The 72089-nt window shown below is 37.3% G+C and overlaps 2 protein-coding genes and 1 pseudogene across 2 annotated transcripts; 1 reads left to right on the top strand and 2 right to left on the bottom strand.

Annotated features, from left to right (window-relative positions):
- Positions 1-18737: 18737 nt before the first annotated feature.
- Positions 18738-19523, bottom strand: LOC147474897 (uncharacterized). The gene is made up of 2 exons (XM_086585221.1): positions 19372-19523; positions 18738-19275 (listed from the first exon to the last, which is right to left on the bottom strand). The coding sequence occupies exons 1-2, from the start codon at positions 19521-19523 to the stop codon at positions 18738-18740; spliced, it is 690 nt and encodes a 229-aa protein (XP_086441347.1).
- Positions 19524-36038: 16515 nt separating this feature from the next.
- LOC147474896 (uncharacterized) lies at positions 36039-37375 on the bottom strand. Its single transcript, XM_086585220.1, has 2 exons — positions 37041-37375; positions 36039-36522 (listed from the first exon to the last, which is right to left on the bottom strand). The coding sequence occupies exons 1-2, from the start codon at positions 37373-37375 to the stop codon at positions 36039-36041; spliced, it is 819 nt and encodes a 272-aa protein (XP_086441346.1).
- A 20891-nt stretch (positions 37376-58266) lies between these two features.
- Positions 58267-58359, top strand: LOC147474895 (small nucleolar RNA R71; annotated as a pseudogene).
- The last annotated feature ends 13730 nt before the right edge of the window (positions 58360-72089 follow it).

Raw genomic sequence — 72089 nt, 5'->3', positions numbered from 1 at the left:
TCAGGATACAAGACTATTCTGGACCAAATACCTTAAATGACGTGATCTAAAGCCAAGAGGAGCATAAAAGGGATCTTATGGGACAACTAGAAAAGAGTGCCAAAAAGGCAAAGTATACTCAAGTGTCCAAAAACTTAAAAAGATCAAGAAACACTCCAAGGCTTCAAAAACCAAGGACTCAACTCATCCCTTTGCAAGACAAGGTCTCCATGTTTTGCATTCACACTAATGCAAGCTCACATGTAGATGCATTCAATGAACTGTTTTACATTCATTCTAATTGGAGCTCTCTTGTAGATGCGTTAATTCAATCAATCAAGTGTTTTGCATTCATTCTAATGCAAGATCACAAGTAGGTGCTTTCAATCAAGTGTTTTGCATTCATTGAATTAATCAAGTATTTTGCATTCATTCTAATTGACCAATTCCCAAATATGCGTTTTTATCATCTTGTAATGTTTCGATTATGTCAAATTATATAATCAATAATGTACAAAACGCTTGTTCTTATCTCTTTTTAAGGATACAAGCCTAATCTTGGCCAATTATCTCAAATGACGTGATCTAGAGCCAAATGGAACATAAAAGGGACCTTATGGGACAACTGAGAAAAGGTGTCAAAAAGTCAACGTTCAAAGTCAACAGTCAACGTCGAAGTCAACGGTCAAAGACAACTCAAGGGTCCAAAGACTCAAAAGATCAAGAAATCCTCCAAGGCTTTAAGGAACAGGGACTCAACCCTTTGCAAGACAAGGACTCCATGTTTTGCATTCATACTAATGCAAGCTGACAAGTAGATGCATTCAATCAAGTGTTTTCCATTCATTATAATGTACAAAACTTATGTTCTTATCGTTTTTTCAGGGTACAAGACTATTCTGGACCAAATACCTTAAATGACATGATCTAGAGCCGAAAGGAGCCTAAAAGAGATCTTATGGGACAATTGAGAAAAAGTGCCAAAAAGTAAACGGTCAAAGTCAAAGTGTACGGTCAAAGTCTACTCAGTTGTCCAAAAACTCAAAAAGATCAGGATACACTCCAAGGCTTCAAAAACCAAGGACTCAACTCATCCTTTTGCAAGCCAATGACTCCATGTTTTGCATTCAAACTAATGAAAGCTCATATGTTAATGTATTCGATCAAGTGTTCTGCATTCATTCTAAAGCGATCTCGCTTATAGATGCGTTAATTCAATCAATCAAATATTTTGCATTCATTCTAATGCAAGCTCCCAAGTAGATGCACTCAATCATGTGTTTTGCATTCATTAAATCAATCAAGTGTTTTGTAATCATTCTAATTGATCAGTTCACAAATATACATTTTTATCCTCTTGAAATGTTTCGATTATGTCAAATTATATAATCAATAATGTACAAAACTCATGTTCTTATCGTTTTTTCAGGGTACAAGCCTATTCTTGGCGAAATATCTCAAATGACGTGATCTAGAGCCAAAAGGAACATAAAAGGGACCTTATGGAGCAACTGAGAATAAATGTTGAAAAATCAACGATCAAAGTCAACTGTCAACGTTCAAAGACAACTCAAAGGTCCAAAAACTCAAAAGATCAGAAAACGCTCCAGGGCTTCAAGGACCAAGGACTCAACCCTTTGCAAGACAAGGATTCCATATTTTGCATCCATTCAAATACAAGCACACACGTAGATGCATTCAATGAAGTGTTTTGCATTCATTCTAATGCATGCTCACAAGTAGATGCATTCAATCAAGTGTTTTGCATTCATTTTAATTGATCAGTTCCCAAATATGCATTTTTATCCACTTGTAATATTTCGATTATGTCAAATTATATAATCAATAATGTACAAAACTCGTGTTCTTATCGTTTTTTCAGGATACAAGCTTATTCTTGGACAAATATCTCAAATGACGTGATCTAGAGCCAAAAGGAACATAAAAGGGACCTTATGGGACAGCTGAGAAAAAGTGTCGAAAAGTCAATCGTCAACGTCAAAGTCAACGGTCAAAGACAACTCAAGGGTCCAAAAACTCAAAATATCAGGAAACACTCCAAGGCTTCAAGGACCAACGATTCAACCCTTTGCAAGACAAGGATTCCATATTTTACATTCATTCAAATACAAGCACACACGTAAATGCATTCATTCTTATCCAAGCTCGCTTGTAGGTGCGTTAATTCAATCAATCAATTGTTTTGTATTCATTTTAATGCAAGCTCACAAGTAAATGCATTCAATCAAATATTCTGCATTCAGTGAATCAATCAAGTGTTTTGCATTCATTCTAATTCATCAGTTCTCAAATATGCATTTTTATCCTCTTGTAATGTTTCGATTATGTCAAATTATATAATCAATAATGTACAAAACTCATGTTTTTAACGCTTTTTCAGGATACAAGCCTATTCGGGGCCAAATATCTCAAATGACATGATCTATATCCATAAAGAACTTAGCCATGAGACCTTGTGGGACAACTGAGAAAAGTGTTGAAAAGTCAATGGTCAAAGTCAACAGTCAATGTCAAAGTCAACAGTCAAAGACAACTCAAGCGTCTAAAAACTCAAAAGATCAGGAAACACTCCAAGGCTTCAAGGACCAAGGACTCAACCCTTTGCAAGACAAGGATTCCATGTTTTGCTTTCATTCAAATACAAGCACACACGTAGATGCATTCTATAAAGTGTTTTGCATTCATTCAAATGCAAGCTCGTTTGTAGTTGCGTTCTTTAAATCAATCAAGTGTTTTGCATTCATTCTAATGCAAGCTCACAACTAGATGCTTTCAATCAAGAGTTTTGCATTCATTGAATCAATCAAGCGTTTTGCATTCATTCTAATTGACCAGTTTCCTAATATGCGTTTTTATCATCTTATAATGTTTCGATTATATAAAATTATATAATCAATAATGTACAAAACGCATATTCTTATCGATTTTTCAGGATACAAGCCTGTTCTTGGCCAAATATCTCAAATGACATGATCTAGAGCCAAAAGGAACACAAAACAGACCTTATGGGACATTTGAGAAAAAGTGTCGAAAAGTCAACAGTCAACGGTCAAAGACAACTCAAGGGTCCAAAAACACAAAATATCCGGTAACACTCTAAGGCTTCAAGGACCAACGACTCAACCCATTGCAAGACAAGGATTCCATGTTTTGCATTAATTCAAATATAGGCACACACGTAGATGCAATAAATCAAGTGTTTTGCATTCATTCTAATGCAAGCTCATTTGTAGTTGCGTTTATTAAATCAATCAAGTGTTTTGCATTCATTCCAATGCAAATTTTTTTTTTATCAGCAAGCGAGGTTGTTGACGGGGTCCCCTACCCCTTCTCATTAATAATCAAATAAATTGAGAGTTACAATCGAATATAAGCTTTTCCCATAGCATCATCGTATATAATTTTCTTTATATCCTCAGAAAACGAGCTAGGGATAATGATAAGAGCCCAAAACTGTAGTTTTAACCCCTTAACAATCGTACTTTTAGACCAATTATGTGAATAATAAGTAAGAGTTAATACTGATTACGTGTTTTTATGCATTTCAGACTTCAAAGTCCATTATGTGCAGAAATGTGCCACTTTAGCGAGATAAAGGAGCAAAGGTCGGTTGCTAAGGAGTTCTGTGATTAAAGGCCAATTTCCAAGAAGACAAAGCCTCTGTAAAGCCCGGTCAAAAGATGAAAAGTCAAAGTCCTCGCGGGCAGAAACTGTGCACAAAGTCAACAGAACTTCCGAAGACCATATCTTTGGACTCAGACCTCGGAATTGGGCATACCTTACGTCAAAACGACCGGCTCGGAAAGAGCTTTCCAATGGTCTAAGCCTTAGCCCAATCAGAGGAGCAGAAGTGGACAAAAATTCTATCGAAGTCAACTACAGCTGAAGAGGCCTTTTTGGACTGAAAGTATTGGGTTTTGGGCCTGATTCTCTGGCCCAAAACGTAGCTCCAAGCCCATGCACGATTTTTGGATCTGAACATATAAAAACAAAAGCTTAACTCTTTGTTAATGGTAGATAGTTAGGTTAGAAAATAAGTTAGGTTAGGAAGCTAATGTTAATGGAGTTTAGGGTTAGAATAATTTTTAGATCTAGAATTAAATCTCCATTTTAATTAGTTTTCATTTCCCTTGTTTTAATTTAAAGTATTAAAATATTGTTATTGCTTCATTAGATAAATTAAGTAGTTTATTATTGATCAAATTCGATTTTGTCATTTATCTATTGCTTAGATCTAATTTCATTTCTTGGTTGTTAGTCATTTCGTAGTTATTGATGTTCGGTTGGATTATTGTTTAATTAAATTTCATAAAGTTAGAATCTTTAGATTATGTTGTATTCAATTTCATATAGAAATGATAGTATAATGATATTAGAAATCTCACATCACCCATTACTCTCACCATTGTTCCTTGTGTCGAGTAGTTGAATTTTAATTAAGTCTTGAGGGTTTAAGAGTGGAACAAATCCTGACTCTAATATATTACTTCGTTATTGAGAGTAGGAATATTGATATAAACACGTATTTACGTAAATTGATTATTTGTGTTTACGCATAGATAGTTAGAATACGTAAAATCACTTTTATCAAATGACGTCGCTGCCATCTTAATCTCGTTCATGACAAGAATTCAATTGCTTGAATCCAAGGGGCAATCCCCCATTCTCTACCCACCCACCCTTTTAATTTTTCATTCTTGTTTCTTGAATTTTTGGAACTGTTTACTGTTTCAGGCATAGGGGCTGCGGATTCACAGAGAAAAACACTGCGGTGAAGGTATTTCTAAACTTTCGAAAATTCTGAAAATTTTCATACATACTATTTAATGTGTTGTTGATTTACTGGAATATTTTCAGATATTTCAAAGTTGGTTTACCTTATGAAAAAAATACGATCTTTACAGTGCTACATTTCAGTTTTCACACCGTATGTTCTTGACAAACAGACGAGTAAGGTTACTTAGGTAGTTCTAAAAATTCTATAATTTTTACAGGAGTATCTATCCTAAGTCAGGAGTTTGTAGTAAAAATTTGATGAGTTTTTGATTTGTTTTAACCTCCTAAATAGTAGAGTGTTTCCAGTGTGTTTCTGCAGTGTTGCAAACAGTTAATGTATGGAACACCAGCCAATAAGGAGAGGTTGTAGAACTCCAATTGCTCTAAATGTTTTACAGGAACAAGTAGGATCTGTCAGGAGTCTCTAGTAAAAAGTTTGAAATTTTTGGCTTTGTTTTGATGGGTTAACCATTCGGTTGTTTGTATTGTGTCCGAAAACTGTTTTGCAAACTTTGCAGGGCAGTAGAGGGACTTTCATAGCTCTGATTGATCTGATATTTTACAGGCTACTTGATAGACGTTTTAGAAAATTACTGTAAAAATTTCAAATTTTTGGAGTATGATAAAAGGACTAAAACTTGAAAACCCTGGAGCGCGACCCGCGCCCAAACCGAGCGCGACCGCGCCCAAAACACTGGACATTTGACAAAACAGAGGGCACCCGCGCCCTCAAAGGAAAATTCAGCGTGAATAGCCCAATTTTCATAGGTAAATGCAAATTTTTATTTCTTCAAGTTACTCAGTGTTTCTAACTTGTTAAATACACTGAGATCGCGTATACAAGACGCTATTCAAACGCATAGCAAGGAGGCATTCAAGTACTCCTTCTTTCACTCCTCGCCTCTTCTGTCAGAGGAGTTTTAATTCTAGTATAATCAGGCTTATTTTTCGTAGAAATAAATACAACACGCCTATCTAAAATTTCACACACTACACTTGCATCAATGGCTAAAGAACAAGAGACTCCTCTCTCTGATTTTTATAAAGCCCTAAACGATGGCCCTAAGTCGTGCATCGTTCTTGCAGACCTAGTGGGGGATTTCCGAATCCCCCCAAATATTTTTAATTTGTACCCATTTTCAATGGTGAAAAACCTTATCAGTACATGCGTAGGATTGAACAAGTTATAACAACATTCCATCATCCTACGGTTGGTGCGGAACAAATTACACTAAGGGTGTTTCCTTTCACCCTAGCCGACAAGGCGGCGTCTTGGTTAACTGCCCAAACGCCAAACTCTGTGGAATCATGGGCTCAACTTGTTCAATTGTTCATGGAACAATTTTACCCACCACTAAAGACAGATGAAATGCTTCACAAGATTCATTTCTTCAGCTAGAATCCTCATAAATCCTTTTCAGAGGCCTGGAATCATTTCACTGATCTTCTCATTGAATGCCCGCATCATAATCTTGCGAAAGACACGCTTGTTCGTGCTTTCTTCAAAGGGCTTTCATATTATCATAAGGAGGTTCTAGATATCATGACTGGGGGTAGTTTTCTTAGTAAAGGAGCCTTGGAGGCTTATAAATTCTTAGAAGATCAATCTAAGAAGAACAATAATTGGGGAGGTAACGATTCCTCCCGCTCCTCTCCTTCTTCTCTTGAGGTTAAGCATGATCCCGAGCTTAAAACTCTTATCGATGCCCTCACTAAAAAGGTAGATGCCATCTCTGTTCAACAACAACCCACTCCAGTCATGAACATTAACTCTACTCGTTGTAATATTTGTTGTAGTCTTGAGCATTCCGACTTTTATTGTCCTCTTGTCTATGCACAAACACCACCACAACCATCACACTTTAACCAGTTAACTCAACATCAAGGACAAGGGAACTTAGGTGACTAGAATAGAGGTTTAGTACCCAGAACCCAGAACTACCAACATCAAGACATGAACGCTCAACAAGCTTTAATTCCAATACAACCATCTACAGAGAAAGTAGCAGTGACCTTGTTGGAGAAACAAAATCAAATTATGCAACAAAACTCCAACTTGATGAAAGATCAGCATGATCAAAACTCTAATATGATGAAACAAACGATGCAAATGATGCAGTCTTTGTGCCAAAAGGTTATTGACATGTCTTCTAACCAAAATAATAACCAAACCGGCGTGTTTCCAAGTCAAGCAATGCCTAATCCTAAGTTAACAAACACCGCCTTCGAAATAAAAAGTATTCAGTGTAATGGTAATATAAACCAAGGGGACCTACAGGCAGTCACTACCCTTCGTTCAGGGAGAGTAGTTGATAACCAAGTGACTATGCCTAAAGATCACCCGCAAACTATAAATGATACCATACCAAATACGGTCATAGAAATTGAAGACCCTACACCTGTAGAGGTTCCAATATGGAAACCTAGTTGGAAAGTGATAAAAGATAAAGCAACGGTTAACAAATATGTTCCCCTCATATTAGGTTATAGGGATAAAACACCGCATGAACAACTAGATTTTCCTATAGAAGGTGAAGTTAAGTCTATTGAGAGTTTTGTATATCACATTAGTGCTTCCGACGATGTCGTCCCTACACTAGTACATATCCCTCTTATGGAAGAAGATAAAGATCACAATTTTGACTCTTTGAACATAAGCTGAACTAGAGAAAGAATTTTCAACCCTACCTTGACCATAGAAGAGATGGACTAAACCTCATAATAGCGAGATAGATGAATTCCTCAAAGATGGAGATGAATACCATAATTATATGGATCACGAACAACCTAGATGAGGAATTGACGAGTTTCTAAGAGCCTGTGATGATCCACCTTCTCAAGCACTACGGAGCACCACCCTACCACCATCCACCTGAGTTAATCCCTCATAAAATCCAATCATTCTTCCCACCCTTTTCTTCTAACACTTATCCACATTCCAAGTATTTTCCAAAACCATTCATTTACTCACGATCATTCACTTGGACACCTTCTTATTCGACTAAGTTGCGTCGTACAAAGTTTTGGAGCTTGATTCTGTTTGGTGGTGCATTCCATGTTAACTATTTATGGAAAGATCCACAATTGTTTAGATTATTGATATATGGGAAACTGCATGTAAATACATATATATCACTTTAAGTCTAGGGAATCTGACTTTAAAAGACCCACGTTTTAAAACAAATTTTTACAAACCTGTTTTCAAAAATTTGTTTGGGGGTGGGGTGTTTGGTTTTTCCATGCTTGATCACTAAACTTCATATTCTTATCCCCACCTCGCTCCCTTTAAGAGTAGCTAGATTTCTCCTTGTTTGTTGTTTTGATTTTTTTTTTTTAATTTTTAGTAGATAGGATGTTACGTTGTTAAATTTTGTAGTTAACTTTGAATTTGGTAGTTAAATGTTGTTTGAATTTCAATTTTAATATAATGTTGTTCTTTCCAAATTGTGCATGGATTTTATTGTTAATCCCACCTTCTCGAATTGTTTGGGGGTGGTATTATTTATTCTATCATGATTTGTAGAAGATCCTCCATTTTAGAGTTTGTTTTGGAGTGAAGGTTGAGAATATTGTCGTAATTGGCATACCTATGATTAGATGTGGTGGTAGGATGAAATCTAAGAGAGTTTAGAAGTTACTATTCTAAATCCAGTATAAAAGATACCAGGGTTGTTATAAAATATAAAATATGAGTTGTTTTCGTTTTCGGGTTCGGAAATTTTATTGTTTCCGGAAATTACCTTAAAGCTTTTTGGCAACCTACCGATTCGTTTTAACAATTCAAAACCTATAAAAACTTCATTCATTCTACACTCACAACCTACACTACACCTAACTTCCATCTCTCATCTTTCACTCCCACGTTTCCCGTTGTTCTTCACCATTTTCACAAATCAGCACCTCGGAGCGCACCTGCGCCCCAGAGGAGCGCACTCGCGCCTTACACATTTATCAGAATTTTTTGTGCAGAGCCTTTTCGCACTCCAAGTTGAGCGACTTCGTGCCCAAACACTGTAACTCCAAAAACCTCAGAGCCCGACCCACGCCCAGTGCACTCCACACCCACGCCTTACGTGAACACGGAAAATTCCAATTTTTCTGCGGGTTGTTCGGGTGATTTGCAGCTGTTCAGGCGTAGTTTTGAGATGACATCTCCTACAATAATACCGAACAGTCTTTTGAAGATTTGTTTCAAAGCACTACTTATGGTGCTTGGTTTTGAGGTGATCACACACGTAGGCTGGGAACCGCTTATGGTTCTTGCTAGCATTTGTTCTTGGACTTGCCATGCCCGCTGAAATACAAGACCCATGATGCTATTGGGTAGATAATATGCATGTCTACACTTATGACTTTTTGCATGAGGCTTATGGGGCAGGCATTTTCCGTATCGAGGACCAAGGCGAATATAACGTCGCCCTTGGTAGCCTGTCCATGAACATAGGAACTGTTATGTTTTGGATCATGCTAAACATTTTAGGGGAATGGCGTTTTTTTCTTCTGTGAATGATGCCACTTGCAGCGTCTTCCTTGCTTTAGCCACGGGACGTATGTGCCATGACCTTCCCAGAACCTTGATGTCTAGTTTAGCACGAGTCCATAGCATGAGGCATAAGTATCTTCTTATGCCTGTTTTAGTTTGCCGTATTATGCTATGTTTCTTCCCTATTTTTTGTGCCCGTTTCACGGATTGGGTTGGGGTCGAAATTGTGAGACCCACCAATTGTATTATCCGATCTTTCCGTGCAATGACTTGGCAAGGGTGGAGGATACAACCTCATCAGGTTGCACCTTACACCCCATCCGACCAAGTGGCGCTTAACAGGTTAGCATCCATAGATGATAAATGGCGGCAAGCTTGGCAAATTATAATGGCATGGCAGGATGCGAAGGAACCTCACTTCTTTATAGAAGAGGAGAATGACGAGTAAACGCTGGAGTGGAGGTAAGTTTTTAGTTTCAGTTAGTGTCTGCTTATGTCCCAAGCAATTTAATTCTGTTAACCCCATAATGGGTGGAACTCTTATAGAGTTGTGTCAGTTTTTTTTTATTTCCTATATTAGTATGTTCTAACCTTGTTTTGCAGATGTTCTAGAATTTCACGCGTTTCCATGGTATTTTTCTACCCTCTTTATTTAAATGCTTTGAGGACAAAGCATGCTTCTTGTTTGGGGGGGCATAGAAACACGTGTAATTAAGGCATCTGTTAGGATATAGATATGTATAATATGCATTTGTTTTCAAGTTAAAAATTTCAAAAATATAAATAAATAAGTTTATGCTATACACTTAGGAATATTGGTATTGTTTTCTTTCTCTATGCTCTTAACAATCTAGAAGTCTCATGTAGCTTTTTGCATCGGAATAATTGTTAGAAACTTAGGTTAATATGTAGGTAATAATCTTTGCATCTATCTATAAATATATTACATGAGTATCTATAATTGTTAGTAGTAAAGTTTTGAAATCTAGGCTAGAGTACTTATTCTACAAATCCTGTGGAGAATATAGCCTAAAGCCTTATATGAAGCGAAACATTTGAGAAATGACACAAGGGAGAAGTAAAATCCGGATAGAGAAATCACATGTCCATTTGCTTGATCACTATGTCATATCCTAAGCGAGAATTTAGGCCCTCTTTGGATCGATATAGCCGTAAATTCAAACCTATGAATTATTTTCCGCTAGTAAGCCCCTCGAGCTTTCTTTAGCCTTCCATAAACCACAATTCCTTTACCCTGTTACAAAAACAAAACAAAATAAAAATTCAACTTACCCAATCTAGAATAAGTCGAGAATAGAATGAGTGAAGAAAGAAGAAGAGAAAAACCTGTGTAAACAAAAATTAGTTAGTTGCTTCAGAAAAAGAAAAGAAGTTTCCATCAAAGGAAAAGAAAAAAATAGAAAAAAATAAAAACTCCAAAAATAGAATAAAAGGGAGTCAAAAGCCAAAGAAAAGAAAAAGAAAAATATGGCTAAGGATGGAAACAAAGTATAGAAACAAAATAAAATAATAAGGTTTTCTCTAAGTTACATAATATGAAGACTCTATTATCTCAGACTTGTCCTTTTGAATATCCATTTCCTTCCTTCTTAAACCATCTCCTAATCCCCGCAACACCTAATAAAGACCTCTAGCTCAATTAGGAATAGGTTAGTGTGATAGTAAGTGGCAGATGTGTTTGATCGACTCCGGCTTCCTTGTTTGTCATTGAGATTGTAAGGTAAAGTGTGCCTACTGCACACTGGAGTAGCGAAACTTGAGCGGAAAAATCAGAGTGGTTTTTGTCTTGACATTTATGTGAGGACCTACTTAAGGACGCTATTCCGAGTTTTCAGAAACAAACCTGCTAGGCATTTCATAGTATTACTCATAGTATATATATTTGTATCATAGATGATTTATTATTATGCATATATTAGTTTAGGTTTTTGACTTGGTTATTCTTATTCAATTGCTAGTGAGATGTATAGATAGTTGAGACATGAATGAGGAACAATAGTTTTAGTTCTTAGTCGTTGTAGTATAGATGAAGTTTGTGAGTACCTTCACTGGAAAACTCTCACGAGGCTATAACTCGTCCACTAGGGAATTCCTAGTGGTTTAAGGCCTTGTTGCATATGGTCAATGCAATCGCACTCGATTGAAACGAGAGTGGTTAGAACTCCATTTTTGGTCACTTATTCTAATTTCTCATATTTGCTTGAGGACAAGCAAAATGCTGTTTGGGGGTGGTTTGATAAGAGCCCAAAACTGTAGTTTTAACCCCTTAACGTACTTTTAGACCAATTATGTGAATAATAAAGTTAATAAAGACGTGTTTTATGCATTTCAGGCTTCAAAGTCCATTATGTGCAGAAATGTGCCACTTTAGCGAGATAAATGAGCAAAGGTCGGTTACTAAGGAGTTCTGTGATTAAAGGCCAATTTCCAAGAAGACAAAGCCTCTGTAAAGCCCGGTCAAAAGATGAAAAGTCAAAGTCCACGCGGGCGGAAAAAGTGCACAAAGTCAATAGAACTTCCGAAGACCATATCTTTGGACTAAGACCTTGGAATTGGGCATACCTTACGTCAAAACGACCGGCTCGGAAAGAGCTTTCCAATGGTCTAAGCCTTAGACCAATCAGAGGAGCAGAAGTGGACAAAAATTCTATCAAAGTCAACTGCAGCTGAAGAGGCCTTTTTGGACTGAAAGTATTGGGTTTTGGGCCTGATTCTCTGGCCCAAAACGTAGCTCCAAGCCCATGCACGATTTTTGGATTTGAACATATAAAAACAAAAGATTAGCTCTTTGTTAATGGTAGATAGTTAGGTTAGAAAATAAGTTAGGTTAGGAAGCTAATGTTAATGGAGTTTAGGGTTAGAATAATTTTTAGATCTAGAATTAAATCTCCATTTTAATTAGTTTTTATTTCCCTTGTTTTAATTTAAAGTATTAAAATATTGTTATTGCTTCATTAGATAAATTAAGTAGTTTATTATTGATCAAATTCGATTTTGTCATTTATCTATTATTTAGATCTAATTTCATTTCTTGGTTGTTAGTCATTTCGTAGTTATTGATGTTGGGTTGGATTATTGTTTAATTAAATTTCATAAAGTTATAATCTTTAGATTATGTTGTATTCAATTTCATATAGAAATGATAGTATAATGATATTAGAAATCTCACATCACCCATTACTCTCACCATTGTTCCTTGTGTCGAGTAGTTGAATTCTAATTAAGTCTTGAGGGTTTAAGAGTGGAACGAATCCTGACTCTAATATATTACTTCGTTATTGAGAGTAGGAATATTGATATAAACACGTATTTACGTAAATTGATTATTTGTGTTTACGCATAGATAGTTAGAATACGTAAAATCACTTTTATCAGATAACTTCTATGAAACTAACTGACGGAATATTACAAGCTAAAGCATCTGCTAACTTATTACATTCCCTATAATTATGTTTAATCTCAAACATATCCAAATTATCTATTATTTCTAACATATCTGCCAACAATTTCCTTGCTGGCCAAGGAACAGTTCCCAAATATGTGTTTTTATCCTCTTGTAATGCTTCAATTTTGTCAAGTTATATAATCAATAATGTATAAAACTCAAATTCTTGTCTCTTTTTCAGGATACAAGCCAATATTGGACAAAATACCTCAAATGACGTGATCTAGAACCAAAAGGAGCCTAAAAGGGGCCTTATGGGACAACTGAGAAAAAATGCCGAAAAGTCAACGGACAAAGTCAACAGTCAAATTCAATGGTCAAAGTCAACTAAAGGTGTCCAATAACTTAAAAGCTCAAGAAACACTCCAAGGCTTCAAGGACCAAGGACTCAACTCAACCCTTGGAAAGACAAAGACTATATCTTTTCATTATCAAAATAGTAATACCTAGTTCTATACATCAAACACCATTCCAAAAACAATAGAGGAACAAAGAAAAAGTGGGGTTATCTCCATCACCATTCTTCCCACATAAATTTAAGATACATAACTTTAAAACCCCAACTCTCCACGAATCTGAACATGGCACTAATGCAAGCTCACGTAGATGCATTAAACAAAGTGTTTTGTATTCATTCAATCAATTAGGTTTTTGAATTCATTCTAATGCAAGCTCACTCGTACATGCATTCAATCAAGTGTTTCACATTCATTCTAATGCAAGCTTGCTTGTAGACGCATTCATTCAATCAATCAAATGGTTTGCATGCTTTTTAATGCAATCTCGCACGTAAATGCACTCAATCAAATGTCTTGAATTCATTCTACTACAAGCTCACACGAAGATTCATTCAATCAAGTGTTATGCATTCATTCTAATGAAAGCTCGCTTGTAGATGCGTTAATTCAATGAATCAAGTATTTTACATTGATTCTAATGCAAGCTTACAAGTAGATGTATTCAATCAAGTGTTTTGCATTCATTCAATCAATCAAGTGTTTTGTATTCATTCTAATTGATCAGTTCCAAAATATGCATTTTTAACCTCATGTAATGATTCGATTATGTCAAATTATATAATCAATATTGTACAAAACTCCTGTTTCCATCGCGTTTTCTGGATACAAGCCCATTCTTCTTCAAATACGTCAAATGACGTGACCTAAAGTAAATGGGAGCCTAAAAGGGATCTTTTGGGACAACTGAGAAAAAGTTCCAAAGAGTCAACAGTCAAACTTAAAGTGTACGGTCAAAGTCTACTCAGGCGTCCAAAAACTCAAAAGCTCAAGAAGTACTCTAAGGCTTCAAACACCAAGGACTTAACCCTTCCCTTTGCAAGACAAGGACTCCATGTTTTGCAATCATACTAACGCAAGCTCACAAGTAGATGCATTTAATCAAGTGTTTTGCATTCATTCTAATGCAAGCATACAAGTAGATGCATTCAACCAAGTGTTTTGCATTCATTCAATCAATCAAGTGTTTTGTATTCATTCTAATTTATCAGTTCCCAAATATACGTTTTTATCGTCTTGTAATGATTCAATTATTTCAAACTATATAATCAATAATGTACGAAACTGATGTTCTTATTGCTTTTTCAGGATACAAGACTATTCTGGACCAAATACCGTAAATGACGTGATCTAGAACCAAAAGGAGCCTAAAAGGGATCTTATGGGACAACTGAGAAAAAGTGGCAAAAAGTCAACGGTCAAAGCTAAAGTGTACGGTCAAAGTCTACTCAGGTGTCCAAAAACTCAAAATGCTCAGGAAACACTCCTAGGCTTAAAAAACAAAGGACTCAACTCATCTTTTTGTAAAACAAGGACTCGATGTTTTTCATTTAAATTAATGCACGCTCACAAGTAGATGCATTCAATCAATTATTTTGCATTCATTCCAATGCAAGCTCACAAGTAGATGCATTCAATCAAGTGTTTTGCATTCACTGAATCAGTCAAGTGTTTTGCATTCATTCTAATTGATCAGTTCCGAAATATGTGTTAATTAATTCAATCAAGAGTTTTGCATTCATTCTAATGTAAGCATACAAGTAGATGCATTCAATCAAGTGTTTTGCATTCATTCAATCAATCAAGTGTTTTGAAATCATTCTGATTGATCAGTTCCCAAATATACATTTCTATCATCTTGCAATGATTCAATTATTTCAAATTATATAATCAATAATGGACGAAACACATGTTCTTATCGCTTTTTCAGGATAAAAGACTATTCTGGACCAAATACCTTAAATGACGTGATCTAGAGCCAAAAGGAGCCGAAAACGGATCTTATGGGACAACTGAGAAAAAGTGCCAAAAAGTCAACGGTCAAAGTCATAGTGTATGGTCAAAGTCTACTCAGGTGTCCAAAATCTCAAAAACATCAGGAAACATTCCAAGGCTTCGAAAACCAAGGACACAACTCATCCCTTTGCAAGAGAAGGTCTCCGTGTTTTGCATTCATACTAACGCAAGCTCACAAGTAGATGCATTCAATCAAGTGTTTTGCATTCATTCTAATTCGAGCTCGCTTGTAGATGTGTTAATTCAATCAATCAAGTGTTTTGCATTCATTCTAATGCAAGCTCACAACTAGATGCTTTCAATTAAGAGTTTTGCATTCATTGAATCAATAAAGTGTTTTGCATTCATTCTAATTGTCCAGTTCCCTAATATGCGTTTTTATCATCTTGTAATGTTTCAATTATATCAAATTATATAATCAATAATGTACAGAACGCATCTTCTTATCGATTTTTTAGGATAAAAGCCTATTCTTAGCCAAATATCTCAAATGACGTGATCTAGAGCCAAAAGGAACATAAAACGGACCTTATGGGACATTTGAGAAAAAGTGTCGAAAAGTCAATGGTCAAAGTCAACAGTCAAAGACAACTCTAGGGTCCAAAAACACAAAATATCAGGAAACACTCCAAGGCTTCAAGGACCAACGACTCAAGTGTAGTTGTGTTTATTCAATCAATCAAGTGTTTTGCATTTATTCCAATGCAAGTTTTTTTTTTTTTATCAGCAAGCGAGGTTGTTGACGGGGTCCCCTACCCTTTCTTATTAATAATTAAATAAATTGAGAGTTACAATCGAATATAAGTGTTTCCCATAGCATCATCGTATACAATTTTCTTTATATCCTCAGAAAACGAGCTAGGGATAACTTCTATGAAACTAACTGACTGAATATTACAAGCTAAAGCATCGACTAACTTATTACATTCCCTATAATTATGTTCAATCTCAAACATATCCAAATTATCTATTATTGCTAACATATCTGCCAACAATTTCCTTGCTGGCTAAGGAACTTTACTCCGCTTTTTAGTGATCGAGATAACGTTGGTTGAATTTGTTCTTGCTTCAATTCTTGTACATCCTTTCTGCTGTGCTAGCCTTAGTCCCCTGTATACCCCTTCTAGTTCAATGAGGCCAATAGAAATAAACTTTGATCTCCCTTTTGGTGCTGCATAAACAATCCCTTCATGGCCTCATAACACTGTTGCCCACCCACCAGTGATGCCTTACAGCGTACCATCTGAGTTAAGCACTGTGGTACCTTGCTCTGGCCTCTCCCGTTGACACCTTATTGCTTCCTTTGTTCTGACTTGAACATCAAGGTTCCACTGTTCTATAAATCTCATTCGATCGGGCCCTTCATCCATCTTCAGTTAAATACTCATCAGCTTAATCTTTGCATCCAAGACAATCAGCTGAACCACCTGCTCACCAATGCAGTATTCTTTTTCAAAAATCCTCGCATTTCGCTCATTCCAGACCCAGTAAAAAAATGAATTTATACATAGTCTAATAGCATCCTTTTGACATCCCTTTCCTATGCATAAACCCAGCACCCATTCCAGCTCATCCTCCCATTTTGCCACCCCGTTCTGCGGTATCCAATTCTTAGAAGCATTTCATTCCACACGTACTATGCGAACGAACATTCATAGAATAGATGGCGCTCTGTTTCATCCTTATGTCCACAAATAACACATACAACAGAGTCTAGCACCTTCTGCTTCTTCAACTTAACCAACGTTTTAATCCCTTCTTGAAATAACATCCAAGTGATAAAAGAATGGCGTGGGATTTTGTTAGGATACCATACCAGTTTTGTCCACGCGAGTGATTGCCGCTTTCTCCTGATCACTTGATAGGTTTCCTTGAGTGAAAACACTCCATGCAATGTGGTTGTCCACACTACTTTGTCCAATCCCCCATTGACTTCGACAGCTTCTACTTGCTCTATAATATCCGGCATTTGTCTTCTAAGCATAGACGGCACATTCCATTCCCCATTCTGCAGCAGACTCTCAACTCGTGCCTTTCTATTCAAGTTAGATACATAAGTGAGCCAAGCAGTGAAATACTCTTTTAGAATACCAGCTGGGTGCCAGGGGTCCATCCAGAGGCTTATATCCTTGCCTATCCTGACTTGATAACTCACTAACTCTTTCGCGTCATCTCTCCCCTGTAGTATACTCCTCCAACTCCATGAGCAATCATTAGGAATGCCCATATCCCAAAATTGCTTATTCTTGATTAGATTCATCCAGACCCATTTAGTCCACAATGTGTCTTTCCTACTAACAATGTTCCAGACATGCTTCATATTGGCTGCTCTATTTATTACAGCCAAATTCCTTATTCGCAATCCCCCCCTCATCATAAGGGTAACAGACATCCTTCCACCCAATAAGAGCATGAGATGTTGTACAGTCCGGCCCTTTCCAGAGAAAGTTTCAAAGCAACTTTTGAACCTCATCCACTATTCCTTTAGGCAGTCTAAATGAAGAAATCCAGTAAATGTTTAAGTTACGTAACACAGCCTTGATTAACTGTACTCTTCCCGCATACGATAGACATTTACCTTTCCAACTCTGTATTCCCTTTGACACTTTCGAAACCAATGACAAACAATCAGAATATGAAAGTTTCGTGGTTATAAGTGGTAACCCAAGATACTTAACTAGTAGTGTACCAACTGGATACTGTAATATTCCCTTCACTTCTTCACTCATATCCGCACTCACTCCTGCCAAAAATAACTGACTTTTTCCCACATTAACTTCTAATCCAGAACAAGATTTAAATTTTCCCAAGGAAGTCACAAGGCTTCTAACTGTTTCAACATCCCCATTCATAAACGCAATCAAATCATCTGCGAATGAAAGATGAGTAATAACAGGTTCCTTACATTTATAATGCAATTTGTATTCTCCCCTTATAGCGGCCTGTTTCATAAGGTCCAAAAACAATTCCATTACCAAAACAAACAGGTATGGAGATATAGGATCCCCCTGCCTTATTCCTCTCTTCCCCTTGAAATACCCATAAGGAGTCCCATTCAACATAATAGCAAACGAAGCAGTTCCAATACATTCCTTCACCCAGCCTATAAACTTTTCTGGTATTCCAATCCTTCTAAGAGTAAACACAACAACCTCCCATTTCACTGAGTCATAAGCCTTTTTCAGATCAATCTTAGCCGAACACCGTGGTGGGTAAGCATCTCTGTGATAATTGTGAAGAAGTTCCTAGGACAGTAAAATATTATCCTGAATGCTCTTTCCCGGTATAAACGCTGATTGGTTAAGCGACACCACCTCATGCATAATAGGTTTCATTCTCAGTGTCATAATCTTAGTAATACACTTGTATATCACATTGTAACAAGCAATAGGCCTATAGTCATTCAAACTTGTAGGGGTCTGTATCTTTGGCACTAGTGATATACAAGTAACATTTACTTCTCGAAGCATCCTGCTCGCCCTGAAGTAATTTTGTATGGCTCTAGCAAAATCATTTCCCACAATTCTCCAGGTAGCCTTGAAAAACAAAGAGAAGAACCCATCATTTCCTGGTGACTTATCACTATCTACGCACGACAAAGCCTCAATAATTTCATCCCTAGTTATGTCTGCCACTAACCGTTCCCTCGTGTGATTACTAATAATTTTTTTTGGTTCAATAGCATCAAAGCAACTAAACTCTAGTTCCTGCAACTCATCTGGCGCATAGAGTTCCTCATAAACTCTAGTTCCTGCAACTCCTTTGGCACATAGAGTTCCTCATAGAAGCGGACACATTCATCTCCTATTTCATCCAAATCCTCTTTCACACTACCAAGATCATCCCTCAAACATGTTATCTTTTTCACTGCCCTCCTTGCTCTCACTGACTTGTAAAAGTACTCTGTATTATTATCCCCCACAGTAATAACCTGATCTCTTGACTTCTGTCTCACACACTCTTCTTCTGATTTCGCAGCCTTTACATACTCTCTAATATTTATCCTATCTTCATCAATCCAGTCCCTGTTCAGCGGCGCAGTTTGCAGCTTTGTTTGGATAGCATCCATCTCTTGTTTTTTTGTTTCTGCCCTTGTCTTTACATTTCCAATCCTCTCTCTGTTCCATTCAATCAAAGCCCCTTTCACAATCTTGAGTTTTCTCATAAAGACAAACATTGGGTTTCCTACAACTTTACTCACCCAAGCCTGCTGGACGGTTTCCAGAAACCCTTCCTCTCTAGTCCAGAAGTTAAAAAACCTAAATGACTTCTTATTTTGGCCCTTTTGTCTTGAAGATTAAGTTACCATAGAAGAGTGATCTGATATAGTGCACGGGTTCAGGAATTCATCTTCTACTTCCTCAAACTCATCCAGCCATTCTGCATTTACAAGAACTCTATCCAGCTTCCGCCAAATTCTTATAACTCTCCTGTTATTCCATGTCAATACATTACCTTTGTATTTCATATCTATCAGTCCAGCCATAGTAACGCATTGTAGAAAATCAGTATAATGTATTGGGTGAGTCGGCCTACCTCTAACTCTCTCCTCAGAGCTCAAAAATGAATTGAAATCCCCTAATACCACCCAAGGCCCATGATACAAACATGAATAGTTAACCAACCTGTTCCATAGTTCTCTCCGAGTAACCAAATCTGTGCTTGCATAAACAAACGTAGCCATGAAAATCTTACTACTCACTAGAGTTACCTCCACTATTATATATTGCAGTTCCCTCTCTATAACTCTGACCTTGCACATGTTGGCATCCCAACATACCCAGATCTTGCTCACAAGTAGATGCATTCAATCAAATGTTTTGCATTCATTTTAATTGATTAGTTCCCAAATATGCGTGTTTATCCTCTTGTAATGCTTCAATTTTGTCAAATTATATAATCAATAATGTATAAAACTCATGTTCTTATCGCATTTTCGTGATACAAGCTAATACTGGACGAAATACCTCAAATGACGTGATATAGAGCCAAAAGGAGCCTAAAAGGGGCCTTATGGGACAACTGATAAAAAGTGCCGAAAAGTCAACGGTCAAAGTAAACTAAAGGGTCCAATAACTCAAAATCTCAGGAAACACTCTAAGGTTTCAAGGACCAAGGACTCAACTCAACCCTTGGAAAGACAAGGACTCTATGTTTTCATTATCAAAACAATAATACCTAGTTCTATACATCAAACACCATCCCAAAAACAATAGAGGAACCAAGAAAAAGTGGGAAAGAGTACATAAGATAGTAATAGCTCTTTTTCTGATTCTCCTCTATGAGGAAGGGATAAGGGACCTCTTAATTAAAAAACCCCGCTTAAAAACCAAAAAGATAAAAAAAAATGGGGTTTTCTTCATCACCATTCTTCCCACATAGATTTAAGATGAACAACTTTAAAACCCCAACTCTCCACGAATCTCAACATGTCACTAATGCAAGCTCACGTAGATGCATTTAACCAAGTGTTTTGCATTCATTCAATCAATTAGGTTTTTGCATTCATTCTAATGCAAGCTCACCCGTACATGCATTTAATCAAGTGTTTCGTATTCATTCTAATGCAAGCTCACTACTTGTAGACACGTTCATTCAATCAATCAAGTGGTTTGCATGCTTTTTAATGCAATCTCGCACGTAGATGCATTCAATCAAATGTCTTGAATTCATTCTACTGTAAGCTTACACATAGATTAATTCAATCAAGTGTTTTGCATTCATTCTAATGCAAGCTCGCTTGTAGATGAGTTAATTCAATGAATCAAGTGTTTTGCATTCATTCTAATGCAAGCTTACAAGTAGATGTATTCAATCAAGTGTTTTGCATTCATTCAATCAATCAAGTGTTTTGTATTCTTTCTAATTGATCAATTCCGAAATATACATTTTTATCCTCTTGTAATGATTCAATTATGTCAAATTACATAATCAATATTGTACAAAAGTCATGTTTTTATCGCATTTTTCGAATACAAGCCTATTCTACTTCAAATACCTCAAATGACGTGATCTAAAGCAAAGAGGAGCCTAAAAGGGATCTTATGGGACAACTGAGAAAAAGTTCCAAAGAGTCAACGTTCAAACTTAAAGTGTACGGTCAAAGTCAACTCAGGTGTCTAAAAACTCAAAAGCTCAAGAAGCACTCCAAGGCTTCTAAAACCAAGGACTTAACTTTTTCCTTTGCATGACAAGGACTCCATGTTTTGCATTCATACTAACGCAAGCTCAGAAGTAGATGCATTCAATCAAGTATTTTGCATTCATTGTAATGCAAGCATACAAGTAGATGCATTCAACCAAGTGTTTTGCATTCATTCAATCAATTAGGTGTTTTGTATTCATTCTAATTGATCAGTTCCCAAATATACGTTTTTATCGTCTTGTAATGATTCAATTATTTCAAATTATATAATCAATAATGTAAGAAACTGATGTTCTTATTGCTTTTTCAGGATACAAGACTATTCTGGACCAAATATCTTAAATGACGTGATCTAGAACCAAAAGGATCATAAAAGGGATCTGTGGGGCAACTGAGAAAAAGTCACAAAAAGTCAACGGTCAAAGCCAAAGTGTACGGTCAAAGTCTACTCAGGTGTCCAAAAACTCAAAATGCTCAGGAAACACTCATAGGCTTAAAAAACTAAGGACTCAACTCATCTTTTTGTAAGACAAGGATTCGATGTTTTGCATTCATACTAATGCAAGCTCACAATTAGATGCATTTAATCAATTATTTTGTATTCATTCTAATGCAAGTTTTTTTTTTTTTTTATCAGCAAGCGAGGTTGTTAACGGGGTCCCTGATAAGAGCTCAAAACTGTAGTTTTAACCCTGTAACAATCATACTTTTAGACCAATTATGTGAGTAATAATTAAGAGTTAACACTGATTACGTGTTTTTATGCATTTCAGGCTTCAAAGTCCATTATGTGCAGAAATGTGCCACTTTAGCGAGATAAAGGAGCAAAGGTCGGTTACTAAGGAGTTCTAGGATTAAAGGCCAAGATTCAAGAAGACAAAGCCTTTCTAAATCCCGGTCAAAAGCTGAAAATTTGACGCGGGCAGAAGCAGCCTACAAAGTCAACAGAACTTCCGAAGGCCGTATCTTTGGACTCATACCTCGGAATTGGGCCTACATTATGTCAAAACGACCGGCTCAGAAAGAGTTTTCCAATGGTCTAAGTCTTGACCCAATCAGAGGAGCAAAAGTGGACGAAAAGTCAGTTTAAGCCAACTGCAGCTGAAGAGGCCTTTTTGGACTGAAAGAATTGGGTTTTGGGCCTGATTCTCTGGCCCAAAACATGGCTCCAAGCCCATGCACGATTTTTGGATCTGAAAGTATAAAAACAAGAGCTTGACTCTTTGTTAATGGTAGCTAGTTAGACCTAAAACTATAGATAATTCTAGATCTAGTTTTCATTTAATAAAATTAAGTTTAGTTTAATTTTAATTATTGTTTTAGATTAATCTTTAGAATCATTGTTCTTCATTTGTTTGATAAATAAAATAGCTAGTTTGTCAATTTCGATTCTTGTCATTTACAATTGTTTAGATCTAAATTCCCTTATTACGTAGATAGCTAGACCTAGATTAGTTAGATTATAAATTTAGTATTTGAATCATTGTTTTATTATTCATTAGATTAATAAAATAGTGTTCTCCATAATCTAGTTTCATTTCCATTAATTGTTTAGTTTCAATTCGTAGATTCAATTATTTGTCAGTATTAGTTTAATTCAATTATTGCATGAGTAGTTTTGAATTGAGTTTAAACAAGTAAAGTTCAAATCTTTATATCATGTCTTGTTTGAATTCCATTGGGAATGATAGCGTGATGATTCTCAGCTAAACCTCCATTTGAGGGGGTTGAGAAGCCTTGATGAAAGCTTGATCCCGATTATCGTAGAGAGTAAATTAAGTAATTTCCTTTCCACTCTAGAAATGATTAGTTCACCATGAGAATGGGTGTAATCGTTCACATGCTAGTTATGAATTGGTAGAAATGCCATGTGTAATTAGGGATTAGGAGTAACAGTTGATTGTTCTCAAAAGCGGTTCAATTCGGATTACGACAATTCGTCGTTAGTAGGATTAAGTCGAGTTAAGGTGGAATCAATCCCCCTCAACTCCTTATCATAGAATCGACGTAGCATTCCCATAGTTGTTCTAATAGTAGACTAGTTGCATCTTGTGGGTAGTTGCATCGTAGTCTAGTTGCCATTTCGTAAATCTCTCATTAGACTTTAGTTAAGATTACTTATACGTAGAGATCACAGCATGCAGAAGGACTAGGAGTGGAACGAATCATCTACTCCACTATATCTCATAGGATTGAGAGTAGAAATCTTTGATAAATTTTAGGCACATAAAATAGTTTTAGTTTACTTACATTTTGAGTTTTATCGTTCATTTCGTAGGTAAACTATCATTTTTATGTTTTATCAAATGGCGCCGCTGCCATCTTAGTTTCACTTTCGCATTGTTTTCGTAGTATAAGTACTCTTCTTAAAGTCCCATTAACCCCACCCACCCTTGTTTGATTCATACTGTGGTTGTCCGTTTCAGCATTGAAAACTTCCGAGAAAAATTTGCATGGAGCGCACCTGCGCCCCAAAGGAGCGCGACCTGCGCTTAAGTTATTGGATGCTGAGCGCGACCCGCCCCCCAATAGAGTGCGACCCGCGCTAAAACACTGTAACTTGAAGTTACACTGAGCGCACCCGCGCCCAAAGTGAGTGCGACCCGCGCCCTGAGCTGAAATTTGCCGGATTTCCATAGGTTTGATTCGAACTTCGATTTTTCAAGTTTTTCAGTGTTCTAACTTGTTATATACACTGAACACGCATAAACAAGATGCTATTCATAAGCGAAGCAAGGACGCAATCAGGTATTCCTTTCTTCCACACCTCGCATCTCCTGTTAGAGGTTTATACTAGTATATCAGGATTGTTTGGAGTGTTGACGTAATTAGCTAAGTTTGGTCTTAGCCTTGTATGAGATGAAGGTCTGGTCGAACAAAAACACCGAGCATAATTACACAGCAACATTAACAAGCACGCCTATCTAGTATACCACTCATTGCACCTCTAGCTACTATCCCACATACTCTACCTGACACAATGCCCGATGAAGGAGAGACTCCTCTCTCGGACTTTTATAAAGCCTTGAGCGATAGCCCCAAATCTTGCATCGTTCTAGCAGACCCAGTGGGGGATTTCCGAATCCCCCCAAATATTTTTAATTTGTTACCCGTTTTTCATGGTTTAGACCATGAAAAACCTTATCAGCACATGCGTAGGATTGAACAAGTCCTTACAACATTCCATCATCCTACGGTTGGTGCGGAATAAATTAAACTAAGGGTATTCCCTTTCACCTTAGCCGATAAGGCGGCGTCTTGGTTAACTGTCCAAGCGCCTAATTCTGTGGACTCGTGGGCTAAACTTGTTCAGCTGTTTATGGAACATTTTTACCCACCCCTAAAGACGGATGAGATGCTTTCCAAGATTCATTTCTTTCGACAAAATCCTCATGAATCATTTTCAGAGGCTTGGAATCGTTTCACCGATCTCCTTATAGAGTGTCCACATCATAACCTAGCGAAAGACACGTTAGTTCGTGCCTTTTTCAAAGGACTTCTACACCACCATAAAGAAGTCCTTGACATAATGAATGGGGGTAGTTTCTTAAGTAAAGGAGCCTCGGAGGCTTATAAATTTATAGAGGATCAAACTAAGCGAAATAACAACTGGGGGGGTAGTGACGATATCCACCGCTCCGCTAGTTCTTCTAATACCGTTAAGGCCGCCGGTATGTTTGCAATTAAACACGATCCCGAGCTTAAAACTCTAATTGAATCACTCACTAAAACGGTAGAGGCCATTTCTGTTCAACAAAAGCCTATCCCCGTCATGAATGTAAATTCAAATCCATGTAGTTTCTGTTGGAGCCCTGAGCATCCCGACTTCCAGCGCCCCTATAGCCTATGAACAGGCTTGTTCCATTAATAGTGAACCTAACGCCCCCTTGGAGACAAAATCCCAACCGGTTGGAGAAATAACCAACACGCCACACCTCCAGGGTATAATAATCAATATGTTAGGCCAACGCACAGTTTTATCCAAGCTCCACCACGACAAGGACAGGGTCAGGGTAATTTTAACAATTACAACAACCAAGTGCAACCTCGACAAGGTCAAGTACAAGGTCAAAGTAGTTATAATAATTATAATGCTAATAGAGGTATCGTCCCGGTAAATAATAACTATCAAAATCCGCCCATAAATAATTCACGCGAGATAGTTCCAGTCACACCACCCGTGACTACTACACCCACACAACCGGATCGTCTTGACACCTTCATACAAGTGAGCCAAAAACTTTTCCAAACCATGGCTCAATCTAACCAACAGCTTCTACAATCTGTTAATAATTTAAGCCAACAGTTGGCCCAAGATAAAGCCCAACCCAAAGGTGTGTTTCCAGGTCACGCAATACCTAATCCTAAAATAACAAACATAGCCTTTGAGGTAACCGATAATACTAGTAATGAATATGAAAATGTAGGTGAGCTAAAGGCCATCACCACTCTCTGTTCTGGCAGAGTGGTTGATAACAAAGTAACTATGCCTATAGTTACCCCACCAGTAGCCCCTACACCTGCTATTTTACTAGATACCGGAATAGAAACTGAAGAGCCTACCACTGTAGAGGTACTAGTTACAACACAACCTAAGAAATAGAAAGCCAAGGTTAAACATCCAGGTGATACCATTGCTAAATATAGACAGAAGCCACCGTTTCCACAAAAATTAGCAATGTTAACTAGGGATACTAATTATGAGGAGATTAGGGACGTTTTCAAGAATCTAACTATAAACCTTCCCTTCCTCGAAGCTATTAAAAAGCTACCACACCATGCTAAGTTTCTTAAGGAGTTGTGTACTACTAGGTGTAAGACCAATATACCAAAAGACGCCTTTTCAACAGAACAATTCCCAACTCTATCTGAACATAATGGAATTGTTAAGTACAAGGACCCTGGTCGTCCTACTGTACAATGCACCTTAGGAGATTCTTATACGACGATCGCATTATTAGACCTGGGGGCTAGTGTTAACTTACTCTCGTTTTATTTGTATAGACAAATAGGTCTAGACGAGATGCAACCCACTAAAATGACGTTGCAATTAGCTGATCGGTCTATTAAGTATCCTAAGGGTGTGGTCGAAAATATACTGGTAAAAATTCAGGATTTCTACTATCCGGCTGATTTTGTAATCCTCGATACAGAAGTCGCTAACGACTCTGTCTCGATCATCTTAGGGCGTCCTTTCCTGGCAACTGCCAATGCGCTCATTAATTGCCGCGATGGTTCAATGTCCATGTCTTTTGGCCATCTTGCTGTTGAAGTAAATGTTTTTAAAACAAAGACACATTTACCCGATTCGTTTATGGATGGAGAGGTTAGCATGATCGAGAGCTTCGCTCGAGATTATTTCAATAACACGTTCCCTGATAATCATATGCCCAAATTTCTTTCCTTTGGAACTTCAGACTCCAACATTTTTATCCCTACACTAGTCGATACACATATTATGGATGAGGACGAGATAGATGACTTTCTCAAAGATATAGAAGACTACCATAGTAATGTGGATATGACCAATCTAGATGAGGAATTCAAGGAGTTTCTTAGAGCAGGTGATGATTCACCCTATCAAGAACTACTTTGCACAACGTCCACCTCGACTCCCCTCCTTCCACCCTTTCAAAGGAATCTCGAGTTTGCACTCGATCCTTTTGTTTCTTCTGTGCTTCATAATTTTTTAAATCCACCTAGTAAAGAAATACTTCAGAAGAACAAAGCATTTGACACCTTCATTTTCAGACTTGAAACAGTCCCTACCTACACCATGAATGAGTTTTGTGCTAAACCCACATCCTCATTGTTTACATGCTTTCCTTCTACAACTTATCCATATCAACCATTTTTTCAACAACCATTCATTTTTCCACACTTATTCACTAGAACACCCTCTCATTCAAAAAATGAAAAAGACGGTGCATGCTAGGTTACGTTATAAGGTTATCCGACTTCGCTTTCAGTTCACTAGGTTGTGTCATAGGAAATCTTGGTGCTTGATTGTGTTTGGATATGTTTTCTGTGATATTTATTTATGGAATGATCCACAACTATTTCGGTTGTTGATATATGATAAACTACATGTTCATACATATGTTTAGATAAAGTCTCGAGTATCTGACTATAAATGACTCAATTTTTTTGTGTTTGGTGCATTCCTTTCATTTCCATATATTGGTGAGTGCACCATTAAGGTAACCGGGCCCTTCCTATGGAGTGTGTGGCTGTAAGTACCGGATCCTAAGTCTACGTTTAACATAATTCACGTTTTCCACTCTTGCATGTTTTCTCAGATTTTTGAGTCATGTTTATCTATGGGGTGAATTATGTCTTTCTTGCTTATTGTTTTTCCTTATAAAAAAAAAAAAAAAAAAAAATAAATAAATATATATATATATATATATATATATATATATATATATATATATATATATATATATTAAAGAATAAACATAGTAATCTAGGAAGTCTCGAATCGACTTTAAAAGACCCACTTAAAAACAAAATTTCTAAACTTTGTTGTAAAAAATTTGTTTGGGAGTGGGGGTGGTAAATGTTCGATCCTAGAATGTTTTATGTCCCATTAGAGTTGTTTAGGCCGTTTAATTGTAATTCGATCCGGGTAGACATATTCTATGAATTTATAGTTCATTCGTTCGCATAACGTATGCCATGCACGCACTACGAGGCATTTTCCACTATCTTATACGTCATCCACGGTCGGAATAAAGTGTTTTATGGATCATTGGATTGTAAATTCTCTCTTGATCATTTCCATATCTCATTCGCAAAAATCGGACCGGTAACGAAGCGGCAATTTTAGTTTGAAGTTGCGCGAAAAATCAAAAAATTCAAATTGGGCATGGGCCCAACCCGCGCGCACTGGCAGCGCACCTGCGCCCCTTACCTTTGCACCAACAGTCGCGTTCTTCACTTCCAAACAGCCATTAACGACCACCAAAGCTTCAAAACCTAAAAAAAAAAAAATAAATAAATAAATTAAAAAGAAACCTAAACTAACCCACGCCAACCATCAAAAATCCACTTCAAATCTTCTCTAAAACCAAACCACCACCAAATCCACCAACTTACATCACCAAAAACCACCGAAAATTACAAAAATTCAAGCTGTCGCGCCACCACCGCGCCAACACCACTGTTTGTTTCATTTGGTTGACTTAAATTCCAACCCCACATCCCATTTAAATCCCCACTACATTCCTAACACTCCAATGGCTCAACAACGTCGAATTTTGCCAGAGCAAGCATTTACTGGCGACCACTTCGCGCCGTTTTACGGTGACGAAATGATTAGTAGAGACTGGAATAACTTGTAGTACTCGACCGAAGGCTTTTACCACGAAGACTTAGTCCGACGGTTTTACAATACGAGGGAGTTGGAGGGGAGTAGAATTTTTGTTATGGTGGCAAAGAGGAGGAAGGAAATAACTGCTGGGTTGTTGGCTGAGATTCTAGGCATTCCACCTAGAATCCATCTGGATGCCACGTTACAGGAGTCCCAATATAATGGGGTAGAGCTGTTGATGAACGTGACAGTTACCGAAGGGAACTACATTGTGAGCTCGCATTGTGTTCGCCGGGCATCCCTCGAGAAACCAACCGGGGCCGCAGCTCGAGTGGATTGGTCGGAACGCCCTAGGGAAGGAGAAGGTCGGCGACATCGATTTGAATCGCCTCCACATTTTATGGATACTCCAGGAGCAGAAGTACGAGTTCTGTATCTTGGAGTTTATGCTTAACATGATTAGGGGAGTAGGGAAGTCTATTGCACCTCTCCCTGTGTTGATAACCAAGATCATGCTGAAGTTGAGAGCGACTCCGCCCGATAGGATTTACCTCACCCTCGCACCAAATCCTCGTGATCTATAAGGATTGTGTCCAACGAGTTTGGAGGTTGCCTGAGGATAGGGAAGAGGATGAGGAGGATGGTGGAAATGAGAATGCCTCGGAGGATGAGGAGGACTTGACTTGTTTTGATGCTGATGCCTTGGAGAGGTGTTGGTTAGATGCAGAACGCATGGCCGGAATTCATCATGGCATGCGTTCACTCAACACTATCTGCGAAGACCTCCAGACTCGACAGGCTACTATCCATCATAACTTCGAGATCTGATCCCAGCGGGAGGACGAGCGGTGGGAACAGATGAGGACTGAGCTAGAAGCTCAGCGCCAGTTCCGGGCCGACATGCTTGCACGATTCCCACCTCACGGGGATTCTCCTTCTGAGGACACACCATCGAGGCACGAGAGTCGTCGCCGAAAGACAAATGGTGCTAGCCCATCGGGAGCTCAGGAGCCATCTCCTGAGCGTGTGCCCTCCTCTACCAGTACCGAAGTGGTTAGGGATAGTATAGTTTGATGTTTTTTATTTGTAGTTTTATTATTGTTAGTTATTTTAATGTAAGGTTTAATTCCGTAATTTGGATTTTGTAGTAAAAGGGCATTTAATGCCAATTTTAATATAATGTCGTTATTTTTATTATGCGTGGTTGTTTAATATTGATCCCACCTTCCCAAATTGTTTAGGGGTGGTGTTATCTATTCCAACATGATTTTTATATGACCTTCGTTTTAGAAGTTATTGCGGAGCCAGGGTGAAAATATAGCCGTTTAGGCATATCTATGAATAAGTATCATGGTAGGATGAAATCTCGATAAAATAGGTAGATTCTATCCTAAATTCAACCTAAAAGATACTAGGTTTGTTTTAGAATCAAGAAAATGAGTTGTTTCCGTTTTCGGGTTTGGAAATTTTAGTATTTCCGAAAACTGCCGTAAAAACTTTTTGGCAACTTCCCGATCCGTTTTAGTAACTTAAAACCTATATAAACTTCATTCATTCTACACTCACAACCCAGACTACACCTAACTTCCATCACTCACCTTTCACTCCCACGTTTCCCACGTTTTGTCTCATTTTTCGATCTTTAGCACCTCGGGCGACGCGCCTGCAGGGAGGCGCCTTTTCGCCACATTTGTCAGAATTTTGTACAGAGCGCACTTGCGCCCAAGGTGAGCGACTCGCGCTCAAACACTGGAATTCCAAATCATCGAGCTTAACTTCGCGACCCAAGTGGAAGCGACTTTCGCTACCGACTTCCGTGGACCAGAACAATTCCAGTTTTCTGCAGGTTGTTCCCGGGTCATTCGCAGCTATTCCAGAGCGTAATTTTGAGATGACATCTCCTACATTGATACCGGAACAGTCTTTCGAAGAGTTGTTCCAAAGCACTACTTATGGTGCTTGGTTTCGCGAGGCGATCACATACGTTGGCTCGGGAACGCTTTTATGGTAAGACCTGATGCACTTTATTCTCCAACACTAGCATCTTATTTTTACGATAACTACATTTTCTTTGAGAGACCAGATGGAGAACAAGTGTTCTCCATCAACATTGATGATGAACCAATGGAAATTACCAGGTTCTTGTTAGCATTTGTTCTTGGACTTGCTATGCCCGCTGAAATACAAGACCCATGGTGCTATTGGGTAGATAATATGTATGTCTACACTTATGAGTTTTTGCATGAGTCCTATGGGGCAGGCATTTTCCGTATTGAGGACAAAGGGAGTATAACGTCACATTTGGTAGCCTGTCCATGAACATAGGAACTGTTATGTTTTGGATCATGCTAAATAATTTAGGGGAATGGCATTTTTCTTCTGTGAATGATGCCACTTGCACGTCTTCCTTGCTTTAGCCACGGGACGTATGTGCCATGACCTTCCCCGAACCTTGATGTCTAGTTTAGCTCGAGCCCATAGCATAAGGCATAAGTATCTTCTTATGCCTGTTCTAATTTCCCATATTATGTTATGTTTCTTTCCTATTTTTTGTACACGTTTCACGGATTAGATTACGGTCGACACTATACGACCCACCAATAGTATTATTCGATCTTTCCATGCAATGACTTGGCAAGGGTGGAGGATACAACCTCATCAGGTTGCACCCTACACCCCGTCAGACCAAGTGGCGCTTAATAGGTTAGCAATAATAGATGATAAATGGCGGGAAGCCTGGCAAATTATCATGGCATGGCAGGACGCGAAGGAACCTCACTTCTTTATAGAAGAAAATGATGAGCATGATAATGAATAAGCGGGAGATAAGGTAAGTTTTAATTCTAGTTAGTGTTTGCTTATGTCCCAAGCAATTTGATTCTTGTTAACCCCATAATGGGTGGAACTCTTATAGAGTTGAGTCAGTTTTTATTTCCTATATTAGTACGTTCTAACTTTGTTTTGCAGATGTTCTTGAATTTCACGCGTTCAATGGTATTTTTCTTACCCTCTTTATTTAAAATACTTTGAGGACAAAGCATGCTTCTTGTTTGGGGGGGGGGGGGGCATAGAAACACGTGTAATTAAGGCATCTATTAGGATATAAATATATATAATATGCATTTGTTTTCTAGTCAAAATTTCAAAAATTCAAAAATATAAATAAATAAGTTCGTGCTATACACTTAGGAATATTGGTATTATTTTCCTTCTCTATGCTCTTAATAATCTAGAAGTCTCACGTAGCTTTTGCATTAGAATAATTTTTAGAAACTTAGGTTAATATGTAAGTAATAATCTTTGCATCTATCTATAAATATATTATATGAGTATCTATGATTGTTAGCAGTAAGTTTCTGAAATCTAGGCTAGAGTACTTATTCTACAAATCCTGTGAGAATATAGCCTAAAGCCTTATATGAGCGAAACATTTGAGAAATGACACAAGGAAGAAGTAAAATCCGGATAGAGATATCGCACGTCCACTTACTTGATCACTAAACCATATCCTAAGCGAGAATTTAGGCCCTCTTTGGATCGATATAGCCAGAAATTCAAACTTATGAATTATTTTCCGCTAGTCGCCCCTCTGAGGCTTTCTTTAGCCTTTCATAAACCACAAATCCTTTACCCTGTTACAAAGACAAAACAAAATAAAAATATAAAATAAAAATCAACCTACCCAATCTAGAATAAGTCTGAGAATAGAATGAGGAAGAAAGAAGAAGAGAAAAAGCTGTGTAAACCAAAGTTAGTTAATTGGTTCAGAAAATAAAGAAAAGAAGTTTCCATCCAAAGAAAAGAAAAATAAAAATAGAAATAAAATAAAAACTCAAAAAAAAAAAAAAAAAGAATAAAAAGAGTCGAAAGCCAAAGAAAAAGAAAAAAATATGGCTAAGGATGGAAACAAAGTGTAGAAGCAAAAGTAAATAACAAGGTTTTCTCTAGTTACATAATATGAAGACTCTATTATCACAGACTTGTCCTTTTTGAATATCCATTTTCTTCCTTCTTAAACCATCTCCTAATCCCCACAACACCTAATAAAGACCTCTAGCTCAATTAGGAATAGGTTAGTGTGATAGTAAGTGGCAGATGTGTTTGATCGACTCCGGCTTCCTTGTTGTCATTGAGATTGTAAGGTAAAGTGTGCCCACTGCACACTGGAGTAGCGAAACTTGAGTGGAAAAATTAGAGTGTTGTATCTTGACTATTATTGTGAGAACCTACTTAAGGATGCTATCCCGAGTTTCAGAAACGAACCTGCTAGGAATTTCATAGTATTACTCATTGTATATATGTTTATTGTAGATGATTGATTATTATGCATATATTAGCTTAGGTTTCGACTTGATTACCCTATATGTATTGCTAGTGAGAGGTATAGTTAATTTAGAGCATGAATAAGGAAACAATAGTTTTATTTCTTAGTCGTTGTAGTATAGATGAAGTTTGTGAGTACCTTCATGGAAAACTCTCACGAGGATATAACTTCGTCCACTAGGGAATTCCTAGTGGTTTAAGGCCTTGTTGCATATGGTCAATGCAATCGCTTTTCAGTAAAGAGAGTAGATAGAACTCCATTTTTGGTCACTTATTCTAATTTCTCATCTTTGCTTGAGGACAAGCAAAATGCTGTTTGGGGGTGGTTTGATAAGAGCCCAAAACTGTAGTTTTAACCCTGTAACAGTCATACTTTTAGACCAATTATGTGAGTAATAATTAAGAGTTAACACTGATTACGTGTTTTTATGTATTTCAAGCTTCAAAGTCCATTATGTGCAGAAATATGCCACTTTAGCAAGATAAAGGAGCAAAGGTCGGTTACTAAGGAGTTCTAGGATTAAAGGCCATGATTCAAGAAGACAAAGCCTTTCTAAACCCCGGTCAAAAGCTGAAAAGTCGACGTGGGCAGAAGCAGCCCACAAAGTCAGCAGAACTTCCGAAGGCCGTATCTTTGGACTCAGGCCTCGGAATTTGGCCTACCTTATGTCAAAACGATCGGCTCGGAAAGAGCTTTCCAATGATCTAAGTTTTGACCCAATCAGAAGAGCAAAAGTGGACGAAAAGTCTATTGAAGCCAACTGCAGCTGGAAGAGGCCTTTTTGGACTGTAAGAATTGGGTTTTGGGCCTGATTCTCTGGCCCAAAACATGGCTCCAAGCCCATGCACGATTTTTGGATCTGAAAGTATAAAAACAAGAGCTTGACTCTTTGTTAATGGTAGCTAGTTAGACCTAAAACTATAGATAATTCTAGATCTAGTTTTCATTTAATAAAATTAAGTTTAGTTTAATTTCAATTATTGTTTTAGATTAATCTTTAGAATCATTGTTCTTCAGTAGTTTGATAAATAAAATAGCTAGTTTGTCAATTTCGATTCTTGTCATTTACAATTGTTTAGATCTAAATTCCCTTATTACGTAGATAGCTGGACCTAGATTAGTTAGATTATTAATTTAGTATTTGAATCATTGTTTTATTATTCATTAGATTAATAAAATAGTGTTCTCCATAATCTAGTTTCATTTCCATTAATTGTTTAGTTTCAATTCGTAGATTCAATTATTTGTCAGTATTAGTTTAATTCAATTATTGCATGAGTAGTTTTGAATTGAGTTTAAATAAGTAAAATTCAAATCTTTATATCATGTCTTGTTTGAATTCCATTGGGAATGATAGCGTGATGATTCTCAGCTAAACCTCCATTTGAGGGGGTTGAGAAGCCTTGATGAAAGCTTGATCCCGATTATCGTAGAGTCGTCGTAATTTCCTTTCCACTCTAGAAATGATTAGTTCACCATGAGAATGGTTGTAATCGTTCACATGCTAGTTATGAATTGGTAGAAATGCCATGTGTAATTAGGGATTAGGAGTAACCAGATTGTTCTGCAAAGCAATTCAATTCGGATTACGACAATTTGTCGTTAGTAAGATTAAGTCAAGTTAAGGTGGAATCAATCCCCCTCAACTCCTTATCATAGAATCGACGTAGCATTCCCATAGTTGTTCTAATAGTAGACTAGTTGCATCTTATGGGTAGTTGCATCGTAGTCTAGTTGCCATTTCGTAAATCTCTCATTAGACTTTAGTTAAGATTACTTATACGTAGAGAACACAGCATGCGGAAGGACTAGGAGTGGAATGAATCATCTACTCCACTATATCTCATAGGATTGAGAGTAGAAATCTTTGATAATTTCGGCACGTATTAAGTTTTAGTTTACTTACGTTTTGAGTTTTATCGTTCATTTCGTAGGTAAACTATATTTTTATGTTTTATCAGTCCCCTACCCCTTCTCATTAATAATTAAATAAATTGAGAGTTACAATCGAATATAAGTTTTTCCCATAGCATCATCGTATACAATTTTCTTTATATCATCAGAAAACGAGCTAGGGGTAACTTCTATAAAACTAACTGACAGAATATTACAAGCTAAAGCATCTGCTAACTTACTACATTCCATATAGTTACGTTTAATCTCAAACATATCCAAATTATCTATTATTGGTAACATATCTGCCAATAGTTTCCTTGCTGGCCAAGGAGCTTTACTCCGCTTTTTAATGATCGAGATGATGTTGGTTGAATCTGTTCTTGCTTCTATTCTGGTACATCCTTGCTGATGTGCCAGCCTCAACCCCTTGGACCCCTTCCAGTTCAATGAGGCCAATAGAAATAAACTTTGATCTCCCTTTTGCTGCTGCATAAACAGTCCCTTCATGGCCTCGTAACGTTGCTGCCCACCCACCAGTGATGCCTTGCAGCGTACCATATGAGTTAAGCACTGTGATACCTTGCTCTCGCCTCTCCGATTTACACCTTATAGTTTCTTTTGTTCTAACTTGAACATCAAGGTTCCACTGTACCATAAATCTCATTCTATCGGGCCCCTCATCCATCTTCAGTTCAATACTCAGCAGCTCAATCTTTGCGTCCAAGACAATCAACTGAACCACCTGCTCACTAATGCGGTATTTGTTTTCAAAAATCCACGCATTTCGCTCATTCCAGACCCATTAAAAAAAGGCATTTATACAAAGTCTAATCGCATCCTTTTGACATCCCTTTCCTATGCATAAACCCAACACCCATTCCAGCTCATCCTCCCATTCTGCCACCCCCGTTCTCCGGTATCCAATTCTTAGAAGCATTTCATTCCACACATATTGTGCGAACGAGCATTCGTAGAATAGATGGAGCTCTGTTTCATCCTTCTGTCCACAAATAACACATACAACAGAGTCCAGCACCTTCTGCTTCTTTAACTTAACCAACGTTTTAATCCCTTCTTGAAACAACATCCAAGTGATAAAAGAATGGCGTGCGATTTTGTTAGGATACCATACCAGTTTTGTCCACGTGAGTGATTGCCACTTTCTCCTGATAACTTGATAGGTTTCCTTGAGTGTGAACTCTCCATGCAATGTGGCTATCCACACTACTTTGTCCAATCCCCCATTGACTTCGACAACTTCTACTTGTTCTATAATATCCGGCATTTGCCTTCTAAGAACAGACGGCACATTCCAGTCCCCATTCTACAGCAGACTCTCAACTCGTGCATTTATATTCAAGTTAGATACATAAGTGAGCCCAGCAGTGAAATACTCTTTTAGAATACCAGCTGGGTGCCAGGGGTCCATCCAGAGACTTATATCCTTGCCTGTCCCGACTTGATAACTCACTAACTCTTTCGTGTCATCTCTGCCCTGTAGGATACTCCTCCAGCTCCATGAGCAATCATTAGGAATGCTCATATCCCAAAAGTACTTATTCTTGATTAGGTTCATCCACACCCACTTAGTCCACAGTGTGTGTTTCCTACTAACAATGTTCCAGACATGCTTCATATTGGCTGCTCTATTCATTAGAGCCAAATTCCTTATTCCCATGCCCCCCTCGTCATATGGGTAACAGACATCCTTCCACCCAATAAAAGCATGAGATGTTGTACAATCCGGTCCTTTCCAGAGAAAGTTTCGAAGTAACTTTTGAACCTCATCCACTATTCCTTTAGGCAGTCTAAAAGAAGAAATCCAGTAAATGTTTAAGTTACATAACACAGCCTTGATCAACTATACTCTTCCCGCATACGAGAGACATTTACCTTTCCAGCTCTGTATTCTCTTTGACACTTTCGAAACCAATGGCAAACAATCAGAATATGAAAGTTTCGTGGTTATAAGTGGTAGCCCAAGATACTTAACTGGTAGTGTACCAACTGGATACTGTAAGATTCCCTTCACTTCTTCACTCATATCCGCACTCACTCCTACCAAAAAAAGCTGACTTTTTCCCACATTAACTTCTAATCCAGAACAAGATTTAAATTTTCCCAGAGATGTCACAAGGCTTCTAACTGTTTCAACATCCCCATTCATAAACGCAATCAAATCATCCGCGAACGAAAGATGAGTAATAACAGGTTCCTTACATTTATAATACAATTTGTATTCTCCCCTTATACAGCCTGCTTCATAAGGTCTGAGAACAATTCTATTACCAAAACAAACAGGTACGGAGATATAGGGTCCCCCTACCTTATTCCTCTCTTCCCCTTGAAATACCCATAAGGAGTCCCATTCACCATAATAGCAAACGAAGCAGTTCCAATACATTCCTTCACCCAGTCTATAAACTTTTCTGGTATTCCAATCCTTCTAAGAGTAAACAAAACAACCTCCCATCTCACTAAGTCATAAGCCTTTTTCAGATCAATCTTATCCGCACACCATGGTGGGTTAGCATCTCTATGATAATTGTGAAGTAGTTCCTGGGACAATAGAATATTATCCTGAATGCTCCTTCCCAGTATAAACGCTGATTGGTTAAGCGACACCACCTTATGCATAATATGTTTCATTCTCAGTGTCATAATCTTAGTAATACACTTGTATATCACATTGCAACAAGCAATAGGCCTATAGTCATTCAAACTTGTAGGGGTCTATATCTTTGGCACTAGTGATATACAAGTAACATTTACTTCTCGAAGCATCCTGCTCGCCCTGAAGTAATTTTGTATGGCTCTAACAAAATCATCTCCCACAATTCTCCAGGCAGCCTTGAAAAACAAAGAGGAGAATCCATCATTTCCTGGTGACTTATCACTATCTATGCACGACAAAGCCTCAATAATTTCATCCCTAGTTATGTCTGCCACTAACCGTTCCCTCGTGTGATTACTAATAATTTTTTTTTGGTTCAATAGCATCAAAGCAACTAAACTCTAGTTCCAGCAACTCCTCTGGCGCATAGAGTTCCTCATAGAAGCGGACACATTCAGCTCCTATTTCATCCAAATCCTCTTCCACACTACCAAGATCATCCATCAAACATGTTATCTTATTCACTGCCCTCCTTGCTCTCACTGACTTGTAAAAGTACTCTGTATTATTATCCCCCACAGTAATTACCTGATCTCTTGACTTCTGTCTCACACACTCTTCTTCTGATTTCGTAGCCTTTATATACTCTCTAATACATATCCTCTCTTCATCAATCCAGTTCCTGTTCATAGGCTCAGTTTGCAACTTTGTTTGGATAACATCCATCTCTTGTTTTTTTGTTTCTACCCTTGTCTTTACATTTCCAATCCTCTCTCTATTCCATTCAATCAAAGCCCCTTTCACAATCTTGATTTTTCTCATAAAGACAAACATTGGGTTTCCTACAACTTCACTCACCCAAACCTGCTGGACGGTTTCCAGAAACCCTTCCACTCTAGTCCGAAGTTAAAAACCGAAATGACTTCTTATTTTGGCCCTTTTGTCTTGAAGAGTAAGTTACCATAGAAGAGTGATCTGATATAGTGCCCGTGTTCAGGAATTCAGCTTCTAATTCCTCAAACTCATCTAGCCATTCTGCATTTACAAGAACTCTATCCAGCTTCTGCCAAATTCTTATACCTCTCCTGTTGTTCCCATGTCAATACATTCCCATTGTATTTCATATCTGTCTGTCCAGCCATAGTAACACATTGTAGAAAATCAGTATAATGTATTAGGTGAGTTGGCCTACCTCCAACTCTCTCCTCAGAACTCAAAACTGAGTTGAAATCCCCTAATACCACCCAAGGGCCATGATACAAACACGAAAAGTTAACCAGCCTGTTCCATAGCTCTCTTCGAGTAACCAAATCTGTGCTTACATAGACAAACGTAGCCATGAAAATCTTACTACTAGCTAGAGTTATCTCTACTGTTATATATTGTAGTTCCCTCTCTATAACTCTGACCTTGCACATGTTGGCATCCCAACATACCCAAATCTTGCCCTTCTCACTATGCATATAATTATGTTCCACATTCCATCCCTCACGACACATTTTACTAATTTTATCCTTGTTTTTTTCCTGAACTTTTGTCTCTACCAATCCCATAAGGCTAAGTTTATGTTTCTTTATCATCTCTCTAACTTCCACCTGTTTGAACCCCACATTCAGCCCCCTCATGTTCCAACACCCTAGATTTATCATCATTTGGTTTTTCTCTTTGGATTAGAGTGATCGTACTTGGCAACCACTATATTTGACTTGACATAACTAGGTATCTTAGTCGTCTTTATCACTTTCGGACTCACCTCTATGCTGTACTTCCCCTTATCCTTTATGCTTGTCTCTCCTCTGTCTTTGCTCTGACCAGTTCTCCTTTTTTCTTTTCTGGAATTTTCAATACCATGTTGTTCCTCCTCTCCACTTCCTTCCTCATCCCTTACTTGCTCAACTACCACACAACTCGTCATAACTTCTTGTACTGCTCGTGGTCTGCAAGTATTCTTTTTTTTTCAGTGTCAGCCATTCTTCCTCTGTGTCTGTTTCATTCTTCTCCTCATTACTTGTTTCTTTCTCCTCCTCCTGATCATTTATTTCAGCTTGCGATTCTGATACTCCATTTTCTGTCATTACTTGCTTTCCACTTTCAATGACTTCCTTTGTTTATGTCTATTTCTGTTCCTTCATTCTCATCCATACAGTAGTCATACCTTCCTTCTTCTGTGGTTTCCTTGGACAATTATTGTCATTATGTCTAAATAGTTCATAATGCTTACATTTGGGTGGCTTCCAATTATACTCCACCTTTACCTTGTATGCTCTTTCCTGATCCAAGACACATATGAGATCCCTCGGGTACTCACACTTTGTATCCACTTCCACGCAAACTCTTGCGTAGCTAGTCCTTGTCATTTCCTCTGTTGGCTTATCAGTAAATAAAGGCACTCCTATAGCACTCGCCACCTTACTGAACCCCTTCTTATTCCATAATTCCATCGGAAATTTCTTTAATATTACCCATATAGGGATAGTCTTGATCTCATCTGCTTCGACAAAAAGCTTCCATGGCCTGACTACAAAAAGTTGGCTTGCTATGTGAAAAGATCCTATGTCCAGCACAGTGTTTCTATCCTCCTCACTCCTGAATTCAAATGAGTATATGTTCTCCCCATACATCTTCATCTCAAACCCATTCTTCAACCTCCATGTTTTCATGACTACATCCTTCACAAACGAGAATATCAGTTTCCTGCCTACAAACGTCCCCATAATAAGGTGTTCAAACTTCTTATGCACATCCACATACTCTTTAGAATCAAAGTGTACTATTGTGTTCCCCTCAACTGTATCTGGTTTGTAATACTCAGGTGTTTGCTTCCCTACTGATTTCCTTCCGAGTATATCAACCCATGACCGTTTCTGACCACTCTGATCCTTTCCTTCTTGTATCATGACAGCCTCTATTTTTTTTTTTTTACTATCTTTCGTCAAGACTATTGTTGTTACACTCTGCTTTGTTCCCGCAAGCATGATATTCAATGTATCAGTTTCTGTACCTCTCTTTTTCTCAGCTCCTATATTTTCGGATTTGACTTTTAGGGTTTGTAAGGTCATGTTTCCATGGCTTTCTTCTTCAGTTCCTTCCTTACCGTCATTTTTACCTTGTAGCATTGTAATACCACCTTCCTCTGTTGGTTCCACAATCAAGTTTACAACCTGTTCATCTTCTCGCTGAACTAGCAGTTCCTTATGGATCCTGACCATGCGTTTTTTCAGTAGTCTCTCGAGTGATCCCTTTCCATTCACTCTCTCAAACTCCTTCTCTTGTTTCTCCATCTATTCATCATCAGTGTCATCCCTAGACGGTGTTCTAGGATTTCCGTTCACATTCTCTCGTGTTTTTTCTCTCTCCATTTGTTTTTTAGTTAAAAGACTTAAATACCCCAAGTGACAATCGCCCACTAAAAGGTCCCCTTTTTTGTGACCACTGGGGAGCAAACCCAAGGCCGGACCAGCAAAATGTGTTGGCAAGCCTATTTTTAAAGAGATCAGTAACTCAATAGTGTGTAGTGGGGTTCGAACCCCAGACCTCTGATATCATCACCCAAAGGTTTTACCAACTTATCTAGAAGGCACTTACAAGTAGATGAATTCAATCAAGTGTTTTGAATTCACTGAATCAGCCAATTGTTTTGTATTCATTCTAATTGATCAGTTCCAAAATATGCATTAATTAATTCAATCAAGAGTTTTGTATTCATTCTAACATAAGCATACAAGTAGATGTATTCAATCAAGTGTTTTGTATTCATTCAATCAATCAAAGTATTTTGTATTAATTCTGATTGATCAGTTCCCAAATATACGTTTTTAACCTCTTGTAATGATTAAATTATTTCAAATTATTACCAGACTATTCTGGACCAAATAATTTAAATGACGTGATCTAGAGCCAAAAGGATATTATGGGACAGCTGGGAAAAAGTGCCAAAAAGTCAAAGTCTACTCAGGTGTCCAAAAACTTAAAAAGATCAGGAAACACTCCAAGGCTTCAAAAACTAAGGACTCAACTCATCCCATTGCAAGACAAGGTCGCCATGATTTGCATTCATACTAATGCAAGCTCACAAGTAGATGCATTCAATCAACTGTTTTGCATTCATTCCAATTCGACCTCTCTTGTAGATGAGTTAATTCAATTAATCAAGTGTTTTGCATTCATTCTAATGCAAGCTCACTAGTAGATGCTTTCAATAAAGTGTGTTGCATTCATTGAATCAATCAAGTATTTTGCATTCATTCTAATTGACCAGTTCCCTAATATGCGTTTTTATCATCTTGTAATGTTTCGATTATGTCAAATTATATAATCAATAATGCACAAAATGCACATTATCGCTTTTTAAGGACACAAGCCCAATCTTGGCCAATTATCTCAAATGACGTGATCTAGAGCCAAATGGAACATAAAAAGGACCTTATGGGACAACTAAGAAAAAGTGTCGAAAAGTCAACAATCAAAGTCAACAATCAACGTCGAAGTCAACGATCAAAGACAACTCAAGGGTCCAAAAACTAAAAAGATCAAGAAACCCTCCAAGGCATCAAGGAACAAGGACTCAACCCTTTTCAAGACAAGGATTACAAGTTTTACATTCATTCAAATACAGGCACACACGTAGATGCATTCATTTAAGTGTTTTGCATTCATTCTAATGCAAGCTCGTTTGTAGTTGCGTTCTTCCAATAAATCAAGTGTTTTGCAATCATTTTAATGCAAGCTCACAAGTAGACGCATTCAATCAAGTGTTTTTTTCATTCATTTTAATTGATCAGTTCCCAAATATACCTTTTGATCCTCTTGTAATGCTTCAATTTTGTAAATTATATAATCTATAATGTACAAAACTCATGTTCTTATCGCTTTTTCAGGATAAAAGCCAATACTGGACGAAATACTTCAAATGACGTGATCTACAGCCAAAAGGAGCCTAAAAAGGGCCTTATGGGACAACTGAGAAAAAGTGTCAAAAAATCAACGGTCAAAGTTAACTAAATGGTCCAATAACTCAAAAGCTCAAGAAACACTCCAAGGCTTCAAGGACCAATGACTCAACTCAACCCTTGGCAAGACGAACACTCTATGTTTTCATTATAAAAACAATAATACCTAGTTCTATACATCAAACACCATCCCAAAAACAATAGAGGAACAAAAAAAAAGTGGGGTTTTCTCCATCACCATTCTTCCCATATAGATTTAAGATGAACAACTTTAAAACCCCAACTCTCCACAAATCTCAACATGTCACTAATGCAAGCTCACGTAGATGCATTGAACCAAGTGTTTTGCATTCATTCAATCAATTAGGTTTTTACATTCATTCTAATGAAAGCTCACCCGTAGATACATTCAATCAAGGGTTTTGCATTCATTCAAATGCAAGCTCGCTTGTAGACGCGTTCATTCAATCAATCAAGTGGTTTGCATGCTTTTTAATGCAATCTCGCAAGTAGATGCATTCAATCAAATTTCTTGAATTCATTCTAATGTAAGATCACACGTAGATGCATTCAATCAAGTGTTTCACATTTATTCTAATGCAAGCTCGCTTGTAGATGCGTTAATTCAATGAATCAAGTGTTTTGCATTCATTCTAATACAAGTTTTCCAGTATATGGATTCAATCAAGTGTTTTGCAATCATTCAATCAATCAAGTGTTTTGTATTCATTCTTATTGATCAGTTAATAAATATTCATTTTTATCCTCTTGTAATTATTCAATTATGTCAAACTATATAATCAATAATGTACAAAACTCAAGTTCTTATCGCGTTTTCAGGATACAAGCCTATTCTGGTTCAAATACCTCAAATGACGTTATCTAAAGCCAAAAGGAGCCTAAAAGAGATCTTATGGGACAACAGAGAAAAAGTGCCAAAAAGTCAACGATCAAAGTCAAAGTGTACGGTCAAAGTCTACTCAGGTGTCCAAAAACTCAAAAGCTCAGGAAACACTCCAAGGCTTCAAAAACCAAGGAATCAACTCAACCCTTTGCAAAGCAAGGACTCCATGTTTTGAATTCATGCTAATGCAATCTCACAGGTATATGCATTCAATCAAGTGTTTTGCATTCATTATAATGCGAGCTAGCTTGTAGATGCGTTAATTAATTCTACCAAGTGTTTTGCATTCACTCTAATGCATGCTTACAAGTAGATGCATTCAATCAAGTGTTTTGCATTCATTCAATCAATCAAGTGTTTTGTATTCATTCCAATTGACCAGTTCCCAAATACCCCATTTTTATCCTCTTGTAATGATTCAATTATTTCAAATTATATAATCAGTAATGTACGAAACTCATGTTTTTATCACTTTTTCAGGATATAAGACTATTCTGGACCAAATACCTTAAATGACGTGATCTAGAGCCAAAAGGAGCCTAAAAAGTGCCAAAAAGTAAACGGTCAAAGTCAAAGTGTATGGTCAAAGTCTACTCAGTTGTCCAAAAACTTAAAAAGATGAGGATAAGGCTTCAAAAACCAAGGACTCAACTCATCCCTTTGCAAGACAAGGACTTCATATTTTGCATTCAAACTAATGCAAGCTCACAATTAGATGTATTCAATAAAGTGCTTTGCATTCATTTTAAACCGAGGTCGCTTGTAGATGCGTTAATTCAATCAGTCAAGTATTTTGCATTCATTCTAATGCAAGCTCCCAAGTAGATGCACTCAATCATGTGTTTTGCATTCATTAAATCAATCAAGTGTTTTGCATTCATTCTAATTGATCAGTTCACAAATATGCGTTTTTATCCTGTTTAAACGTTTCGATTATGTCAAATTATAAAATCAATAATGTACAAAACTCATGTTCTTATCGTTTTTTCAGGGTACAAGCCTATTCTTGGCCAAATATCACAAATGACGTGATCTAGAGCCAAAAGGAACATAAAAGGGACCTTATGGGACAACTGAGAAAAAATGTCGAAAAGTGAACGGTCAAAGTCAACAATCAACGTTCAAAGACAACTCAAGGGTCCAAAAACTCAAAAGATTAGGAAACACTACAGGGCATCAAGGACCAAGGACTCAACCCTTTGCAAGACAAAGATTCCATGTTTTGCTTTCATTCAAATACAAGCACACACGTAGATGCATTCAATCAAGTGTTTTGCATTCATTCTAATGCATGCTCACAAGTATATGCATTCAATCAAGTGTTTTGCATTCATTCTAATTTATCAGTTCCCAAATATGCATTTTTATCATCTTGTAATATTTCGATTATGTCAAATTGTATAATCAATAATGTAAAAAACTCATGTTCTTATCTCTTTTTTAGGATACAAGCCTATTCTTGGCCAAATATCTCGGAAGACGTGATCTAGAGCCAAAAGGAACATAAAAGGGCCCTTATGAGACAGCTGAGAAAAAGGGTCGAAAAGTCAACCGTGAACGCCAAAGTCAACGGTCAAAGATAACTCAAGGATCCAAAACCTCAAAAGATCAGGAAACACTCCAAGGCTTCAAGCACCAACGATTCAACCCTTTGCAAGACAAAGATTCTTTTTTTTGCATTCATTCAAATATAAGAACACACGTAAATGCATTCATTATAATGCAAGCTCGCTTGTAGTTGCGTTAATTCAATCAATCAATTGTTTTGCATTCATTCTAATGCAAGCTCACAAGTAGATGCATTCAATCAAATATTTTGCATTCAGTGAATCAATCAAGTATTTTGCATTCATTTTAATTCATCAGTTCCCAAATATGCGTTTTTATCCTCTTGTAATGTTTAGATTATGTCAAATTATATAATCAATAATGTACAAAACTCATGTTTTTATCGCTTTTTCAGGATACAAGCCTATTCTGGGCCAAATATCTCAAATGACGTGATCTATATCCATAAGGAAGTTCACCATGGGACCTTGTGGGACAACTGATAAAAAGTGTCAAAGAGTCAACAATCAACGTCAAAGTCAACTGAAGGGTCTAAAAACTCAAAAGATCAGGAAACACTCCAAGGCTTCAAGGACCAAGGACTCAACCCTTTGCAAGACAAGGATTCCATGTTTTGCATTCATTCAAATACAAGCACACATGTAGATGCATTCAATCAAGTGTTTTGCATTCATTCTAATGCAAGCTCGTTTGTAGTTGCGTTCTTTCAATCAATCAAGTGTTTTGCATTCAATCTAATGCAAGCTCACAAGTAGATGCTTTCAATCAAGTGTTTTGCATTTATTCTAATTGATCAGTTCCCAAATATGCGTTTTTATCCTCTTGTAATGCTTCAATTTGTCAAATTATATAATCAATAATGTACAAAACTCAAGTTCTTATCTCTTTTTCAGGATACAAGCCAATACTGGACGAAATACCTCAAATGACGTGATCTAGAGCCAAAAGGAGCCAAAAATGGGCTTTATGGGACAACTGAAAAAAAGTGCCGAAAAGTCAACAGTCGAAGTCAAATTTAATGGTCAAAGTCAACTAAAAGGTCTAATAACTCAAAAGCTCAAGAAACACTCCAAGGCTTCAAGGTCCAATGACTCAACTCAACCCTTGGAAAGACAAAGACTCTATGTTTTCATCATCAAAACAATAATACCTAGTTCTATACATCAAACACTATCCCAAAAATAATAGAGGAACAAAGAAAAAGTGTGGTTTTCTCCATCCCCATTTTTCCCACATAGATTTAAGATGAATAACTTTAAAACCCCAACTCTCCATGAATCTCAACATGTCACTAATGCAACCTCACGTAGATGTATTGAACCAAGTGTTTTGCATTCATTCAATCAATTAGGTTTTTGCATTCATTCTAATGCAAGCTCACCCGTACATGTATTCAATCAAGTGTTTCACATTCATTCTAATGCAAGCTCGCTTGTAGATGCGTTCATTCAATCAATCAAGTGGTTTGCGTGCTTTTTAATGTACTCTCGCACGTAAATGCATTCAATCAAATGTCATGAATTCATTCTACAGCAAGCTCTCACGTAGATTCATTCAATAAAATGTTTTGTATTCATTCTAATGCAAGCTCGCTTGTGGATGCGTTAATTCAATGAATCAAGTATTTTGCATTCATTCTAATGCAAGCTTATAAGTAGATGTATTCAATCAAGTGTTTTGTATTCATTCAATCAATCAAGTATTTTGTATTCATTCTAATTGATCAGTTCCAAAATATGCATGTTTATCCTCTTGTAATGCTTCAATTTTGTCAAATTATATAATCAATAATGTACAAAACTCATGTTCTTATCGCATTTTCAGGAGCATCAAAGGGGAATTATGGGATAACTGAGAAAAAGGGCAGAAAAGTCAACTGTCAAAGTCAATAGTCGAAGACAAATTCAACAGTCAAAGTAAACTAAAGGGTCCAATAACTCAAAAGCTCAAGAAACACTCCAAGGCTTCAAGGACCAAGGACTCAACTCAACCCTTGGAAAGACAAGGACTCAATGTTTTCATTATCAAAACAATAATACCTAGTTCTATATATCAAACACCATCCCAAAAACAATTGAGGAACAAAGAAAAAGTGGAGTTTTCTCTATCACCATTCTTCCCACATAGATTTAAGAAGAACAACTTTAAAACCCCAACTCTCCACGAATCTCAACATGTCACTAATACAAGCTCACGTTGATACATTGACCCAATTGTTTTGCATTCATTCAATCAATTAGGTTGTTGCATTCATTCTAATGCAAGCTTACCCGTATATGCATTCAATCAAGTGTTTCACATTCATTCTAATGGAAGCTCTCTTGTAGACGCGTTCATTCAATAAATCAAGTGGTTTGCATGCTTTTTAATGCAATCTCGCACGTAGATGCATTCAATCAAATGTCTTGAATTCCTTCTACTGCAAGCTCACACGTAGATTTATTCAATCAAGTGTTCTGCATTCATTTTAATGCAAGCTCGCTTGTAGATGCGTTAATTTAATAAATCAAGTGTTTTGCATTCATTCTAATGGAAGCTTACAAGTAGATGTATTCAACCAAGTGTTTTGCATTCATTCAATCAATCAAGTGTTTTGTATTCATTCTAATTGATCTGTTCCGAAATATGCATTTTTATCATCTTGTAATGATTCAATTATGTCAAATTATATAATCAATATTGTACAAAACTCATGTTCTTATCGCGTTTTCCAGATACAAGCTTATTCTACTTCAAATACCTCAAATGATGTGATCTAAAGCAAAGAATAGCCTAAAGGGGATCTTATGGGACAACTGAGAAAAAGTTCCAAGGAGTCAATGGACAACCGAGAAAAAGTCTACTCAGGTGTCCAAAAACTTAAAAACTCAAGAAGCACTCCAAGGCTTCTAAAACCAAGGACTTAACTCTACCCTTTGCAAGACAAGGACTCCATGTCTTGCATTCATACTAACGCAAGCTCACAAGTAGATGAATTCAATTAAGTGTTTTGCATTCATTCTAGTGCAAGCATACAAGTAGATGCATTCAACCAAGTGTTTTGCATTCATTCAATCAATCAGGTGTTTTGTATTCATTCTAATTGATTAGTTCCCAAATATACGTTTTTATCGTCTTGTAATTATTCAATTATTTCAAATTATATAATCAATAATGTACGAAACTGATGTTTTTATTGCTTTTTCAGGATTCAAGACTATTTTGGACCAAATACCTTAAATGACGTGATCTAGAACCAAAAGGAGCCTAAAAGGGATCTTATGGGACAACTAAGAAAAAGTGGCAAAAAGTCAACGGTCAAAGCCAAAGTGTACGGTCAAAGTCTACTCAGATGTCCAAAAACTCAAAATGCTCAGGAAACACTCCTAGGCTTAATAAACCAAGGACTCAACTCATCTTTTTGTAAGACAAGGACTCGATGTTTTGTATTCATACTAATGCACGCTCACAAGTAGATGCATTCAATCAATTGTTTTACATTCATTCTAATGCAAGTTCACAAGTAGATGCATTCAATCAAGTGTTTTGCATTCTTTCTAATTCGAGCTCTATTGTAGATGCGTTAATTCAATCAATCAAGTGTTTTGCATTCTGATAAAAATCAAATTTAACTAGTCTACCTACGAAATGAACGTTGAACTCAAAACGTAAGTAAACTAAAGCTAATCTTATGATGCTTTATACTTATCAAAGATTCTACTCTCAATCCTATGAGATATAGTGGAGTAGAGTGATTCGTTCCACTCCTAGTCCTTCCGCATGCTTGTTATCGCGTGTAATTACTCTACTTAAGGTCTAATGAGAGATTTACGAAAAGGCAACTAGACTACGATGCAACTACCCACAAGATGCACTAGTCAACTATTAGGACAACTAAGGGAATGCTACGTTGATTCTATGATAAGGAGTTAGAAGGGGATTGATTCCACCTTAACTCGACTTAATCCTATTAACGACGAATCATCGTGAATCCCGAATTGAACTGTTTCAAGAACAATTGGTTCTCCTAATCCCTAATTACACATGGCATTCCTACCAATTCATAACTAGCATGTGAACGATTAAACCCATTCTCATAGTGAACTAATCGTTTCTAGAGTGAAAAAGAAATTACGACGATTCTACGATAGTCGGAATCAAGCTTTCATCAAGGCTTCTCGACCCCATCTAATGGAGGTTTAGCCGAGAATCATTACGTAATCATTTCCGATTAAATTTGAACTAAACATGATATAAAGAATTGAAATTTATTGATCTAAATTAAACAATAATTAAAATCTAATTAATAACTAAGAATTGAATAACAAGTAATAAATGAATCAGATCTAACACAAATGTAAATGACAAGAATCGAAATTGACAAACTAGCTATTTTATTTATCAAACTAATTAAGATCAATGATTCTAAGAATATAATCTAAAACAAGAGTTGGATTTGAAATTAAACTTAGTTAAAAACAATTAAATAAAAACTAGATCTAGAAGCTACTTTAATGGCTACTTTTTACTCTAACCTATCTACCATTAACTATCTACCATTAACAAAGAGCTAAGCTTTTGTTTTTATACTTTCAGATCCAAAAATCGTGCATGGGCTTGGAGCCATGTTTTGGGCCAGAGAATCAGGCCCAAAACCCAATTCTTTCAGTCCAAAAAGGCCTCTTCAGCTGCATTTGGCTTCAATAGACTTTTCATCCACTTTTGCTCCTCTGATTGGATCACGGCTTAGACCATTGGAAATCTCTTTCCGAGCCGGTCGTTTTTACATAAGGTAGGCCCCATTCCGAGGTCTGAGTCCAAAGATATGGCCTTTGGAAATTCTCACCGACTTTTGTAATGCTTTTTACCGCCCGGCGTCGACTTTTCAGCTTTTGACCGGGCTTTAGAAAGGCTTTGTCTTCTTGAATCTTGGCCTTTAATCACGGAACTCCTTAGTAACCGACCTTTGCTCCTTTATCTCGCTAAAGTGGCACATTTCTGCACATAATGGACTTTGAAGCCTGAAATACATAAAAACATGTAATCAGTGTTAACTCTTAATTATTACTCACATAATTGGTCTAAAAGTATGTCTGTTACAGGGTTAAAACTACAGTTTTGGGCTTTTATCAAACCACCCCCAAACAGCATTTTGCTTGTCCTCAAGCAAAGATGAGAAATTAGAATAAGTGACCAAAAAATGGAGTTCTAACTACTCTCGTTTCGCTGAGTGCGATTGCATTGACCATATGCAACAAGGCCTTAAACCACTAGGAATTCCCTAGTGGATGAGTTATAGCCTCGTGAGAGTTTTCTAGTGAAGGTACTTACAAACTTCATCTATACTACAACGACTAAGAAATAAAACTATTGTTTCCTTATTCATGCTCTAAATTATCTATACCTCTCATTAGCAATGCATATAGAGTAATCAAGTCGAAACCTAAGCTAATATATGCATAATAATCAATCATCTACAATAAACATATATACAATGAGTAATACTATGAAATGCCTAGCAGGTTCGTTTTTGAAATTCGGAATAGCGTCCTTAAGTAGCTTCTCACAATAATAGTCAAGATACAACACTCTGATTTTTCCACTCAAGTTCGGGCTACTACTCTAGTGCGCAGTGGGCACACTTTACCTTATAATCTCAATGACAACAAGGAAGCCAAAGTCGATCAAACACATCTGCCACTTACTATCACACTAACATATTCCTAATTGAGCTAGAAGTCTTTATTAGGTGTTGCGGGGATTAGGAGATGGTTTAAGAAGGAAGGAAATGGATATTCAAAAAGGACAAGTCTGAGATAATAGAGTTTTCATATTATGTAACTTAGAGAAAACCTTGTTATTTTCTTTTGCTTCTATACTTTGTTTCCATCCCTAGCCATATTTCTCTTTTTCTTTTCTTTGGCTTTTTACTCCCTTTTCTTCTATTTTTGGAGTTTTTATTTATTTCTATTTTTTTTTTCCTTGGATGGAAACTTCTTTTCTTTATTTTCTGAAGCAATTAACTAACTTTTGTTTACACAAGTTTTTTCTTCTTCTTTTCTTCCTCATTCTATTCGGACTTATTCTAAATTGGGTAGGTTGATTTATTTTTTTTTATTTGTTTTTTGTTTTTGTAACAGGGGTAAAGGGATTGTGGTTTATGAAAGGCTAAAGAAAGGCTCAGAGGGGCTTAATTAGCGGAAATAATTCATAGGTTTGAATTTTGGCTATATCGATCCAAAAAGGGCCTAAATTCTCGCTTAGGATATGGCATAGTGATCAAGCAAGTGGACGTGTGATTTCTCTATCGGATTTTACTTCTCCCTTTGTGTCATTTCTCAAATGTTTCGCTTCATATAAGGCTTTAGGCTATATTCTCACAGGATTTGTAGAATAAGTACTCTAGCCTAGATTTCAGAAACTTATCGCTAACAATCATAGATATTCATGTAATATATTTATAGATAGATGCAAAGATTATTACCTACATATTAACCTAAGTTTCTAACAATTATTCTAATGCAATACCACTATTCCTAAGTGTTAGCATGAACTTATTTATTTATATTTTTCAATTTTTTTAAAATTTTAACTAGAAAACAAATGCATATTAACTCTATCTATATCCTAACAGATGCCTTATTTACACGTGTTTCTATGCCCCCCCCCCAAACAAGAAGCATGCTTTGTCCTCAAAGCATTGTAAATAAAGAGGGTAAAAAAAATACCATTGAAACGTGTGAAATTCAGGAACATCCGCAAAACAAAGTTAGAACGCACTAATAAAGGAAATAAAAACTGACGCAACTCTATACTCGAGTTCTACCCATTATGGGGTTAATAAGAATGAAATTGCTTGGGACATAAGCAGACACTAACTAGAATGAAACTTACCTTATCTCCCCGTGATTACTCATCATCTTCCTCATCCTCTTCTTCCATAAAGAAGTGAGGTTCCTTTTAGCGCCCTTCCATGCCATGATAATTTGCCGTGCTTCCCGCCATTTATTATCTATTATTGCTAACCTATTAAGAGCCACTTGGTCGGGACGGGTGTAGGGTGCAACCCGATGAGGTTTGTATCCTCCACCCTTGCCAAGTCATTGCAACGGAAAGATCGAATAATACTATTGGTGGGTCGCACATGTCGTCACCGTGAATCCAATCCGCGGAAACGGTACAAAAAACAGGAAAAAACATAGCATAATACGGGAAACTAGAACAGGCATAAGAAGGAACTTATGCCTCATGCTATAGGATCGAGGTAAACTAGACATCAAGGTTCGGGGAAGGTCATGACACATACGTCCCGTGGCTAAAGCAAGGAAAACGCTACAAGTGGCATCATTCACAGAAGAAAAACGCCATTCCCCTAAAATGTTTAGCATGATCTAAAACATAACAGTTCCTATGTTCATGGACAGTCTACCAAAAGCGACGTTATAGTCCCCTTGGTCCTCGATACGGAAAATGCCCGCCCCATACGACTCATGCAAAAACTCATAAGTGTAGACATACATATTATCTACCCAATAGCACCATGGGTATTGTATTTCAACAGGCATAGCAAGTCCAAGAACAAATGCTAGCAAGAACCTGGTAATTTCCATTGGTTCATTATCAATGCTAGCAAGAACCTTGTTCTCCATCTGGTCTTTCAATGAAAATGCAGTTATCGTAAAAATAAGATGCTAGTGTTGGAGAATAAAGTGCATCCGGTCTTACCATAAGCGCTCCCAGCCTAACGATGTGATCGCCACAAAACCAAGCACCATAAGTAGTGCTTTGGAACAAATCTTCGAAAAGACTATTCCGTATCGGTGTTGGAGATGTCATCTCAAAATTACGCCTCGGAATAGCTGCAAATGATTCGGATACTACCCAGAAAACCGGAAATTTTTCTGGTCCACGGAAGTCGGTGAAGAGCCTGAACGAGTATTTGAAATTTCAGTGCTTGAGCTGGTCGCCGCCTTTGGCAGCCGAAAAGCGCCCGACAAAAAATGTGAAAAAATATACAGAGCGAAAAGGCCTCAGAGGGCTGAGTTGCCGGAGTTGTTGAAAACTCGAAAATGAGCCGACACGGGAATCGTGGGAGTGAAAGGTGAGTGATGGAGTTTAGGTGTAGTGTGAGTTGTGAGTGTAGAATGTATGAAGCTTATATAGGTTTTAAGTTGCTAAAACGGATCGGGAAGTTGCCAAAAGTATTTACGACAGTTTCCGGAAATTCTAAAATTTCCAAACCCGAAAACGGAAACAACTCATTATCTTGATTCTAATTCAAACCTAGTATCTTTTAGGTTGAATTTATGATAGAATCTACCTATTTAATCTAGATTTCATCCTACCCTTATACTTATTCCTGGATATGCCTAAACGGCCATATTTTCACCTTGACTCCGCAATAAATTCTAACACGAGGGTTATCTAAAAATCATGTTGGAATAGATAAAACCACCCCCAAACAAGTTGGGAAGGTGGGATCAATATTAAACAACCACGCATACTGAAAATAACCCATTATATTAAAATTTTCATTCGAAGTACATTTCACTACAAAAAAAAAAAACAAAATTAAATTACGGACATAAAACTTACATTAAAATAAATAACAATAATGAAACTACAATTAAATATAAAAACATCAACCGATGCTATCCCTAACTACTCCTCCGTAATCGGTAATGAGGGCACACGGTCCGAGATCGCCCCCGGCTCCTCGATGGGCCAAGCACCATTCATCCTTCGGGCGACGACGCCAGGCCTCTCGATGGTGTGTCCTCGAAGGAGAGTCCCCGTGAGGTGGGAATCGTAAGCATCTCTTCCCCGAACCCGGCGTTGAGCTTCTAGCTCGCCCTCATCCGTTCCCACCTTTCATCTCTCGGGTACGGACCTCGGTTATGATGCATCATTGCCTATCGAAGTTGAAGGTCTTCGCAGATAGTGTTGAGCTTAATGCATGCCACGATGAATCACAGCCATGTGTTCTCGTGATCCGACCAACACCTCTCCAAGGCATCCGTGATCAAAACACGCCAAATCCTCCTCATCCTCCGAGGCATTCTTATTTCCCCCAGCCCTCCTCAAAGATTCTCCTCTCCACCACCTCTTCTTCTTCTTTCTATCCTCAGCCAACCTCCACACTCGTTGGACACACTCCCTATAGATGCGGCGGGTTGCGGTGTAGGGTGATGTAAGTCCTATCACCGAGTCGAGCTGCTCTCCTCAACTTCAACATGATCTTGGTTATCAACACAGGAGAGGGCAAAGACTTCCCTACTCCCCTAATCATGCTAAGCAGAAACTCCAAGATACGTAACTCGTACTTACGCCCTCGAGTATCCATAAGATATGGAGGCAGTTTAGGCCGATGTCGCTGACCTTCTCCTTCCCCAGGACGTTCCGACCAATCCATCGAGCTGCAGCCAACCTGGTTGGTCCTAAAGGAAGCTCGTTTAACACAACGCGATCTCGCATTGTAGTACCCTCCAATAACTATCTCGCTCATCAATGGCTCTACCCCATTATGTTGGGACTCCCCGCAGGGTGACATTCAGATGGATTCTAGGCGAATGCCTAGAATCTCAGCCAACAACCCAAACCGCCACTTCCTTCCTCCTCTTCGCCACCACAACAAAAATCCTAGTCCCTTCCAACCCCTCAGATTGTAGAACCGCCCCGACTAAGTCCTCGCGGGTAATAGGCTTCAGTCGAAAGTACCACAAGCTATTCCAGCTCGACCGATCATTTCACACCAGAATGGCGAAGTGGTCGCCGATAAAAGCTTGCTTCGCAAAATTCGTTGTTGAGCCATTGGAAGTTTGGAATGTAGTGGGGGTTTAAATGGGATGTGGTGGTGGATTTAAATCGACCAACCGAAGCAACAGTGGTGGTGGTGGAGTGGTGGAGCGCCGCAGCACCAAAATTTGGAGTTTTGGTGGTTTTGGTGATGTAAATCGTGGGGGTTGTGGTGGGAAGCTTTAGAGTCGATTTGGGTTGGGTATTGATTGGGGTGGGTTAATTTAGGTTTTTTTTATTTTTTTTTTATTTTTTTTTTTTTTAGGTTTGTTTGAGCTTTTGGTCGTTAATGGCGGATGGAGAAGAAGATCGCGATCGTTATTAAGGTAAGGGCGCTGGTCGCTACTGCCGGTGGGCTGGTTTGCCCAAGCCCAAATCGAATTTGTGATTTTTTCGATTTTTCGCGAAAACTTCAAATCAAAATTGCCGCCGTTATCGGGTCCGATTTTTTCGAATGAGTTATGGAAATGATCAGGAGAGAATTTCCAATCCAATGATCCATAAAACACTCTATTCCGACCGTGGATGACATATAAGATAGTGGAAAACGCCTCAAAGTGCGGCATGACGACGCTACGTGAAAACAATTGGACTCTAAAATCATGGATTATGTCAACCCGAATCGTTATACAATTAAACGCCTAAACAACTCTAATGGGACATAAACATTCTAGGACAGAAACATTTAACACCCACACCCCAAAACAAATTTTTACAACGGAGCTTAGAAAATTTGTTTTAGCAAATGGTCTTTTAAAGTCAGATTCCTGAGACTTCCTATATTACTATGTTTATTCTTTAATATATATATATATTTATTTTTACTTTTAAAAAGAAAACAATAAACAAGAAAGACATAATTCACCCCATAGAGAAACATGACTCAAAAATCCGAGAAAACATGCAAGAGTGGAAAACGTGAATTATGTCAAACGTGGACTTAGGATCCGGTACTTATAGCCACACACTCCATAGGGAGGGCCCGGTTACCTTAATGGTGCACTCACCAATATATGGAAATGAAAGAAAATGCACTAAACACAAAAGTTGAGTCATTTATATTCAGATACTCGAGACTTTATCTAAACGTATGTATGAACATGCAGTTTACCATATATCAACAACCGAAATAGTTGTGGATCATTTCATAAATAAATATCACAGAAAACATATCCAAACACAATCAAGCACCAAGATTTCCTATGACGCAACCTAGTAAAATGAAAGTGAAGTCGGATAACCCTATTACTTAACCTAGCATGCACCTTTTTTTTCATTTTTGAACAAGAGGGTGTCCTAGTAAATAAGTGTGGAAGAGTGAATGGTTGTGGAAAATATGGTGGATATGGGTAAGTTGTAGAAAGACAGCCTGTAAACAATGAGGATGTGGTTTTAGCACAAAACTCATTCATTGTGTGTGTAGGGACTGTCTCAAGTCTGAAAATGAAGGTGTCAAATGGGTTGTCCTTCTGAAGTATTTGTTTACTAGGTGGATTTAAAAAATTATGGAGCACAGGAGAAACAAAAGGATCGAGTGCAAACTCGAGATTCCTTTCAAAGGGTGGAAGGAGGGGAGTCGAGGTGGTTGTTGTGCAAAGTAGTTCTTGATAGGTGAATCATCACCGCTTCTAAGAAACTCATCGAAATTGCTCATCTAGATTGGTCATATCCACATTACTATGATAGTCCTTTTATATCTCTCGAGAAAGTCATCTATCTCCTCCTCATCCGTAATATGTGTATCGACTAGTGTAGGGATGGAAATGTTGGAGTCCGATCTTCCAAAGGAAAGAAATTTGGGCATACGATTATCGTGGAACGTGTTGTTGAAATAATCTCGAAAGCAAAACTCTCGATCATGCTAACCTCTCCATCCATAGATCTAATCGGGTAACCGTGGTTCTTTGTTTTAAAACATTGACTTCAAAAACAAGATGACCAAAAGACATGGACATTGAAGCATCACGGCAATTAATGAGCGCATCGATTGGCGGTTGCCGAAAAGGACGCCCTAAGATGATCGACAGAGTCGCTAATCCACTTTTTGTGTCGAGGATGACAAAATCAGCCGGATAGTAAAAATCCTAAATTTTTACCGTAACATTTTCAACGACACCCTTAGGATACTTAATAGACCGATCGCCTAATTGCAACGCCATTTTAGTGGGTTGCATCTCGCCTAGACCTATTTGTCTATACAAATAAAACGGAGTAAGTTAACACTAGCCCCCGTGTCTAATAACGCGGGTCGTCGTGATAAGAATCTCCTAAGGTGCATCAGACAAGAGGGATCTAACCGTGGTCCTTGTACTTAACAATTCCATTATGTTCAGATAAAGTTGGGAATTGTTCTGTTAAAAAGGCGTCTTTTGGTATATTGGTCTTACGCCTAGTAGTACACAATTCCTTAAGAAACTTAGCATGGTGTGGTAGCTTTTTTATAGCTTCGAGGAAGGGAATGTTTATAGTTAGATTCTTGAAAACATCCCTAATCTCCTCATAATTTGTATCCCTAGTTAACACGGCTAATTTTTGTGGAAACGGTAGTTTCTATTTATATTTAGCAATGGTATTACCTGGATGTTTAACCGTGGCTTCCTGTTTCTTAGGTTGTGTTATAACTGGTACCTCTACAGTGGTAGGCTCTATTTCGGTATCTAGTAATATAGAAGGTGTAGGGGCTAGTGGTGGGGTAACTATAGGCATAGTTACTTTGTTATCAACCACTCTGCCAGAACGGAGAGTGGTGATGGCCTTTAGCTCACCTACATTTTCATGTTCCTTACTAGTATTATCGGTTACCTCAAAGGCTGTATTTGTTGTTTTAGGATTAGGTATTTGGTGACTTGGAAACATACCTTTGGGTTGGGCTTTATTTTGAGCCAACTGTTGGGTTAAATTATTAACGGATTATAGAAGTTGTTGGTTAGATTGAGCCATGGTTTGGAAAAGTTTTTGGCTCACTTGTATGAAGGTGTCAAGACGATCCGGTTGTGTGGGTGTAGTAGTCACGGGTGGTGTGACTGGAACTATTTCACGTGAATTATTTATGGGTGGATTTTGATAGTTATTATTTACCAGAACGATACCTCTATTAGTATTATAATTATTATAATTACCTTGACTTTGTGCTTGACCTTGTCGAGGGTGGGCGCTTTGGTTGTTATAATCATTAAAATTACTCGACGACTCGCCCTTGTCGTAGTGGGGCTTGGTTAAAGCCGTATGCGTAGGCCTAACATTTTGATTATTGTACCCTTCGAGGTGTGACGTTTTGGTTATTTCTCCAACCGAAGTTGGGATTTTGTCTCCAAGGGGCTTAGGTTCACTATTAATGGAACAAAGCCTGTTCATAGGCAATAGGACAGTGTGAGTGAGTCGGGATGCTCGTGGCTCCAAATGTAAAACTACATGGATTTGAATTTATATTCATGACGGGATTGGCTTTTGTTGTACGTAAAATGGCCTCTACCTTTTTGTGAGGGATTCAATTAGAGTTTTAAGCTCGGGGATCTGATTTAACCTCAAACATACCGGGTAGCCTTAAATGTTGAAGAAGAACTAGCGGAGCGGAGTAATCGTCACTACCCCAATTATTATTACACTTAGTCCGATCTTCCAAAATTTATATGCCTCCGAGGCTCCTTTACTTAAGAAACTACCCCATTCATTATGTCTAGGACTTCTTTATGGTGGTGTAGAAGTCCTTTGAAAAGGCAATTTAACTAACGGTCTTTTCGCTAAATTATGATGTGGACACTCTATAAGGAGATCGGTGAAACGATTCCAAGCCTCAAAATGATTCATGAGGATTTTGTCGAAAAGAAATGAATCTTGGAAAGCATCTCATCCGTCTTTTAGGGGTGGGTAAAATGTTCCATAAACAAACTGAACAAGTTTAGCCCACGAGTCCACGTAATTAGGCGCTTGGCGCTTAACCAAGACGCCTTTATCGGGCTAAGGTGAAAGGGAATACCCCGAAGTTTAATTTGTTCCGCACCAACCGTAGGATGGTGGAATGTTGTTAGGACTTGTTCAATCCTACGATAGAATTGATAAGGTTTTTCATGGTCTAATCCATGAAAAACGGGTAACAAATTAAAATATTTGGGGATTCGAAATCCCCATCGGTCCGCTAGAACGATGCAAGATTTGGGGCTATCGCCAAGGCTTTGTAGAAGTCGAGAGAGGAGTCTCTTCTTCGCCGGGCATCAGGTCGTGATGTGTGTGAAATAGTAGCTAGAGGTGTAGTGGGTGGTATACTAGATAGACTTGTTTGTTGACGTTGTTGTGTAATTACGCTCGTGTTTTGTTCGCCGCAGACTTTAATCTCATACAAGTCTAAAACCAAAATTAGCTAAACACATCAACACTCCAAACAATTATGATATACTAGTATAAACCTCTAACGGGAGATGCGAGGTGTGGAAGAAAGGAATACCTGATTGGTCCTTGTTTCGCTTTATGAATAGCGCCTTGTTTACGCATGTTCGAGTGTATATAACAAGTTAGAACACTGAAAAAAAATTGAAAAAAAACAATGTTCAATCAAACCGCCGAACCGAAAAAAATTAACAAAGCGGCGCTGGGTGCTTTTCGCAAGATAGGGCGGTGGTCGCGCCCGGTAATTTTCAAATTACAGTTGTTTTTATGGTCGCGCTCTTGTTCCAGTTATAGAGGCAGTGCGCTTACTAGGGCGCCGTCAGCTTTAGTGTAATTTTTCCCGAATTTTCCAACGTTGAAACCGATAACCACAAGATGAATCAAACACGGGTGGGTGGGTGAAATGGGACTTTAAGAAAAGTACTAACACTACTTAAAACAATGCAAAAAGTGAAACTAAGATGGTAAAATGCCATTTGATAAAAATCAAATTTAACTAGTCTACCTAAGAAATGAACGTTGAACTCAAAACGTAAGTAAACTAAAGCTAATCTTATGATGCTTTATACTTATCAAAGAATCTACTCTCAATCCTATGAGATATAGTGGAGTAGAGTGATTCGTTCCACTCCTAGTCCTTCCAAGATGCTTGTTATCGCGGTAATTACTCTACTTAAGGTCTAATGAGAGATTTACTTAAAAGGCAACTAGACTACGATGCAACTACCCACAAGATGCACTAGTCAACTATTAGGACAACTAAGGGAATGCTACGTTGATTCTATGATAAGGAGTTAGAAGGGGATTGATTCCACCTTAACTCGACTTAATCCTATTAACGACAAATCGTCGTAATCCGAATTGAACTGTTTCACAGAACAATTGGTTCTTCCTAATCCCTAATTACACATGGCATTCCTACCAATTCATAACTAGCATGTGAACGATTAAACCCATTCTCATGGTGAACTAATCGTTTCTAGAGTGGAAAGGAAATTACTTAACGATTCTAACGATAGTCGGAATCAAGCTTTCATCAAGGCTTCTCAACCCCTCTAATGGAGGTTTAGCCGAGAATCATTACGCTAATCATTTCGATTAAATTTGAACTAAACATGATATAAAGAATTGAAATTTATTGATCTAAATTAAACAATAATTAAAATCTAATTAATAACTAAGAATTGAATAACAAGTAATAAATGAATCAGATCTAACACAAATGTAAATGACAAGAATCGAAATTGACAAACTAGCTATTTTATTTATCAAACTAATTAAGAACAATGATTCTAAGAATTTAATCTAAAACAAGAGTTGGATTTGAAATTAAACTTAGTTAAAAACAATTAAATAAAAACTAGATCTAGAAGCTACTTTAATGGCTACTTTTTACTCTAACCTATCTACCATTAACAAAGAGCTAAGCTTTTGTTTTTATACTTTCAGATCCAAAAATCATGCATGGGCTTGGAGCCATGTTTTGGGGCAGAGAATCAGGCCCAAAACCCAATTCTTTCAGTCCAAAAAGGCCTCTTCAGCTACAGTTGGCTTCAACAGACTTTTCGTCTACTACTGCTCCTCTGATTGGATCACGGCTTAGACCATTGGAAAGCTCTTTCTGAGCCAGTCGTTTTGACATAAGGTAGGCCCCATTCCGAGGTCTGAGTCCAAAGATATGGTCTTCGGAAATTCTGCTGACTTTGTGTGTTGTTTCTACCCGCGTCAACGTTTCAGCTTTTGACCGGGCTTTAGAAAGGCTTTGTCTTCTTTAATCTTGGCCTTTAATCATGGAACTCCTTAGTAACTGAACTTTGCTCCTTTATCTCGCTAAAGTAGCACATTTCTGCACATAATGGACTTTGAAGCCTGAAATGCATAAAAACACGTAATCAGTGTTAACTCTTAATTATTACTCACATAATTGGTCTAAAAGTATGTCTGTTATAGGGTTAAAACTACAGTTTTGGGCTCTTATCACATTCATTCTAATGCAATCTCACAAGTAGATGCTTTCAATTAAGTGTTTTGCATTCATTGAATCTACCAAGTATTTTGCATTCATTCTAATTGACCAGTTCCCAAATATGCGTTTTTATCATCTTGTAATGTTTCGATTATGTCAAATTATATAATCAATAATGTACTAAACGCATGTTCTTTTCGCTTTTTAAGGATACAAGCCTAATCTTGGCCAATTATCTCAAATGATGTGATCTAGAGCCAAATGGAACATAAAAAGGACCTTATGGGACAAGTGAGAAAAAGTGTCGACAAGTCAACGGTCAAAGTCAACAGTCAATGTCGAAGTCAACGGTCAAAGACAACTCAAGGGTCCAAAAAATCAAAAGATCAAGCAACCCTCCAAGGCTTCAAGGAACAAGGACTCAACCCTTTGCAAGACAAGGATTCCATGTTCTGCATTGATCCAAATACAGGCACACACGTAGATGCATTCATTCAAGTGTTTTGCATTCATTCTAATGCAAGCTCGTTTGTAGTTGCGTTCTTTCAATAAATCAAAAGTTTTGCAATCATTTTAATGCAAGCTCACAACTAAACGCATTGAATGAAGTGTTTCGCATTCATTTTAATTGATCAGTTCCCAAATATACGTTTTTATCCTCTTGTAATGCTTCAATTTTGTAAAATTATATAATCAATAATGTACAAAACTCATGTTCTTATCGCTTTTTCAGGATACAAGCCAATACTGGATGAAATACCTCAAATGACGTGATCTACAGCCAAAAATTGCCTAAAATGGGGCTTCTGGGACAACTGAGAAAAAGTGTCAAAAAGGCAACGGTCAAAGTCAACTAAAGGATCCAATAACTCAAAAGCTCAAGAAACACTCCAAGGCTTCAAGGACCAATGACTCAACTCAACCCTTGGCAAGACAAGGACTCTATGTTTTCATTATCATAACAATAATACCTATACATCAAACAACATCCTAAAATTAATAGAGGAACAAAAAAAAAAGTGGGTTTTCTCCATCACCATTCTTCCCACACAGATTTAAGATGAACAACTTTAAAACCCCAACTCTCCACGAATCTCAACATGTCACTAATGCAAGCTCGCGTAGATGCATTGAACCAAGTCTTTTGCATTCATTCAATCAATTAGGTTTTTGCATTCATTCTAATGCAAGCTCACCCGTAGATACATTCAATCAAGTGTTTTGCATTCATTCAAATGCAAGTTCGCTTGTAGACGCGTTCATTCAATCAATCAAGTTCTTTGCACGCTTTTTAAAGCAATCTCGCACGTAGATGCAATCAATCAAATTTCCTGAATTCATTCTAATGCAAGCTCACACGTAGATTCATTCAATCAAGTGTTTTGCATTCATTCTAATGCAAGCTCGCTTGTAGATTCGGTAATTCAATCAATCAAGTCTTTTGCATTCACTCTAATGCAAGCTTACAAGTAGATGCATTCAATCAAGTGTTTTGCATTTATTCAATCAATCAAATGTTTTGTATTCATTCTAATTGACCAGTTCCCAAATATGCATTTCTATCCCCTTATAATGATTCAATTATTTAAAATTATATAATCAGTAATGTACGAAACCAATGTTCTTATCACTTTTTAAGGATACAAGACTATTCTGGACCAAATACCTTAAATGGTGTGATCTAGAGCCAAAAGGAGCGTAAAAGAGATCTTATGGGACAACTAAAAGAAAGTGTCAAAAAGTAAACGGTAAAAGTCAAAGTGTACTGTCAAAGTCTACTTAGTTGTCCAAAAACTCAAAATGATTAGGATACACTCCAAGGCTTCAAAATCCAAGGACTCAACTCATCCCTTTGCAAGATAAGGACTCCATGTTTTGCATTCAAACTAATAAAAGCTCACAAGTAGATGCATTCAATCAAGTGTTTTGCATTAATTCTAAAGCGAGCTAGCTTGTAGATGCGTTAATTCAATTAATCAAGTATTTTGCATTCTTTCTAATGGAAGCTCGCAAGTAGATGCTCTGAATCATGTGTTTTGCATTCATTGAATCAATCAAGTGTTTTCCATTCATTCTAATTGATCAGTTCACAAATATGCAATTTTGTCCTCTTGAAATGTTTCAATTATGTCAAATTATATAATCAATAATGTACAAAACTCATGTTCTTATCATTTTTTCAGGGTACAAGCCTATTCTTCGCCAAATATCTCAAATGACGTGATCTAGAGCCAAAAGGAACAAAAAAGGGACCTTATGGGACAACTGAGAAAAAATGTCGAAAAGTCAATGGTCAAAGTCAACAGTTAACGTTCAAAGACAACTCAAGGGTCCAAACACTCAAAAGATCAGGAGACACTGCAGGGCTGCAAGGACCAAGGACTTAACCCTTTGCAAGACAAGGATTCCATGTTTTGCATTCATTCAAATATAAGCACACACATAGATGCATTCAATTAAGTGTTTTGCATTTATTTTAATGCATGCTCAAAAGTAGATGCATTCAATCAAGTGTTTTGCATTCATTCTAATTGATCAGTTCCCAAACATGCGTTTTTATCCTCTTGTAATGTTTCGATTATGTCAAATTATATAATCAATAATGTATAAAAACTCATGTTTTTATCACTTTTTCAGGATACAAGCCTATTCTGGGCCAAATATCTCAAATGACGTGATCTATATCCATAAGGAACTTAACCATGGGAGCTTGTGGGACAACTGAGAAAAAGTGTCGAAAAGTCAACGGTCACACTCAACAGTCAACGTCAAAGTAAACGGTCAAAGACAACTTAAGGGTCTAAAAACACAAAAGATTTGGAAACACTCCAAGGCTTCAAGGACCAAGGACTCAACCCTTTGCAAGACAAGGATTCCATGTTTTGCATTCATTCAAATACAAGCACACACGTAGATGCATTCAATCAAGTGTTTTGCATTCATTCTAATGCATGCTCACAAGTAGATGCATTCAATCAAGTGTTTTGCATTCATTCTAATTGATCAGTTCCAAAATATGCGTTTTTATCCCCTTGTAAAGTTTCGATTATGTCAAATTATATAATCAATAATGTAAAAAACTCATGTTCTTATCTCCTTTTATGGATACAAGCCTATTCTTGGCCAAATATCTCAAATGACGTGATCTGGAGCCAAAAGGAACATAAAAGGGCCCTTATGGGACAGCTGAGAAAAAAGGTCGAAAAGTCAACCGTCAACGGTCAAAGACAACTCAAGGATCCAAAACCTCAAAAGATCAGGAAACACTCCAAGGCTTCAAGGACCAACGATTCAACCCTTTGCAAGACAATGCTTCTTTGTTTTGCATTCATTCAAATACAAGCACACACGTAGATGCATTCATTCTAATGCAAGCTCGCTTGTAGTTGCGTTAATTCAATCAATCAATTGTTTTGCATTCATTCTAATACAAGCTCACAAGTAGATGCATTCAATTAAATATTTTGCATTTAGTGAATCAATCAAGTGTTTTGCATTCATTCTAATTCATCAGTTCGGAAATATGCATTTTATACTCTTGTAATGCTTCGATTATGTCAAATTATATAATCAATAATGTACAAAACTCATGTTTTTATCGCTTTTTCAGGATACAAGCCTATCCTGGGCCAAATATCTCAAATGACGTGATCTATATGCATAAGGAACTTAACCATGGGATCTTGTGGGACAACTGAGAAAAAGTGTCAAAAAGTCAACGGTCAAAGTCAACAGTCAACGTCAAAGTCAACGGTTAAAGACAACTCAAGGATCTAAAAACAGAAAAGATCTAGAAACACTCCAAGGCATCAAGGACCAAGGACTCACCCTTTGCAAGACAAGGATTCCAAGTTTTGCCTTCTTTCAAAAAAAAAGCACACACATAGATTCATTCAATCAAGTGTTTTGCATTCATTCTAATGTAAGCTCGTTTGTAGTTGCGTTCTTTCAATCAATCAAGTGTTTTGCATTCATTATAATGCAAGATCGCTTGTAAACTTGTTCATTCAATCAATCAAGTGGTTTGCTTGTTTTTTAATGCAATCTCGCACGTAGATGCATTTAATCAAATGTCTTGAATTCATTATAATGCAAGCTCACATGTAGATGCATTCAATCAAGTGGTTTGCATTCATTCTAATGCAAGCTTACAAGTAGATGCATTCAATCAAGTGTTTTGCATTCATTCAATCAAGCAAATGTTTTGTATTCATTCTAATTGATCAGTTCCTAAATATGCATTTTTATGCTCTTGTAATGATTCAATTATGTCAAATTATATAATTAATAATGTACAAAACCCATGTTCTTATCGCGTTTTCAGGATACAAGCCTATTCTGGACCAAATACCTCAAATGACGTGATCTAAACCCAAAAGGAGCCTAACAAAGATCTTATGGGACAACTGAAAAAAAGTGCCAAAAAGTCATCGATCAAAGTCAAAGTGCACAGTCAAAGTCTACTCAGGTGTCCAAAAACTAAAAAGCTCAGGAAACACTCCAAGGCTTCAAAAACCAAAGACTCAACTCCACCCTTTGCAAAACAAGGACTCAATGTTTTGCATTCATACTAATGCAAGTTCACAAGTAGATGCATTCAATCAAGTGTTTTGCATTCATTCTAATGCGAGCTCGCTTGTACATGCGTTAATTAATTCAATCAAGTATTTTATATTCATTCTAATGCAAGCTTACAAGTAGATGCATTCAATCTAGTGTTTTGCATTCATTCAATCAATCAAGTGTTTTGTATTCAATCTAATTGATTAGTTTCCAAATATGCATTTGTATCCTCTGGTAATGATTCAATTATGTCAAATTATATAATAAAGAATGTACGAAACTCATGTTCTTTTCACTTTTTCAGGATACAAACCTATTCTGGACCAAATACCTTAATTGACATGATCTAGAGCCAAAAGGAGCCTTAAAGGGATCTTATGGGACAACTGAGAAAAATTGCAAAAAAGTTAACAGTCAAAGTCAAAGTGTACGATCGAAGTCTGTTAAGGTGTCCAAAAAATCCAAAAAGCTCAGGAAACACTCCAGGGCTTTAAAAACCAAGTACTCAACCCAACCCTTTGGCAGACAAGAACTCCATGTTTTGCATTCATTCTAATGCAAGCTCACAAGTAGATTCATTCAATCAAGTGTTTTGCATTCATTCTAATGCGAGCACGCTTGTAGATTCGTTAATTCAATCAATCAAGTGCTTTGCATTCATTCTAATGCAAGCTCACAAGTAGATGCATTCAATCAAGTGTTTTGCATTCATTGAATTAATCAAGAGTTTTGCATTCATTAAATTAATCAAGTGTTTTTCATTCATTCTAACCCCCAAATATGCATTTTTATCCTCTTGTAATGTTTCGATTATGTCAAAATATATAATCAATAATGTACAAAACTCATGTTCTTATCGCCTTTTTAGGATACAAACCTATTCTGGGCCAAATATGTCAAATAACGTGATCTAGAGCCAAAAGGAACATAAAAGGGACCTTATAGGACAATTGAGAAAAAGTGTTGAAAAGTCAACGATCAACATCCAACATCAAATTCAACAGTCAAAGACAACTCAAGGGTCTAAAAACTCAAAAGATTCGGAAACACTCCAAGGCTTCAAGGACACAACCCTTTGCAAGACAAGGATTCCATGTTTTGCAATCATTCAAATACAAGCACACACATAGATGCATTCAATCAAGTGTTTTTCATCCATTCTAATGCAAGCTTACTTGTAGTTGCGTTAATTCAATCAATCAAGTGTTTTTGCATTCATTCTAATGCAAGCTCACAAGTAGATGCATTCAATCAAGTGTTTTACATTCATTCTAATTGATCAGTTCCCAAATATGCGTTTTTATCCTCTTGTAATGATTCAATTATGCCAAATTATATATTTACGAAACTCATGTTCTTATCTCTTTTTCAGGATATACAAGCCAATACTGGACGAAATACGTCAAATGACGTGATTTAGAGCAAGAAGGAGCCTAAAAGGGGCCTTATGGGACAACTTATAAAATGTGCTGAAAAGTCAACGGTCAAAGTCAACAGTCGAAGGCAAATTCAACGGTCAAAGTCTACTAAAGTGTCCAATAACTTAAACGCTCAAGAAACACTCTAATGCTTCAAGAACCAAGCACTCAACTCAACCCTTGGCAAGACAAGGACTCCATGTTTCCATTATAAAAACAATAATACCTAGTTAGTTCTATACATCAAAGACCATCCCAAAAACAATAGAGTAACCAAAAAAAAGTGGGGTTTTCTCCATCACCATTCTTCCAACATAGATTTAAGATGAACAACTTTAAAACCCCAACTGTCCACAAATCTCAACATGTCACTAAAACCAAGTGTTTTGCATTCATTCAATCAATAAGGTGTTTGCATTCATTCTAGTGCAAGCTCACACGTAGATGCATTCAATCAAGTGTTTTGCATTCATTCTATTGCAAGCATGCTTGTAGACGCGTTCATTCAATCAATCAAGTGGTTTGCGTTCTTTTTAATGCAGTCTTGCACGTAGATGCATTCAATCAAATGTTTTGAATTCATTATAATGCAAGCTCACACGTAGATGCATTCAATCAAGTGTTTTGCATTCATTCTAATGCAAGCTCGCTTGTATATGCGTTAATTCAATCAATCAAGTGTTTTGCATTCATTCTAATGCAAGCTTACAAGTTGATGCATTCAATCAAGTGTTTTGCTGTCATTCAATCAATCAAGTGTTTTGTATTCATTCTAATTGATCAGTTCCTAAATATGCAATTTTATGCTCTTGTAATGATTCAATTATGTCAAATTATAAAATCAATAATGTACAAAACCCATGTTCTTATCGCGTTTTCAGGATACAAGCATATTCTGGACCAAATACCTCAAATGACGTGATCTAAACCCAAAAGGTGCCTAAAAGAGATCATAGCCACGGTTAATCAAGCAGCTACTATGAAACATGTCTAGAAGATTGTTACAAGGGCAGAGAACTTATGGGTGAAGAGGGTATATAAGAACTTGATCAAAGATAGAAGCTTCTGGCTATTAGAGACTCCACAAGATTGTTCATGGAGTTAGCAGAATATACTCAAGGTAAGAAATAGTGATCCATCAAATTGGTAATGGTCGCGAGACATGTTTCTAGAATGAACCATGGAGTGACACTGGGATTTTGATAGACAAATTTCCTCAGGCCTTATGGTATGATAGCACATGTCATGTGAACAACAGGGTATCTGATTTCATTGAGGAGGGAAGATGGAGCATTCCACAGAGAATTCTAGTGCACTTTTCTTATTTTCAAAAGGAGATAGAGCAAGTTGAGATTATGGGGATGGAAGATAAACTGGTCTAGAAGTCATCTATACATGGTGAGTATTATATGAAAGGAACTTATGACAACTTAAGGAGTGTCCAACAAAAAGTATCGTGGTCCAAGTTAGTTTGGTTTTCAAATAGAATTCCGCGTCACTCATTTATCAACTGGTTGGCTTTAAAAAGGGGACTCAAGACTTTATAGAAACTGAAGGAATGGAACAAAGTGCCAACAGACACATGTGTACTCTGTTGGCAAGGCATCGAGACAGAGGAGCATATCTTCTACAGCTGCAGTTTCACAAGTACAATATGGGGTTCACTACTTCAGAGAATGAGTTATGGGAGAGTGATCGTGAATTCATGGGAAGGTGAGATTGAATGGTTGATATCAGTAACACGAGGAAAGGGATGGGAACAAGATGGAATTAGGCTGGTGTGGAATGCCTTCCTGTATAAGATTTGGAAAGCAAGGAATGACCGCATCTTCCAGAACAAGCTTGCTGGGACTGAACATCCGAATGGAGCTAGGCCCAAATGCTCAAAACTTCAGGGATAAGTGGAATATAGACATTGGTGTGAAACAGAGGAACTGTGTGTACTGCAAATGGGTGCGAGCAGGTAGTGGTATTTGGAACCTTAATACGGATGGTACGCTGCAAGGAACTGAAGGTGGCTGGGCAGCAACACTACGCAATGAGAAAGGAGACGTCATAGCACCAAGTCGTGGCAAAGCAAGTACACAAGATATTGCACTGATAGAGCTACAAGCAGTTCAACAAGGATTGGGAATGGCAGTGCGAAAGGGCATCAAGAAAATCCAGGTACAAACTGATTCGACAAATGTCATACCGTTTATGAACACGAACAACCCCTTGGGCAGAAGAAGCAATGATTCGGAGTATCCAGAACATGAAGGAACAGTTCGATCACATTCAAATTAATCATGTTTTCAGGGAAACGAACAGATTAGCCGATGCATTAGCTAGGAATATTCCTACTGTTAGTTACATAGATTTAGTTCCAAGTTCTTTTTCTGAGGATGTAAAGAAAATCATATATGAAGATGCTAGTGGTAAGCAATATGTCAGAATGTAACAAGCTTGATCTTTTTATTCATTTAATGAAAGGGGTAGGGGACCTCTCAAAAAACCTCGCTTACCAATCAAAAAAAAAAAAAAAAAAAAAAAAAAAGATCTTATGGGACAACTGAGAAAAAGTGCCAAAAAGTCAACGATCAAAGTCTACTCAGGTGTCTAAAAACTCAAAAGCTCAGGAAACACTCAAAGGCTTAAAAAACCAAGGACTCAACTCAACCCTTTGCAAGACAAGGACTCAATGTTTAGCATTCATACTAATGCAAGCTCACAAGTAGATGCATTCAATCAAGTGTTTTGCATTCATTCTAATGCGAGATCGCTTGTAGATGCGTTAATTAATTCAATCAAGTGTTTTACATTCATTCGAATGCAAGCTTACAAGTAGATGCATTTAACCAACTGTGTTACATTCATTCAATAAATCAAGTGTTTTGTATTCATTCAAATTGATCAGTTCCCAAATATGTATTTTTATCCTCTTGTAATTATTCAATTATGTCAAATTATATAATCAATAATGTACGAAACTCATGTTCTTATCGCTTTTTCATGATACAAGCCAATTCTCGACCAAACAACTTAAATGATGTGATCTAGAGGCCAAAAGGAGTCTAAAAGGGATCTTATGGGGCAACTGAGAAAAAGCGCCAAAAAGTCAACGGTCAAGGTTAAAGTCTACTAAGGCGTCCAAAAACTCAAAAAAGCTCAGGAAACACTCCAAGGCTTCAAAAACTAAGGACTCAACACAACCCTTTGCAAGACAAGGATTCAATGTTTTGCATTCATTCAAATACAAGAACAAACGTAGATGCATTCAATCAAGTGTTTTGCATCCATTCTAATGCAAGCTCACTTGTAGTTGCGTAAATTCAATCAATCAAGTGTTTTGCATTCATTCTAATGCAAGCTCACAAGTAGATGCATTCAATCAAGAATTTTCTATTCATTCTAATTGATCAGTTCACAAATATGCATTTTTATCCTCTTGTAATCCATTAATTTTGTCAAATTATATAATCAATAATGTACAAAACTCATGTTCTTATCGCTTTTTCAGGATAAAAGCCAATACTGTACGAAATACCTCAAATAACGTGATCTAGAGCCAAATGGAGCCTAAAAAGGGCCTTATGGGACAACTTAGAAAAAGTGCCAAAAAGTCAACAGTCAAAGTCAAATTCAACGGTCAAAGTCAATCAAAGGGTCCAATAACTCAAAAGCTCAAGAAACACTCCACGGCTTCAAGGTCCAAGGACTCAACTCAACCCTTGGCAAGACAAGGACTCCATGTTTCCATTATCATAACAATAATACCTAGTTCTATACATCAAACACCATCCCAAAAACAATAGAGGAACAAAAAAAAAGTGGGGTTTCTCCATCACCATTCTTCCCCATAGATTTAAGATGAACAACTTTAAAATCCCAACTCTCCATGAATCTCAACATGTCACTAATGCAATCTCACATGTAGATGCATTCAACCAAGTGTTTTGCATTCATTCAATCAATAAGGTGTTTGCATTCATTCTAATGCAAGTTCACACGTAGATGCATTCAATCAAGTGTTTTGCCTTCATTCTAATACACGCTTGCATGTAGACGCGTTCATTAAATCAATCAAGTGGTCTGCATTCTTTTTAATGCAATCTCGAATGTAAATGCATTGAATCAAATGTTTTACATTCATTCTAATGTAAGCTAGCTTGTAGATGCGTTAATTTAATTAATCAAGTGTTTTGCATTCATTCTAATGCAAACTTACAAGAAGATGCATTCAATCAAGTGTTTTGCATTCATTCAATCAATCAAGTATTTTGTATTCATTCTAATTGATCAGTTCCTAAATATGCAATTTTATGCTCTTGTAATGATTCAATTACGTCAATTTAAATAATTAATAATGTACAAAACCCAAGTTCTTATCCCGTTTTCAGGATACAAGCCTATTTTGGAGAAAATACCGCAAATGACGTGAACTAAACCCAAAAGGAGCCTAAAAGAGATCTTATGGGACAACTGAGAAAAAGTTCCAAAAAGTCAACGGTCAAAGTCAAAGTGTACAATCAAAGTGTACTCAGGTGTCTAAAAACTCAAAAGCTCAGGAAACACTCCAAGGCTTCAAAAATGAAGGACTCAACTCAACATTTTGCAAGACAAGGACTCCATGTTTTGCATTCAAACTAATGCAAACTCACAAGTAGATGCATTCAATCAAGTGTTTTGCATTCATTCTAATGCGAGCTCCCTTGTAGATGCGTTAATTAATTCAATAAAGTGTTTTACATTCATTCTAATGGAAGCTTACAAGTTGATGCATTCAATCAAGTGTTTTGCATTCATTCAATCAATCAAGTGTTTTGTATTCATTCGAATTGATCAGTTCCCAAATATACATTTTGAACCTCTTGTACTGATTCGATTATGTCAAATTATATAATTAATTATGTACGAAACTCATGTTTTTATCACTTTTTCAGGATACAAGCCTATTCTGGACCAAATACCTTAAATGACATGATCTAGAGCCAAAAGGAGCCTAAAAGGGATTTTATGGGACAACTGAGAAAAAGTGCCAAAAAGTCAACGATCAAAGTCAAAGTCTACGATCAAAGTCTACTCAGGTGTCCAAAAACTCAAAAAAGCTCAGGAAACACTTCTAGGCTTCAAAAACGAAGGACTCAACTCAACCCATTGAAAGACAATGACTCCATGTTTTGCATTCATACTAATGTAAGCTCACAAGTAGATGTATTGAATCAAGTGTTTTGGATTCATTCTAATGCGACCTCA

Source organism: Coptis chinensis, chromosome 9 (genome assembly GCF_015680905.1).
Source record: "Coptis chinensis isolate HL-2020 chromosome 9, ASM1568090v1, whole genome shotgun sequence".
NCBI classification, from domain to species: domain Eukaryota; kingdom Viridiplantae; phylum Streptophyta; class Magnoliopsida; order Ranunculales; family Ranunculaceae; genus Coptis; species Coptis chinensis.
This window is presented reverse-complemented; position numbering and strand designations above follow the sequence as displayed.

Excerpts from the sequence above, each read along its gene's own strand:
- LOC147474897 (XM_086585221.1), bottom strand. The coding sequence starts at position 19,523 with ATGGCTGGACTGATAGATATGAAATACAAAGGTAATGTATTGACATGG. Across the intron at positions 19,276-19,371 it reads GAAGATGAATTCCTGAACCC|AGAGGAAGGGTTTCTGGAAA; the intron begins GTGCACTATATC and ends CTTCTGGACTAG.
- LOC147474896 (XM_086585220.1), bottom strand. The coding sequence starts at position 37,375 with ATGACACTGAGAATGAAACATATTATGCATAAGGTGGTGTCGCTTAAC. Across the intron at positions 36,523-37,040 it reads AAGGGGAAGAGAGGAATAAG|ACTGCCTAAAGGAATAGTGG; the intron begins GTAGGGGGACCC and ends TTCTTCTTTTAG.